The following is a 70717-nucleotide window of genomic DNA, read 5'->3' as shown; positions in this document are numbered from 1 at the left end:
GTGGCAATATTAAAAACTTATCATAAAATTAATGTACTTAGCATATTAAATAGCTTTTCAATTTGACAAGAGATAACTATTTTATGTAAATGTGTATTAAAAATAATCCTGGTAGGTTGCCCAGCATTTACCAGTCTTATTCACACACTGCAATGAAGCCGTATCAGAACATCTTTTCCAAAGTCTGTATATCTGTATGCATTTATAGTATTATCAAGAGTAACTGCAATAGTTATATCAGTAGAATGAGATGCAATTTTCACAAGCAGTAAATGAAATAGCAAAGTTATTGCTAAGCCTTCAATAACCCTACAGTGTGTTCTGCTTAAAGTTATTACCAAATCCAATATACAATTAATATTTCAACTCCTTTTAGGAGTGAATTACATTTAGTCCTTCTTACAGCTGAGATTGCATTTGAGTGGCATCACAGAAATTTACAGCCAGAACAGACACTGAACTTGGCCCAGTTAACATTTTCCTATCATAAAATGATCCTTTCTAATACACTCCCCACCTCAAACCCCTTATGTTCACCCTACAACTGCTCATTGCTCCACAGCTTCCCTGCCGAGTCACTGCTGTCTGCTAAATGTTAACTTTTGAAGCAAGGAAATGTAAGGGGGTTTGGGTTTTCTTTTTGGAAGGTCACCCTGAAAATATATTCAAGAAGAGGTAAATTATTCAATTAAATACCAAGAAGAGAGAGAGGTATATGGAAATCCAGCTGTCAACATAGTCTCTGCTACTTAGAGATTACCAAGATTAAACTAAAGCAGGTGGCAACTCACAACTACTATTTATTTGTGTCCTGAACAAGAATAACACATTTCAGTGTCTCCCAGAGCAGAGATCCAGGGGCAGGAAGATGGAGATCCATTCTGAAGCACTTAAATATACTTACTGCAAACTCCTGGACCAAACCAAAATCATTACGTAAAAGGAGGACAAAAGAAGTGCTGAAGTCACCACAAAAAACGCTGCTGAAGCCAAATGCTTCATCTTGATTTTAAATCACATCAGGATTTTGCTCGTTGAGTATTTTGAAGATAAATGCTGACAAAATATTTTCATTTTAATGAGGTAACATCTTCCAAAGGGAAGCAGGAAAGGTTTGGCCAACACTGGTCAGAAGGCAGACTTGCTGCAGCTCCTGGCAATAGAGCAGCCCACAAGGCTGCAGAAGGACGCTGGACAACACAAGGCTTGGTGTTTGCTGTTGCCTGACCTGGACCTTCAAGAACTTACAAATGCCTCTGAGCCAGAGCGTTGGGGTAACACCTTGGGGAGCACCTAAGAGCTGGATTCTGACAGCTGACAGAGAGGACAAGCAAGGTAGGCAGCTCCCTACCTAAGAAGATAGGAAAAATGCCTGGCAATGTGACTTAAGGTGTCAGAGAAGACCAGCAAAATAAGAAATAAAATGCTGTGTAAGTTCTGTGTAAATGCTCATCTGTCAAAGATGCAGATGAGTGTGAAGTAGGAATTTGAAACAAATGCAACAGAGTCACTGCACTGTCCTCCCCTGGTGCTGTAGCCCATACTGCATTTTTGGAGCCACGGATCTGGAGGTACTCTTTTTCCAGAAATATACCTAGGACATATTCAGACTGCAAGAACTGATTTCCCTAAATATTAGTCCATCTGCAAAAAAATACCTGCAAGCACCTTCCTCTGGGGCCAAACACCTCAGTCTTCATATGACTGATTTAGCAGACTGGCTTCGTTACCCCACGATTCGTTTGGATGCCATGAACAGTCCTAGTTACCTGACAATCCATTTGCTAGATTCTTGGTCAAATGAAAATCTAGCAAAAAACTAAACTCGACTCTCTGCTAGGCCTGATCCAAGGGGGAGCCCATGCCATTCCAGATTATATTAGTAGCACTTCATAACAGAAATAGTAGCACCCCCTAATCCCAAACAGAACCAAAGTACTTTATATTTGAAAGTTATTTTAAAAAAAGACTAACAGCAGGGGGAAGAAAAGGTACACATTTTAAATTCCTATTTATGGATAGGCATCCATAGCAGGAAGGGCTCCAACACAACCCCTTCTTCTTGAGCGTGAAGCACTCACCTTCAAACCCTTTTCTCCAGATTTGAAAGCACAACGTGGTGTGGAGAAACCTAAAGTCAGGAGCCAAAGCCACAGGTCTGGTGGCCAGTCAAGGCACTGGGATTTGCTGTTCACTTGGCCCTACTTCTGGATCATGACAGGAACACGGGTTCCTCAGCTTATAACCAGCAGAGCACCAGTAACAACCAGATGTAGAATGAAAACTGGTATTCTTCACCCCACCCCATGTCCCACAGGTGTATCTAAGAGCAGATGACCAAACACCACCATTTATCTGCTGATCAGTGATGTCTAAGATTTCATCACTGGGATCTGCAATACTCCCTAAGGGATAGAGCTTTCCCTTGTTTCACTGCAGACTCAGGAAGCAGCAATATTATCATTATTTCAAAGATCAGTTGGGCATAACTTTAGATGCAAAACCAGTATCTGACACAAGGCTCTGACACATAACAGACTTTTTTCCTGTTAGCTTAATCTTTCACCATTCTTCCTGTAAAGACTGTTTTACCACAGAAACCAAAAGACTGTGCAGATCATAGGATCTCAGAAACAGTCCCAAGTGATGAATTCCTAACCAAAAACTAGCTATCCATCAGCAAACAGGACACAAGACTTAGCTTTCTGTAGCTCTCAAATCCTTCTTGATGAAAGCGTTTACTTCTCATAATGCATTATGCACAAAGAGAGGCCAAAGCTCCAAGAGGTAATCGACAGCTTAAAATAAAACCAGCTGTGGCAGGCTGGGAAAAGTAGGCTTGGAATGAGCACAACTCTGTTCACTTACTGCTTCTGCCAGGCAAAGTTTCCAATTATTGACTGGTGCAGAGGAAGTGGTTACCTTCGGGGATCACATCAGACTGTTAAAGTGTCTTCAGATTCACAGGCTGGCTGTGCCCTGCAGCAGGCATGAGCAGCTGCAACTGTTCTCTGACCTCTTCTGGGCACAAACTGCTGTAATCACCCCCAGGAAATTTGAGAAATCTGGGGATTTTCCATTTGTCATTACACTCTGATGTTGCAGTTGCTTCCTGAGGACAAGGCTGACATTAGGTTGCTTCTCTAAGTCCTCTGCATTGTCTAGGATTTTCAGTGTTTGACATGTAACCCGAAGTGAAAATGTTATGGAAGCTTTCTTACCTGGATCCATGTAATTTTTTAACAAATTACAATAAAAAAAAAATAGCATGACAAACTATGCTTGAGATTACTGTTCTCTCATTTTATATGCTGCTATTAAAAGCCATTCAGTTTAACAGCAATAAAAAAACACAGGGGATAGCTAGAGATCACTTCTGCATAAATTTACCACAGACATCAGAGCACTGCGTCACCAAATACATCCAGTTTTACTTGCACTTCATCACCAAATACATCCAGTTTTACCTGCACTGCATCACCAAATACATCCAGTTTTACTTACCCCTCAGTATTTTTTCCTCTACCAGCCTAATCATTTCCCACTTATGGCAATTACTGTGGCAGAGCCCTACCAGGCAGGTGTTCCAACTCACACATGGATAAAAACATCTGCACTTTCATCACTTCAAATCTCTCCAGGTTCTCTAAACTCCATTCCAAAACATATTCCAAAGGGTCAGTTAAATCTTTATTGAAACTTATTTTGGGGAGTATTAATTTATTTTTTGGAAAGAAATAAAAGACTTATCTCCTTAATGCTTAAGAGGATCAAGTGTCAAAACAACTGGTATCTCAGTCAAATTGGAAAGTAATCCATTTTCAGTAAACACATATTTCATCAAGACTTGGACACAATCTGTTCAAGCAACAGCAAGACATTTAAATCCTTGTGGGAATGGAGAACTAAAATAGGTGGGACCAGATGCATAGCTTTTCTCCAGACTGTACATGAAAAACTGACTTGCATTACAGTGAGTACATGTACCAAAACTAAGTAGGCATTTAGACACCAGCAGCATGAGGATAAGATTAACAGCAGCCACAGCAAGTCTAGTTCTCTTGTTGAATCACTTCTATTTCCTGTCTAATCTGCCTCTAATGTGTCCACAACTGCAATATCTATTACCCCATAAGAGCAATGCTTGGCTAAAAGGGACATTCCTCCTACCTCCCATTATAAACTATTACTTGGCCATCACACATCCATTCCAAGCATTCCTCCTATATTATGTTGAAAATACAGTTCCAGTTCCTACCTCCCAGGATAAGAAGATTAGAGCTTTCTGCCCTAATTGTTTCTATGTATTGATCCTTGGCATATACTAAGAATCAAACGGGAAGAGATTGCTATAACAGAGGTAGACCCTACTCGTAGGTCAGAAGTCTTACTCTTTTTCTACATCACCAAAGTATATAAATTATCAGATTTGAAAATAAATTGAATGCTGCTAAATCAGTTGTGTCCAGACTAAATTCAGTATTTTATTACTGCCTCATTTGTGCTCTAGGCAACATCCCCTTAACACCCTGAGTTCTGATGCTTTGTATCACCTAATTTGATCAAAGCTTTCACTGCTAAGGCAAGCCAAGAAAAAGCACAAAGCACAATTTGCTCAGAACAAAATGTTGATATTTAAGCGGAAACAAGCATTAAGTTTCAATGCTTCAAAATAATGTGACTGGCTATCCAATTTAGCACATCCCTATTCCAGTTCCTAATACATTATTCTCAGACCACTGCAATCACTGACCTGTTACCAACATTGCTGCTGCAAGGATATTATTAGAGAATGCCCTTGTCTGTTAACAATCCTGTATCTTCTACTTTGAATTCCAGACTTTAGGGCTTGGGATTTTTTAATTATTTATGGGGGGTTTTTCTCCCTAGGATAGCCTTGGAAGCATGTGCATCCTGCTAGCTTCACAGACTTGGGGGAAGAACAGTCACACACCATCACCCTCAGTGCAATCAAAAGGAAAGAAGCAAAGACCAGCAAGGCAGTTCATTTTATACCAAGGCAGCACCTCTCCAAGAAGCATCACAACTACTGTGCTTTAAAAGAGGGAGCACTTGAGCAGCAAGAAAAGCTCCAGCATCCTTCCCTATGGAAGAAAATGCTTTGAGTTTTGTAAAGCTTTTTATTGACATCAACTATGCTTGAGTAAAGAAAGGCAAACTTGCAGAACAGTCCTTGCTGGATGTTAGATTAGATCATGGATAAACTACTGTACAGCAAGGCAGTAGCCAATTTTAGTCTATCCCACTGTCATTTAATCTCACTGTAGATCATTTGCAGGAACTCTAATCTGAGATCATGGGGACCTCCTTCACAGACCACATACCTTACTCCAGTTATGTTAAGCATACTCACTATTATTGCTGTGTTTACTGTGGGAGTAACCACGTTGTAGCAGTTTTCACTGTTATATATTAAAAATTGAATGATGCAGCTTAAATGCTGCCCCTGCCTGAATTAGCTGAATTTACCCTGAAACATCATGTTAAGTGCAGTCTATCTGAAAGTCAGAGCTAAGCACAACTTCACTTGACATCTAACAACCACATGACTAAGCAGCAATTTCTGCAGAACTTGCATTTCCTCACAAAGTCTGCGATTCAAAGGAAATCCGCACACAGCTTTGCCCATTGAAGCACTGAAGCCAGTACAACACTCAATCCAACCACCTCTTTATTACATGAAATACTGTTCCCAGATATTAAAGAAGAAATCAAGTCCAGAAGCCAGCTGCATCTAATTTTTCAGTGCCCAGAATATCCAACTTAGTTCTTTACCTTCCATACCAAGTGTTTTCCTGTTCTTCAATATATTTCAAGATAAATAGTTTGATTTACAGCACCAAGAAAAGAAGGAAAGAAGCACAAGCCATGAAAAAAGATTTTTACTTGCATTTTACTATTGTTGAGTATTACAAGACAGTTGTTTATTTTACACATTAAAGTGCCAAGTTTATGTACAAACTATTAAAACAATAGTAAAAAAAAGGTAAACTTAAAACCTGCTAAGAAAGCAGTGAGATCATGTAGTTGCCTCCAGAATTTTTTACAGACTATTTGACAAATTTACAACAGTTCCTTTGTTTATGATGAGAACAGCAGAAGCCCACAACCTCCCATCTTGCAGAATGAAGTGCCTGTATCTTTCATGAAATGGAACAGCATGTACTGTAAGATACATCTAAACATTCTACGCATCAACACCATTGGCAAAGTCTAAAAGGGATTTTACTGTTGGAGCTACACCAGCCTCCTAAAATATACCAATATCACCACACTTTACAAGAATGGGATTTTAGTACTGAAATCAAGTCACACTGTGACTCAATATATTGAATGATTCCCTGTAAACAGAGTGTTATGTACATTAACACATATGGTCTCAGTTCATTTAAAATTCTGCATCCAGGGTGAAAGAGTTGTCTGTGGGCTTCGACATGACTCCCATCCTCTGATATTCACCTACTCGCTTCTCAAAGAAATTGGTCTTGCCTTCCAAAGATATGTTCTCCATGAAGTCAAAAGGATTCTCTGCTTTGTATATCTGAAACACACAAGCAATTCTATAGTCACTGCTGATGCTCACATCTTGAGCATTACAGACCAGCTGGAAGGAGTCTAATGGCAGCATCAACAAGCTCACTATGTAGTGAACAAAAATCTCAGCCCCAAGCCTTCTCTTACCATATTTGTTCCTGTGTTTTAGCTGCAGCTGACAGAAGCACAGCTACTCATAACACTCTTTTTCCATAGCACCCTTTTGCTCTTCCTTCTGTGGGTCTCCACATAGGACCTAGCAGCAGGACTGCTCAATGATTTCACAAGTTAAACTAATATTGCTGCAGCCAATTTGGATTTCTGAAGGAAATTAAACTTAATATTACCTTTTCCCCATGAAATGTTCCGTGTATTACGGATTAGAGCATTACCTTGTTAAATCCCAGTTCCAACATCAGCCGGTCTGCCACAAACTCTATGTACTGTTTCATTAAAGTGCAGTTCATGCCGATCAGCTTCACAGGCAGTGCCTCCGTCAAGAATTCCTGCAGATAACAAGCATTTCACATACAGCACTGGCATGTACTCTGTGCTAGCCAAGTTAATTTTATGCCCAACAGCTTTCCAGCTTTGTTTAATTGCAATCAAGTTTCTAAACAAGGGGCAGACAATTACCTGCTCTATGAGAACAGCATTCATGATGATTTCCCTTACTCTCTCCTCTGATGGTTTGTGTATCAAGTGCTTGAACATGAGGCAGGCAAAATCACAGTGCAAACCCTGGAAGGAAGTTTCAGAAAATTATGTCAGGAACAGAGTAAGTGGCATCACCTTTGCCCTTGCCACATTATTTAGTGTTGCCTACAGACAACTTTCTGCATCACCAGAAGGCATCACACGAGCAAGTTCAGCCAGTATGAGCTGCACCTGCTCCAAACGGTCAGGTGCAACAACTGCAAGAGTTGGTAAGAACACCTAAACTACTTTAGAGGAAGTAAAATGTCAAGTTCATTCATTCCCTGCTGCAAGATTCACAATGACACGTTTGCACACTTTAGTGAGCCTTACTGCCTGTTTCTAAATATACTCCAATTGAGTATCATTCCTTTGAGCTACTGTGGCACATTACGATCTTAAACTGCTAGAATTTGACTCATACCTCATCTCTACTGATGAGTTCATTAGAAAAAGTGAGTCCAGGCATTAATCCTCTTTTCTTCAGCCAAAAAATTGATGCAAACGAGCCAGAAAAGAAGATTCCTTCCACAGCTGCAAAGGCGACTACACGTTCTCCTGTTAAGAGAAGATTGATAATATTTACTCACAGAAAACTTAGCAGGATTAATAAATACCCAGAAGTTGCAAATAGACCAATGAACTGCATCCTGCAAGGTGAATGTTGTTTCTGCTTAAGTGAGCTATGGCCTGTCCTAAAAACTATTACAGTAAGGATTTCTAGTCATTAAACAAAACAAATATGAGTGGAAGTAAGAACTAAACAGAGTGGCTACTAAGTAGCTGAAGCCAAGGCTCCTTCCCCCCTGGGTTAACCATCAATATCACCCTTTTCCAGACAGCTCACTGAAAAAGCAGTCATTTTGGCAGCTGATTTAAGCCAGTGTCTGCTCATCTTTGATTAAGCAAGGAACCTCGGCCATGAAGAATGCTTTAATGCTAGTGAAATAATGATCTGTACCATCTCATCTCACCTTTCAAGTAAGACAGCAGCAATTAGCAAGGCTAAGGAGCTACAGCCTCCAACCAGACACGTCTGCTGGCTACAGATGGCCAGTGCAGCTCTAGATGTGACAGCAGTTTACAATTTGATCATATAGTCAGGCATATGATGATTGCCACATGACCTTATTAATCATGATGCCAGCAATTTTACAAAAATTCCTGTCAGTAGCTCATTTGAAGATGAAGTAGTTTCTTCATTTCCAGAATTTTATCACTATCTTATACTGAAGATCATGGACTCTCCCTGTGACAACAATAATCCATCCCTATGAATTGTGAAGTCTGGAGAAATGGTGGTTCCTCCATCTTTATGGAAGGAATTTCACTTTGCTTCCAATAGATGAACTCACCATATGTTGCTTTCTTGTCCCCAATCCAGCACATGGCCCAGTCAGCCTTCTTTTTAACACATGGTAATGTTTCAATAGCATTAAAAAGAAATTCCCTGAGAAAGATAAAACTCATTAGGACGGACATAGGCACAACCAGTAGAATCAGCATTCACTGCCATGAACAATCTGATCACTCAAACATTCTCTGCACCTTCTCCTTCCCCATCTTACTTGGCACAAATCTAGCTTTATTTGATCCAATTAACTACCTTTTCTTCACCTACCCATCACATCAACACCAGTTCACATGAATTCCCATGACCATATCAAGAGGAGAACTGTTTTACAAAGTGTTGCACTTGAATGAAGCTTTCAAAAACTACAGATTACCAGGCTCCGCTTTCCAGTGCCAAGGCACCAGGCCTCTCATGCAAGGAATTCTTGCTGGAATTTAGCATCTCAAGAGTAGAAATGACATGGCCAAATTTCCAAGTAGTAGCAACATATCTGAACTGCAAATAGCACTCCAATACCACGTGACATTTCACTCGACAGGGTGTTGATTTGACAACACCAGAACAACTCAGCCTGGACTGCTCCAAACTGTTAGTTTTAAGACACAATTTTTTAATTGAGTAATCTCATTATGAATATTTTACAGTATCATTTTACTTTTAATCAAGACCAAAGGCCACTCTTCAGCAAATGCAACATGCCTTTCTTCCCCCAAGCAAAATAGTGTGGTAAGAGCAGCATATGCTATGTTTAAGTGCTTAGCTGTTCAATAAATGCACTGAGGTTTAGAAATAATATTTTAATAGAAGGGATAGCATTCTCAGAGAAACTTTCCTACATAGCTACCTACTAGGTGCAGGGGTCCTCCACATGAGCACTTACTGTAGTTTAACATACTCCCCTTCTTTGAATGCTCCACCTTTTATGTAGTTTCATTCCTACATTTCAGTATTGAGTGGTTTCAGTTTCGCTCTTAACCTAAGCATGTTCTTGCACTTGAGACTAAAAAGATATTCTGAAGTAAAACTGCTCCTAAGCAGCAGTGGTATTTTATATAAGTCTAGTTTACACCCTAAAATTAGCCTGAAAGTCAGAGAACAACTGATATGCAGCATTTAAATCTGAATATTTAGCAAGTTTTGAACTTTTCATCATCAAGCAATACAAACCTCTCTCTAGAATCCTTAATGTAGGTGTCAATAAGAAGACTGTACATTTCTGAATGTATATTTTCCATGGCAATCTGGAAGCCATAGAAACAACGAGCTTCTGTGACTTGTACTTCTTGACTGAACCGCTCCACCTAGAGGAAATAAATGAGTGTTTGCATAAGCATTTATAGGCTGCAGGTTTGAGGCACTGATGCTGTGTAGACCAGTTCTTGGTTAGCTCACAAAACCTTCAAATTCCAGACATGTGGATCATGGATTAACAGTAATATGCAGAGCAGTAATGCCTCACAGCTCCAAGTCATGAGGCATTCTTTGGTCCCAAGAGAAATGGAAAAATTTCTTTGTTTTACTTATCCCTTACTAGGGAGAAGAGCACTGAGAGGGTGGAAGCAGAACAAGGGCTCTGAGCCAGGCAAGTGTTACTGTAAGGCAGCACTCAGGGCCCCATGGGGAGTGGACAAACTCGTGGATTACAAAACCAACACCAATTTGCTAATTAACATAGGACAGCACTATACGCAGTAATGCTGTAACACTCCCATGATCCAGCAAACGACCTGGATCACCCACAGCAAGTGCTGAACATAGAATTATCTGGTTATCTTCCCAAAGTGGTATTCCTGTCAGGACTGTTTCTGTACACTCACCAAGTTCTCATTGACAATGCCATCACTGGCAGCAAAGAAGGCGAGGACGTGAGAAATGAAGTACTTCTCCTCAGGCTTCAGGGACTCCCAGTGCTGGATGTCTTTGGAAAGGTCCACCTAAGACAATGCCAGGAGAGATAAGAAACGGTGCCTCGGGGGGAGGCCGGACCCGAGTGCCGGGGCCGCCCCGCGCTCCGCCCCGGGGCTGCGGGCGGGAGCGGCCGTGTCCGCCCGCCCCTCACCTCCTCCGCCGTCCAGAAAGAGGCCTCGGCCTTCTTGTACATCTGCCAGATGTCGTGGTACTGGATGGGGAAGATGACGAACCGGCGGGGGTTCTCCCGCAGCAGCGGCTCCTCCTCCTCCGCGCCCCGCGGCACCTGGAGCGGCGGGAGAGCGGCTCGGGCTCGGCTCGGGGCTACTCCGGGCCGGGGCCTGGGGCGGAGCGGGACTTGGGAGGGAAACTGAGGGCGGCAGCCTCTGAGGAGACCCCCGTGAGGGAGAGGGAAAGGGCAGGGGAAGAGACCCCCCTGAGAGAGAAGGAAAGGGGGGAAGAGACCCCCCTGAGAGAGAAGGAAAGGGGGGAAGAGACCCCCGTGAGGGAGAAGGAAAGGGGGGAAGAGACCCCCGTGAGGGAGAAGGAAAGGGGGGAAGAGACCCCCGTGAGGGAGAGGGAAAGAGGGAGGAAACAGACCCCTGTGAGGGAGAGGGAAAGGGGGTTGCAGCCCCCGGCGGGGACAGAACCTGAGATTAGCTCAACTGGCTAGATCGAGGTGCTGATAACACCGAGGTTGTGGGTTTGATCCCCATATTTATTTGAAGACCTAGACTTGATGATCCTTGCGTGTTCCTTCCAACTCAAAACATTCGGTGTAATTTCTGACATCTCCGAGAAAGGAGAAACCACCGATTGGAAGTGAGAGCGGAGCAGGGGTTGCAGGAGCCCCCGGGCAAGGGGAGAAGGGCGGGCGCGGTGCCGTGCCCGGGCATTCCACACTCACCGGTTTCCAGTCGCCCTCCTGGAAGATCTTGCGGGCCGTCTTGCTGGCCAGGACGCGGGCGCTGCTGAGCGCGGGGGGCTGCAGGGAGAGAGGGGCAGGGTGAGCGCACTGCGGCGCTACCGGGCGGGGGACAGCGGGAGGGCAGGCGGGCGCTCACCGTGTTCTCCTTGTCGCTCAGCGCCAGGCCCTTCATGGGCGACAGGCTCTTCACAGGAGACTGGCCCTTCTTGGGCGACAGCTGGGGCTGGTCGTGGCGGGCGGCGAGCGGGGCGCGGGCAGACAGCATGGCTGAGGATGAGGGTGAAGCAGCGGCAGCGGTGGCGGGATGAGCGGCAGGAGATAGAATTTCTCGCGCCGCCCCTTTATATCCCCTTCGAACTTGGCGCCAGAACGAAGAGATGGCCAATTACAGCCCTCGTAGCGCCCACCACTGCCCGCCCCCGCACTCCCATTGGCTGGCAGCTGGGCAGGGCCCCGCCCTCCATTGTGCCGGCAGTGGCGGGAGGAAGTGACCCGCCCTCCGCTTTGGCGCCAGCGGCGCGCGAAAAAGGCGGGATAGAGCGCAAAGGGGCGGGGTTAGGGGTGGGGTTGGGGGCGGGGCGTCCTCGCGCTTGGGAAGAGAGGTCCGGGTGTGGGATCTGCCTCTCGCGCCTGTTTGGGAATGATTCGGGGGCGTTTGCAAAATCCAAAACTTGTTTCCGGATACGGGAACAGCCATAACCTGGTTTTGGGGTGCAGATCTTGGAAATACCACGTTGTCCCTGCCTCTGCCTTGCTCTCCCCGCCTCTGCCTTGCTCTCCCCTTCTCTCTGGTCCCTCCTACCTACCTATTCATACTCACTTTCAACACTGATCCCTGCGTTTGGATACGTACAGATGCCACAGTCCTACATTTGGAGGTAGAAGTTGGCTTCCTGGAGAAACTGACTCCGTGTGCCACCTGGTTCCACGTTTTAAATAAATAGCACAGGGAAGGGAGAACACAAGTATGAAGAAGAGGGGAATATTCATAATCTTTAAAAAGTCAGCATTTATTTCATATTAATTAATTTGCCTTTTTTGAACAACATAGTTTTCCTCATCCAACTCCACAAACGATCTGTTTCTGTCAACTAAAATGTTTTCCCTGAAGCAATTTTAATGAAACCAGGAGCTCCATGAGACTTGGAGGCTCTTCTGTTATGTGGGGTGTACAGTGGCCTTGGATGAGTCCAAGTGGTCACTGTCATCTGATCATATGAGTTATTTGTCCCAGCTTTGCACTGTGCTTGGCTGGAGGAGAGTCAGGAGCAGGAGAGCAGCAGAACTGTATAATGGTACTGTGTTAAATTTACTGCTGTAATGAGTGGATTTGGAAGAAAAATGAGAAAAATCACTTTTGACACTGTAAATTCAAATTGATTATTTATTCATTTTAGCAGGTCAATGTCAAGGTCACAAATTTGGCTCTAAGCTCTCCTCAGCTGCAACTTATCAGAAATGGCCAACATTTCTGAGAGAGAGATTAGACTTATGGCTTTTATTGGTCCTATTTAGGACCTTGGACTAGTGCAGGCCCCCACCCAGGAGATGTTCTGTGGGACCTTCTGTGCTAAATATACATCCCAATATACATATCTAAATACACATCTCCATCTCTGGAGAGTGAGAACCACAAAACCCCATCCTAGTAGGCAGCCTGAACAGGCACAGACATGCTCCTGCTCTGTCCCAGGAAGCAGGTGCCAGAGGCAGGAACACCAGGCAGCTCCCAAACAGCTCACCAGTGTCCATGTAACATCCTCTTATCTCATGCCACCTCTACAGCTGCTAGGAGAGTTGTCAGAGAGCTGCAGCAGCACCCTCCCCACCCCAGCCAAACTCATTTACCCTCCCACCCCAATAAAGGACCCCAGAGCCACCACCCTGGGCTGTGGCCAAGGGCTGTCACATTGCAAGGGCTGTGCTATCTCTGTGGTTCAGCTGCTGTTCCCAGAAGCCCAGAGCAGGGGATCAAAGCCCTGCCCCGGGGGACAATGGCTCTGCAAGGAGAGAAACACCAGGGAGAGCATGGAGAGGGTCTGTGAGGAAGCATTTTGCAACTCTGTGCTGCTGGCTTTTGGAAATGAGTGTCCACACTGAATTTTCTTATTGCAGCAGTTTAATTCAATTGCTTTTGTTCCTCCTTCATGTGCATCCTCCTCCACGATGCTACTGCCTTTTGGGACCAGCATTTTCAAGGCAACTTCTTTGCTGGGTTCAAGGCAGTAGGCTCCTGCCCTGCTTCGAGGTACTCAGCATCTCACCAGGGTTGTCAGCTAGCTTGTGCCCTCTCTTTGGTTGTGTGAAAGGATGTTCTGCTCTCATGACTTCTGGCCACTACTTCTGAGTACTGTGTGTTTATTAAAAAAGCAACCCCAAACTTGAGTTAATTTCTCGCCTTCTTTGTTCACAGGAATTCAAACACTCAAGTGGAAGTAAGAGCAGCCTGGGGCACTTGGGTGAGGCAGGCGGGTGTGGGGTGTTGTGCAATCACACTGTTTACAGGTCTCTCTCCAGACTGCCTACCCTTGTGTCCCAGCACCCACCTGGGTCTGGTGGGTGTCTGTCTCATCACCTGCAGATGGAGCTCGGCAACATCCTCTGTCCCAGGTACTGCTGTTGTGGTACAACAACCTCAGTGCCAGCATGGCAAAGCCCCTTCCCCACCAGGCACAGCTCACAGCCCCCAGATCTCACGTCCCCATCACACCTCTGCTTCATCCTGGTGTTATTGTCTTGGCTCTCAGCTGGCCAACCTGCTGGCCTTGGGTAATGGTCAGGGCAGTGTTGTCCTTGTTCAGAGGGCTGGTTTTCTTCCATTTTAATACAGATTGCCTACAGGACAGGTAGACAGTGCCTCCAGGTCACTGACTGCCTCCCACCACTGCAGCAACTGGTGTGATGAAAGTCAGTGAGGATAACTGACTCATCAGTAGCTGAGGACTCAGTGTTTGCTGGTGCTTTTCCCCTGATTTGAAGAAGGCGATTTGTTTGTATGGCCTCATCCAGCCACATTCATCCATACCAAATCCTGAAATCCTCACCCACTGCTCAGTCTGACAGGTTTGATATTTGCATCATGCTGAAGGTTCCCTGCTTAGGCCTGAGTTCCATATGCAGCAAGAAGAAATCTAAATACTCTAAATATAAGCTGAGACAGGGTAGGTGAGCAGGAGGAGGCCATCAGCCAACATCTCCAAGATGGTAAGCGGTGGTCTCAACAACCTCCGCTTTCTCCAACAGGTTTGGAGGTAGCCCTCAGCATTTCCTCACATGCTCACCCAGCTGTGCTGAGGAGAAGGATGCTCTGCATCCCTCCAGAACTTAGACCAAAACTTCAACAATTTGAATGAAAAATTTGCCCCAATATCTTCCTTCCCACTTTAGAGGTGGTTGCTCTCCACTTATTGCAAGATTTATAACTGCGAAAACAGAGCTGCAGGGCTCTACCTGTTGAGCCAAACTGCTTTAACAGGCTGTTTCACTGAGAAATCTAGAGCAGAACAAAACAAATATTTATTAGCATGATTCTAGCAGGATATCACATTTCCCGATGCAGCTCATTAATTTGCAGGTCTGAGAGCACCATCATTACTCACCTGCTTACCTGATGATCAGCCTCTCTGGAGATAACAAGTGGCTGTTGGAAAGCAAAGCCCTCACATGGTTGGCATCCCCCCATCTTTAATTTTTTAAAACTGCATTTCTTGCCTTTCAAGGTCCTTACCCAATATTTAAGACTCTCGGGACAAAATCTGCAGGTGATATATGACCATATATGGCATTATAATGGTGTAACTGGACATGTTTCTTTGCTGTTCGTGAAACTGGGCACAATACTGCAGACACAGGCAGGCCCACAAGTGCCAGGTGGATGATCCAGCATTAAAAGACTTTCAAGAACTGGAAAAATGAAGCTTTCCAATCAGCTGCACTTGCTGGTCATCAGCAGTCAGTAATACAGAAGAGCACCACTGATTTTGGTACCTTCCTCAGGATCTATGAGCATGTTGTGGAGCTGGAGTAGCAATTTCCAAAACTGCATTCATACCTGGGCTCAAGAAGGTTGTCACTCTTCCTTGCTGCTGGAACCACCTTCTTGTTTCCTGCAGCGGAAGAAGGCAATGGCTCCACCGTTTACTTGCCTCAAGCAGGTTTTGGTCTCTGTTCCTGTGCCCTGGTTCTGGAGGCTGTGGCTGATCTCCTGTCAGATATGGACAGTTCCAGCTCTAGCAGCCTGTCAGTCACCACAGAACAGTGAAGTTTCCTGGGGGTTACATTCCTCAGCACTTACTCATCCAAAACTGCCTGTTCAAGGCTGCAGGCCCAGGTCCTTCATTTCTGGGCAGGCCCATTGTTTATGTGAAGCAGGGCTCTTACACAGCAGCATTTCTGGGGCATCTCCTCATTGCTACAGCAGACCCACAGCAGACATGCAGCTGCCCTTTCCATCTTGGTCCAGAAAACAACCTTGCCATCTTAGCAAAGCAGCCAGGGGACCCATGTACTTCTGAATGGTTCCAAAGAAAACCACCCTCAAAACATGAAAGACAATAATTGAAGAGACAAAGACAAGACTGCAAATAATTTTTCTTAACTTGGGCAGCAGTGGGCAGGGAAGTCCTATGTATCCTCAATGCCTGCTCTGTCTACTCTCAATGACCTTTTTTTCCCCGGCAGAGATTTTTTTTAACCTCTGGAAAATGCAGATTATCTTCAACTAAGTGGACACCTCCTACCACCAGACTTCCTGGTGTACCCTGGCATTCCTACCCCAGGAAATCACCTAGTCAAGATTGACATGAAAGGACTGAGAAAAGATCCTGCCTCCCACCTTTGGGATAGTACAACATTTTGGCCCCGTTCTGCTCCAGATGCCCATAACATCTACACTCATCCAGCAGGGCAGAGAAAACAGGGAGACTTATCATTGCACATTTTCTGGTGGCATCTGCCAGACACTTCTCTGCAGGTTCAGTATTTCTCAGGGTTCAATTACAATTAAGCCAAAGAAGGGACTGGGAAAAGCAGGCTGCTTCCATGCCCTGTCTTGTTGCTCTGCCAGGGCAAGTTTCATTGTGGGATCTGGCAGTGACCCTGTGGTGATAGGACACAGTGCAAGGTACTTTTTACCTGGTCAGCCCCCGTGCACAAACAGGCAGCAGTAGAAAAGATCCCAAATACATTCAAGAAAGTAAAAGATGAGTTAGGAATACACCTACATATGAAAGAAGTAATTGGCCCTAGGAGCTGTAACCAGGGGGAAAAAGAGGTATAATGGAAATTAGAAAAATATAGAGGCAAGTGTCTGCAGCACTCAGGGGACCATGAAAACACAGAAAAGTGGGTTTGTGTTGAACATGTATTCAAAGGTGAATAAATTGATGCAGGTCCGATATTAAATGGCTTAGAGGCCTGTATGGGAATGAAGGTGACAAAAAAAAAGATTGGCATCCATTATCCTTTTGGCCATACAGTCAGGCTGATAAAAAAAAAATCTCTTGCTTTATAAGGGCATATTTGATTCACTGCTTTGTGACATTGAGAGGATTAAAACTGGTTAACTGATAGATTTTAGAAAGTCACTGTAGGGGCATATCATTACCAGCTCAGTGTCCTGAGGTGTCTGCAAAGTTCTCACATGGTAGATGTGGTGGGTGGTAAATAATGAGTGTAAAAGTGGCCACTTTTACATGGTGCAGACCATGGTGGAGCAGCTGTGCCCCTGCAGCCCATGGAGGACCATCAGGGTGCAGAGACCCACCTGCAGTCCATGGAGGAGCCCTTGCTGGAGCAGATGGATGCATGAAGGAGGCTGTGACCCTGTGGGAGGCCCAAGATGGAGCAGGGTCCTGCCGGAGACCTGCGGCCGTGGTGGAGAGGGAAGCTCACACTGGAGCAGGTTTTTCTTATGGCCCCACCCACGTCGGTACAGCTCATTCATGAAGGACTGCACCCCATGGAGGAGTGACCCATGGGACAGCAGTTTGGGAAGAACTGCTGCCCAAGGTATGGACTCGCTCTGGAGAGGTCCATCAAGGACTGTCTCCCGTGGGAGAGACCCCACAGGAGCAGGGAAGGAAGGACTCCTCTCCCTGGCCAGCGGCAGAAACAACAACTGACCGCAACCCCCATTCCCCGTCCCCCTACACCGCTGAGGGGAAGAGGGAGAACATGGAAGGAAGGAGGGGTGGGAGGAAGGTGTTTTTAAGACTGTTTTACTTCTCACTCTTTGGCTCTTATCCTGTTAGTAATAAATATAAGTACTCTCCCCACTTTGAGTCTTGTTTTGCCCGTGAAGGTAATCAGTCACTGACCTCTCCCAGCCCTTATCTCTACTCATGAATTCTTATCTGGTTTTTTTCTCTCTTCTCTGTCCAGTTGCAGAGGGAGAGTGAGAGAGCGGCTTTAGTGGGTACCTGGTATCTGGCCAGGGTCTATCCACTACAGAGGGTCTCCTGAGTGATGATTCACAGCAGCTCCATCAACAGCCTCCCAGGCTAATCCATGGTCAAGGGAGCACACCAGGTCCTCTGTTCCATCAGCAGAGGGATCACGGCTGGAGGCATGACTGCTTCCCTCCTGCATTGTGTGGGAGAGCATCCATGGGGCAGCTCCAGGGGGGTCAGCTCAAGATCCAGACACCCAAAAGTAGGTGGGTGGGTGTGTAGGCACTGAGACATTCTAAAGCATCCTGCCTGACCTCGCTGATCCCCAAAGGCCTTTCACACCTTATGGGCCACTCCTGCCAGCCACACATCTATGCCCCCTGAAGCCCCTCAAATGACACCAATATCCATATTTAGGCAACTGAGTCAAGTCATCTGATATGAAGTGTCTGGATATCTAAATGCCTTGTCATTATCTCAAACCAAACCCACTCACTGTGCCCAGTCCTAACAACAAAGGGTGGAGAGGGCATTGAAGATGTGGGAGCAGTTCAGAAGACAGCTCCAGGGCAGACCAGAGGCTTACAAGCCTGCCCTGGGGCAAGAAGCTGGAGCAAGCTGTCCTATTCACTGCTACTGAGAGAGAGCTGGGGAGCAGCCAGGTAACCACCCTGACCAAGAAATCCTGTAATCAGCTGATGGGAAAAAAAGGAATAAGATCTTACAGCTCTGAGCAGTCATCAGAACATGGGCTTCAGAAGGAAAATATTTCTCACCAGTGGTAATTATGCATTGAACCAGCTTTCCTGGGCACATGGTAGATTCTTCAATTCCCAGTCATGATTTCAAGACTTCACGTGACAGTTTTATTCAGGCATATTATGTTTTGCTCAGCAGTTACTGGCAAATTTCACTGACCATAAAAGGATTACAATAGATTATTTTATTGGTCCTTTTGTCTGGCATCTATCAAGAAGCTCTTTCATTGCACAGCAAGCTCAAGGGCATGCCAGGAACTTGGTCCCCCCCAGCTATGCCTGTTGGCACACACAACTAAAGAAACGAGGAAAAAAATCTTCAAGATGAAGTTTTAACACTGAAAACATCAATAAATCAATCACTGATATTTTGTTACAGCAAAACACTCTGGTCTCATGTAACTCCAGCAGAAAAAAATTATTAAAACAGGAGACAACCCCTACCAACAGAGCCCCACAGTACCTGCTCCACCACATATTGCCACATCTCCCTCTTCGGGGTTCAGTGACCTCTAGCATTTCAGTGAAGCTGAGACACAAGTAATTCCTTTAAAGGATATAGTATTTTCCATACTCCTTTCCTTCTAAAACCCTTAAACGAGATCCACTCGTACTCCTTTCCCACACCAGTCCCTGGGGAAAAAGAGGGATTGTTTTGTTTTATTAACAGATAAGTTTCTTCAGCCGAAATACTACTGGTGTTTCCTTCCTAGCAGAAACTGGGAAAGCTTCCACTTTGTAAGTATCCTAGATCAATCGCAGATGGATAGAGCAAGGCATTACATGACCACACTTTGCCTACACTGCATTGCAGAATTGCATCTCCTCTACCATTTTCTACAATAGTTGCCTTCCTTGTGGCTGTCCCCATCTCTTATCTTTTTCTGTTATTTTTTAGTGTTAGTTTTAAGTTTTCTTTTCTCCAGTGCTGCCACATGAATTTCTCAGGACAAGAAAATTTGCATACTCTTTTCTCTGGGATCCTGCTTCCTCACCACCGTGGCCCTGAGGCTCATGTCTGAGGGGGTCCCACTGAATACCAGGCTTCGTCAGCCACTTCCATTCTCATTTTCCACAATTACCCCAAAGCCGGGCAGAGGATCCACGCTGTTTGGACTTTGTAAGCCAGTCCAATAAAGCCATAATCCTTCTTGGAAATCTCTGGGCACTGCTTGAAGGGAGAGCAAGACTTCACATGGATTAGCAGACCGGACACACTCAAGGTGGGGAGCAGGAGTAGAAGAGACCAGAGCTCCTTTCCTTCTTCCTTCTGGTCTTCCTGAAATTCAAGCACTCTGGTGCCTTTTTTTAGAAATATTATTAAAATGGCCCAAGCTCCTTCCAGTAGCCACCCTGGCCATGAGCACACATTCCCCCTATCTTGTGCTGGCAATTATCTTTGCAAAGGAAATTCCAGAGATGGAGATAAGGATTGAGTTAAATTCACACCCTCCCACACTCAGGTTTTCATTATCCATATCACCTCCTCCTCTTCCCCCAGCTGATGGGCCAAAGGTGTGCAAGCTGGAGCCTTCCTAACCAAGCCAGCCACAGCACCTGCAAACAGGCACTACATGGCTGCTCCCTGGCAGCTCTTCTTTCTGCTCTGAAATGACAGAATACTAATATTTAGTAAAACATGGTAGTTTGAAGTTTCTCAGCTGGCTCCTTCACAGGCAACATAATTTTCAACTACTGACAGAGAAGAAAATATTTCAGACCACAGTAAGACACCAAACAGAAGTCTCTGCTGAGACAGCTCTGCCTTTTCCAGCTCCTGCAAGACCAGCCTGTGTCTTGTGTCTTCCTTCACAGAGCACCACTGCTAGAGGTTTGCTCTTCTGACCATGTTTTGATTCCTTTCCTGAAGTTCTTACCCTTATTTCCCTCTAACACATAATTTCCTGCAATACTGCAGACAGGTATATGCCAGGGCTCCTAGAACAGTGTCTGCCAGCAGGTTCTTGGGGAGGCTATGGGACAGGGTGATATGTGGGAGCACCTCTGGGATCAGTAGCATTGTTCGCAAGCAATTCCTCATTATCACAACTGTTGCTATTGGGAGATAATAATGGAAAGCAAGAAACTGGTAATAAAGCTAAAATATCGTGGGAGCCAAAGCTCAGGCAGTTCCCTTGTGGGGCTGAGCCACCAGGGAGGAAGCCTTGCATCAGCAAGGCCAGAGCAGAGCATGAGGTCATACACCTTTCACAGCTCCTGGAGTTCAGACACAGGGTATGGGACCACCAAGGGTGAGGATCCCCTCCATCCCACCCTACCTGGGGCCTGCCATGGTGCTGAGCCCCAGAACAAGCACTTGCCACCCACCCTGAGCCTGGTTATATCTTGTATTTTCAAAGCCATTCACTTGGTACAAGGGGAAACAAGGCTCTGCTCAGGCCAATGTGTCCCATCACACTGCTTCTACAAAATGTCTCTCAATACCACATAATAATCTATAGCAATCACCTTAAAACAAGCTCATGCTGGTTTCATATGGAAGCACTAATAAAATGGGAAGATGTCAGGGATTGTGAGGAACCTAGACTCACAACTGCTTCATTTTTCAATTCAGTCTAACTGACTGCAGCCACAAATCATGCAAAGTTTTGTTAAATAGGGAAGAAAGCTGTATTGAGCTTGCCTGGCAAGCATGGGAGGAGTAACCACAGCTCAGAAGTTTATTACCTCTCTCAGGGGGGCTGAGCTGTCTCTGCTCACATTGACTGTGGAGAGAGGTGAATACCTATCATCTGCTCTGATGAGAGTGAACAGAAATAGAACAAAACCAGACATATTTAGCAGTTGGACATTTATACAAGTATGTGATGATGTAAAGAGTAACCACCATCCTGCTGTCAAACTGAAAAAGGCATTTGGCTGCCTGCCTTGACCCTGGTCCAGGCCTCAAGGGGCACAGTGCAGCCACCGACACCTCCCTCCTCATGTCTTACTCAGCCTCCAGGGTCAGATGGGGCTTTTGATGCTAATTTGCTGGGGTGAGCCCAAACTTCAGTGGGCGATGTGCTGTCCCCCTGCAAGCTATACCTTCCTTCGAGGTGAGAGCCAGGAACAAAGCATTGCTAACTTCCAGAGGCAGTGAGGTGAGATGTGGGCATTTCTAGAAAATCCTTCAAAGCACCACCCTATGGCTGTTAACTACTCTGAACCAATTAAATTTAGAGCAGGGGCTAAAAGTAGCCCTGTCCATTGCTGAGGCAGAGGAGGCACATCCCTGCTGTGTCAGGTACACAGCAATGCTCTGCTTGCACGCAGCCTGTGCGTGCATAAAACAAAACCCACGCTGGCAGCAACAGGTGGGCGGCAAACCTCTGAGCGACTTCTGAAGTGCCAGGCAATGGCATAGCCCATGGGCTGGGAATTCTGTACCCAGTGCAGAAGCAGTAGCTGGCCCCTCAGGGGCCCTGGCACAGCTCTCCAGTTGTTAGGTCTGAGTAGCAACCTTGCAATCTGAAAGCCTGATCCTCCATCTCCTGCCACTCCCCAAGCTGCAACCATGGCATCCTCAGGGGTTACAGGCAGCACAGAGGGGGACAGCCTTCAAAACTGGGTGGGCACAGCCAAACCACCCAACAGAAGCAGTCAGCAGTGGTGTAGGCTCCCAGGGGACCAGGACCTGGCAGGGAGGACAGAGTCCTGCAAAAGGAAGTGCTGCTAAGCTGGACAGCCCTCTCCATCCCTCTTTTGAGCTCCTGTATCTGATCCAGGCTCTGTGTCAGGTACAGCGCTGGGCAACAGCCACCCTGGGTACCATCAGTGACGTCCTGGTGGTAAACATAGGATTTCCCAGACATGCACCACTGTCACTGTCAGGTTTTCATCCTCCCTCAGTGCCTGATATTGACCAAAGCAGTAGCCCATTTCCACGTACATCTGTGTTTCAAACTGTGTTAAGTGTCAGAGATGAAAGCACTGGTGGCTGCTCCCCTGGGGTCTACTCCTGACTCCAAAAGCTTTAGATGTTCAGTGTCTGAGAGGTGCTCAGACACTGAGGTGACAGAAAACAGTGACTTCTGTCACCAAATTGGGCGAACATTTCCCTGCTCTGTGTTATCTCCTTTTCACAGGCTTCCAGAAGTGACATTTTATGAGCATATTTTCTCACTGTTTTGCTCAAGCCAGCTCAATTACTTATAGCATTGTACAACCAGTTAGGGTTGTACATTTAGCGCTGTAAGAAAAAAAAATACTCCTGACAGATTCAGTTTAACAAGAGAAAAAACGTGGTGAAGTTGGGGGTTTTGTTGGGTTTTTTGGACCTAAAGCCAAATTAGCTTCTAGGCAGTGAGCTAGAAAAAACAAGTTTCTAATCCAGAAAAGCTCTCTGGTCTCTCTTAAGCATTAAATGGCCAATTTATTCACCAGGGAGAGGGTGGAGAGTTTTTCACTCACAATCCTTTCAAGATTATTGTTATTCTACTTAAAATGCCTTTAAAAGTCTACTTTTGGTTCTAATCCATATTAAACAAGATCTTGGGGAAAGCTTTGTCTGGTGAGCTAACAGAAGCTTCATTTCAAACTCAAGTAACGTCTTTATGGGAAGCTCTTCTGGAAACAATATAAAAACAAACATGAGAGGAGGGAGGAAAGAGAAAAAGAAAACATATCCTCCTTCCCAAAACTGACCTCTGCTACAGTTACCCTCCCTGTTGTGAAGAGGCCTTCTTTGTGATCCCCCTTAGCTCACTCCATGTGCAAATCCCAAGCCTATGTGCATTTATTAGCAGACTCAGGTATTTAAGGGTTAAAAGACTTACTTATGATAAGATGAAAATTAAGTACATTGAGGCTGCAAAAGAGTAACAACTTTCTTACAAATACCTGTACCCAACAGTCAAAATTAATAGGAGTAAGCCATCATACAACTGTTTTAAAAGACCAGACTTTTCCTTTTGTTTTCCCATTTTTTAAATGAAAGTAGATGAAAAGCAATAGAAATCTTCGGTAAGATGCCTGTCAATGCCAGCTTGTGTTTGTAGCACAATGCAGGCTCCTATGATGTTGTTTCAGTATGATTAATAGTGTTTAAAATAATGTCCGTGCAATAGCCATGTCTGAAACTCATATAGAAATCTGAATATTATCAAAAAAGATAAAGAAAGCTAAGTAACAAATCAAAGGGCTGAGAATTTCTCATGTCTCAGCAGGTGATATAAATTTAGTTCTCCTTTATAAAAAGTTATTGAATTCAACTTTAAAAAAGGCTTTGTTCCCCTCATGTGTTCAGTGACATTTTAAGGATCATCTGTAAAAGCAGCACACTCTAAATCATTGCATTATTCTTCTAGCTAATAAACTCAAGGTAACTTTTGTACAATATTAAAGCAGTTAGTGTTAATGGATTACAGGGTTTGTAAGCTATCCTGCTGCAGAGGCATCCAAAGCACTGCAGGAATGTAGTGGTGTTCCCCAGCATGGACTTTAGAGTTTCAGTCCAGGATTTCTCCATCTCAGTGGGTGGTAGATCATTCAGATTAAGGCCTCGTTTGATTTGGTCTTGCAATGGAGAGCTAGAAACACTGCAAAAAGCAGGCAGAGACAGTGGCTGAGTCTGTAAGTGTCTCTCCTTTCCTAAGTGTCCAGCTGCGTTAATGGGGCAGAGCACTCCATGCCAGTCACACCACAGAGTAACCCAGGGATGAGAAAGTTCCTCACAGATGGGTGGCAGAGGCATCACCACTGGGACATGTAGGGATGGACACAAGTGCACAGGAGGATCTGGTGCTTGTCACATTCTGCCTGTACTTTGGACAGCATTTTCTAGCATTGTGTGCATCCCTCAGGCACCAGTGTTGGGGTGGGGACATTTCTCAGGTCACTGAGTGACCAGGACCTGCACAGCTCAAACTCTGCACAGCAGGACCCACTCTGCTGGGTACTGGGTTCAGGTATGAAGGTCACATACCTGAAAGAAAGAAAGATAAATTCAGTCACTGAGCAGGTCAACAGTGGAATGAAGAATAAAAACTGATCTTCTCACCCCAAGGCAGAGACCCACTTCTGTGGTTCCCACTGTATGTTTTCCATAGACCCCAAGAGTCTCTGTGCTATTTCAATAGCTCTTCAAAAATCAACAAAACCTATTGCCACAACAAGCTGAGGCTCACACCTCTAAGATAAGCATTCTTTGGGGACCCCTCACCTCAAAAGGCAGTGTGAAGATCTGCTGCATCCAACCCAACAGCTTCTGAATTGCTGCCAACTGTTGAGCCAAGGCTCTTTCCAAGCACTGAATCAGCTAAAGGCAGCCTGTCATTAGACTGCTTTATGGGAAATGCGCCACCATCAGACAAAGGGAGTCCACGCACAAGATTTATTGTTTCCATCCTTATTCCACCAAGGTGTCAAGTGAGATCCTGAAGATGAAACGGCAGCAGTTATCATGCTAATAGCTGTGCTCATTTTCAGCCCTGTGCCCTCCTCCCAGCGAACAAACCACTGGGGAAAAAAATTGCAGCATGCTGCTTTGGCATTAGCACTCTGCAATTAAATCCTCACCTTTCCATCTCTTGCTCGGAGCACTGTGTTGCCAGAAATAGTGCAGCTATGCCTGGCTTCCCACTTTTCTCACATCTTTACTCTTCCAGCAGGCTAGGACCACTTGGTTCATGAGGGCCAGTGGTTCATAAGCCCTTACCTTGCTCTATGGGAAGCCATATCATGATAGCACAAAACCCACAGTTACACTGCTCTGTTATACGCAGGCTTTGAAAGCTTTGCAGTTAAATCCATTAACCATGTGCATTTAGAGGAGATGCAATTACTCTGCCCGTAACTACACCTCAGTGAGTGACCAGGCAGAAACACTGTGGACATTCACCAACAATCACTGCTTTAGGCCTCTGTAAGGCAGAACGTGCTGTCTCCTCAGTAAGCTGGGCAGCACATTGCCAGCAAAGGAAAGTGAAGGCAGTCTCTTCCATGGCCTTTGTAACTGCAGTTTTAAAGAAAAAAAAACCCACACAAAACTTTTAATTAAGTAAGTCTTTGCTTACTTCAAAACCAAACCCTACCCACATTATCAGGAGATTTAGCATTAAGTTCTCCGGGGATGAGGGAAGCGTCTGTACCAGCCAACAAAGCATCTCTGTGCTCTCTGCTTTGCCCTTTTTTACAGAGTGGAGGTAACCACATCCATCCCAACAGGGGCAGGGAAGCTTCATTAACTGATGGTTACACAACACTTTCACACGAAAGCCATGTGTTTACAGTTTCATTTTGTCATAATTAGTGTTACGTACTACAGCAATGTCTCCAGGACTTTAATACCCAGTTTGTGTAAGGGGGATTTCACAAAGCTCAGCAAAAAAAAATTCCTTATTATTAAGCAATTGCCACATAAGTACACTCGGCTCTTACAGATGCCCTGACATGTCTCAGAATAAGAAGGTAGTAGGCAAAAGTTTGACTTGCTCATGATTCAGTGACATTAAATCAACTTGCTTTAAGTAACTGTCTCTTATACAGGAAGCACTATTTATCCCACTGCTAAAAAAATTTAAAAACTAAAAAAATATCTTCTGCCTTCATTGGAAACAAGCCTGGTTCAGGTGGCTGGCTGAGCACAGGAGTGGAGGAAAGACTAATGAACTGATGTCCTCTGGGCTAAAAAACCCAGTATATTTTTCAGAACTGGTCAACAGAGATGCCAAAGCTGTGCTGTTCATTGTGAGACCTGAGTTGTAACTTCACTGCAATGTGTCACTGGCCCCAGGGCAAGACACTGCTCTCTCTTGAGCTCCAGGCACCTGAGCAGAGGTGTCAATGAGCTTCCATATGGTCACTTAATAAAGGTCATGAGAGGCTCTGGGCAGATACATCTTTTGATACTCCTGGACAAAACCATGTTTCCATTTGATCACTGTCAGATGCCATTTGAGTACTAATCCCTAGAAATACCTGAGGCACTTGATCTCCTTTTTCTGTGAACTTCTCCCCGTGTTTTGCAAACACAGACTTGACTGCAAGCGCTGCTGAAGTATTGCTGACATTTCATGCCATCCTGGAGCTAGCTAAACAAGAACCCTAGAGGAAGAAAAGGAAGGACTTTTGCAGAGATGATGTTCAGGTGGTACTGTATACAGATATTTATAACCAAGGACATAAGGGGTTATTTAAGACCATGACTGGAGGAACAGTAATAGAGAGTTCAGGCCTACAGAAAAGCAGAGTAATGGTAGAAGGAAAACACATGTGAAATTAAAGGCAATTAGTACATGTGATAGGTCCCATCATTTTGTTTGAAAATATTTTTTATGCAGAGCATCTCTGTCCCCATACGGTACCATCTCCCCAACTCTGCTTAGGTTTTCAACCTTCAGCCACACATAGGTGACAAATCCACTAAGTCTATCATTTACACACATCTATATCTACCTCCAACTTTCCATCAGTTCCAGAGAAGATTCAGAAGGTCCATCTGCACTGGTAAATAAAGCTAGATAGGGCTTGTCCATGACCAGAGACCACCTGACACAGCCTGGCCACCTCTCTATAGCTCCAGTCTCTTCACACCACTCTCCAGGCTGAGAGCTGTGGATGTAAAGCTGACCTCCCCAGCACCAGTGGAGGCCAAGGAAAGGAAAGAGCTGCAGAGAGCATGGGTATGAGCTGAGTGCTGATCTTTGTTGGTCCCTTCCAACTCAGATTATTCTTTGATTCTGTGATTCCAGTCATAGGCTGGTGTCAGTACTCTACTCAGTCACAACATCCATGACTCTTCTCAGAGGAGCTCAGCAAGAGGACAAGAAGCAAAAGACCTACACTGGAACAAGGGAACATAGTCAGGCACTGGAGCAAGTTTCCCAGAGCAGATGTGGAGTCTCCATCTTCAGAGATATTCAAAACTGGACAAGACCCTGAACAGCCTGATCTGGCTGGACCTGCATTGAGCAGAGGGTTGGAGCAGAGACCCTTCCAGGTGGGGCATCTCTAGGACATCTCAAATGGTTCTGTTTCCCATATGGAGATTCAGCTGAGCCACAGTTTGCTGGAGTCTCTGCTCCTCCATGAGTTGGAAAAGCAAAAATCTTCCTTGTCAGCAGTACTGATTTGCCCATCATCTCCATTCCCAGTCAAGTTACTCCATGTTTCCAGATTTGCAGTCACTGAGTTTACAAGAGCCAAACTCTGGGATCTGTTACCCACATTTCTGGGGAGTTCAAGGGAGAAATCCTGTCTCTCCTCCTCCTTCTCCTTTGTAACTTTCCAGCAGCATGGAGGTGAAGGCAATGCCAGTCCCTGGGCTCCCATATCTCAGGCATGCCTTCTGGAAAAGCACAGCTTGACATTTTTAACTACATGCTGGAAGGTACATTGTACCTTAGCTACATGCTGAAGAGGTCAACTTTTTTTAAAAAGAAATGCTTTTAAAAACTTCCTTGCCACTAATCCCTTCAGATGTGAAATACCAAAAGTTGTACAAATTCTTTCAACTAGTAGAATGCAAAGGCTTCCTCTGGAGGAAAAAGCCATTATTTTGCACATTAAAGCCAGGGTAGATGAAAGGAATATCTCTTCACAAGCAATCTGATCCTGTTCACCTCACGCTTTGCAGATAAAACCCTGGGAAGTGCTGCCCTGCCTCCCCCTCAGGCCACCCAGCTCTGGTCCCCCCTTCACTCCATCCAGGAGATGGAGATGTTCTATCACAGTGCAGCTTCAGAGATATTTGTTACAAATCCACCTGTCTCTGGAGCTGGTTAGGAGACACAGGTTTGCTAGCCCAGGATAGGTCATGCATAACATGAAGGCACTGGACAGGATCCCATTAGAGTCACTCAGCAAGTTATCCCATGGCCTGGGACATGGCTCCTTAGCTGAAATCCCACAGCCTGCTGAACACTGGGGATGTCAGCCTGTCCGAGGTCAGCCAGGCTTCAGAGACTTCAACCCTGCCCCCATTGAGGATGAGAAACAATTTTCACAAAACTGGAACAAGAACAAAGTTTCTGCTGGAAGGGGAAGTTCATCTCTTGCTGATTAGCTTCACACACCCACAGGATCTCTGCAGAGCTCTTCTGCTTCCCTACACCCCTGTGTTTACCCAACAGAGTTAGAAGCAACCATCTCTAAAGGCCACACACAAAATCCTACCATGAGTACCAGGACAAAGAGAGGAGATGGACACAACTGGGGAGCTGCAGCAGGAAGCCCAGCAGGGCTTTGCAGAAGGGCAGCCCACTGGGGATGGGGCAGGGGCATGGGGTCCACAGGGCATTCGTGTTTGGAGACACGGTGGGGCTGGGAGTCACAGTGGGAAAGGCCAGTAGAAGCCAGGATTGAAACAAGGAAGCTGGAACAAACTCATAGGGTCTAAGTGGGGCCAAGGGGGGCATTTATGCTACTGATTAGGCAAGTACACCATGCAGACAACTTGATCATCTCCACTTTGGCCACTACATCCATACTGTGGTCACTGACTGGAATTTGCAGCTTGAGTTTTAAGTTACTGATGAGAACACAGCATTACCACGTGGACACCAGCTCATCTGCATGGTACTGTGCCTCACCTGCCAGAAAGCTTCCCTGCCCTGCTGCAGGTGACAATGGGATTTTGGCCTTTTTCCTCATTTGGACATAGTTTGAGCCTCACCCAGGGACTCAAAAGAAAGGGCTTGTCTTACCAGCACACAAGCTGCTCATACAGGACATACCATCATACTCCAGCTGTGTGACAGCTGCCTCTCCTTGGTGCAGAAATGCTCAGGCAGGAGCCGGCTGCAGCTGCCGCAAGCGCTCCCATGGCATGAGCCCTCCATGCTCCCAAAGGAAAGACTGCAGAAAGACAGCATGGTGAGAGACACAAAATGCAACTCTTTGCTGGGCTGGGTCTTTATTCTTGTGTTTTTGAACAAAGCAGAGCCCTTCCCTTAAAATGTGGGAAGCAGAGGGGAAAAACTGTTTACTGGCAATGCTTAGGTTGCAGTAAAATCCAAGATGTTGAGAGGACACTCCTAAAAAATATGCTTTCATATTTAAACATCTGTTCTCAGCAGTTTTTTTGCGAATTAGATGAGTTAAACCCCAGCCCTGAGCCAAAACCCAACTCTGTTTATTACACAGGGGCAACCTTCATCCCTCCTCTAGGTGTGGTTTCCCCACTTTGTCCTGGTCCCATCGTGCTGTAGGTCGGCTCTTCAGTAAGGGAACTGGTCTCCCCTGCTCTCAAGCACCCACCTTACCAGCTCATTTCAGCCGGGTAAAGGTATATTCAACACAAGGCAGCACCTCGAGCAGCAACAGAGATGAAGCAGGCTTGGGAACATTTACTCCTAACCATTACCTTCCTTATCAGCCTCTTGGAGTTTCCCTCTCTACATCTCACTGGCTTCTCTCTTGCAGTTATTTTTCTCTGGACAGTGTGTGGCAGCAGACAACACTGGCTCTGTGCTCTCTTCTCAAGCCCAGCTTTTTCCATATGCTGTTTCACAGCATAACAGGTCAGACTCACAGGACATGAGGTCTCTGCATCAAAGCAAACATCTGAAGAACCGTAAACACTAGAAATAAATTTTCCAGGAGGTTTTGGGTCAGAACTGTAGAAAAACCCAAATGAAGATGATATCTGGGAAAAGGTTTGGAAAACCAAGTGACAGAGGCTGGCTCTGTGATGTTCTCATTGCCTTTGCTACACACAAGTTAATGCTAGAAAGGCAGATTAATATATAAACCTGTTCACTGAAGGGTAACACCGGTCCAGCAGTTCACAGTGGGGAAGATGAAGTTTTTCCTGCTTGCTCCATGGAGACCAAATTTTATTATTTTCTTCTCAGAGTGTGGCAAAAGCTGTCTAAGGTAGTTTGACATCTAAACAAACTTCTGATGGACATTCACTGGTCTGCTTCTAAAAAATCCACAGTAAATATCTGAACCAAGATCTCCAGGCTCTCTCCAAATGTGCCAGGGTGTCCTCACAGTGCAAGGCAGGAATGCCCAGGTCCTGACAGTGGTCGGCCAGCATCAGTGGTGCTGTGGAGGACAGCTAAGAAGACACAAACAACATCTCCCCATGCCACATCCCAGGGAAGTGGATACCTTGTGAGGGGACCTTAGGATGTCTGGGAAGCGTGTGAGAAACCACCCTTTTAGTCAACAAGCAAGACGGAGAGATTCATTCTGACATTATGTATTTTAATTTTGAGTTTTAATCCTTTTTGTGATTAATACAGGTGACCACAAAAACCTCTGTAGCTTTCCAGAACTATTACACCAAGGGATATCTATCTCTGTTGAAGGCTTGCTGAAAATACACCAAGATTAGGAAAGAAAACAAAACCTAAACACATGTGCTGTGATATTGTTACAAGACCAGTTCCTTCAGTGAACTAACTGCAAATAACCTAAAAAATTTCTGGTGGGAACAAAAACCTGAAAAAACACAGCTCCCCAGGTTCTGTTTTGGTTATTGTGTCAGAGGGTGCCTGTTATTTTACCAGCAAGGAAACTCTTCATGTGTTTGGCTCTCTGGTGCTCCCATAATAACTACTGATAGGACTGCAGCTGCCCATCATGCCTTGCCGGGTGAACAGCGGTACAGCCCAGAACAACACCCCTCCCAAATGCTGGTGCTGGGACCCCCGTGGGGTGTTGCCCCTGCCCAGGGAACCTGTCTGTGGGGCACAGGGTGTGTTGTTGTCTGACTTCCATCCTCCTCACCCCCTCCTTGCACTAATGCTGTCGAGTGCAAAGGCTGTGCTGGGCTGGTCCTTGCACTGGCTAGAGCCGTGAAGATCTGTCCTGTGGCCAGGGAGCTGCTTCAGGGGTTGGAGCCAGAGAGCAAAACCTGAGGAAGCAAAAAGCTCAGGCTCTGCATCAGAGGGGAACAACAATTCTCTGGCTTCAACAGAGAAAAAGCCTGGACTATGAGGTATCACTTTGAGGTTGAGAGGTGGGATAGGGTCTGTGAGACCATCCCAGTGACCATGGGCTGGGGACAAGGCACGGAACAAACAACTCCACTGGAACTGGCTGCAATTTTTCACATGCCCTATCCCTTCTCAGGTGAAAGACTGTCAGGAGAGAGAAGACTGACAGTGCTGCCTGTAGTCTGGGGCTAGGGTGAGATATGGGGTGAGGTAGAGTCAGTCTGGTTTATTCACATACTCAGGGAATGAGCAATCTTAAAATAAGATCTGAAAAAAAATTCATGTTTTGTCCTGGCAATTGCATGTGTCAACTCCACTTTGGCCTTTGCTCTTAAAAGTCCAGTCAAATACTTTAACAGGGTAAATCAGTGCTAGTGGCTTTGATGAATAACGGTAATCTTAAAATAATTCCACGTTCCTCAAATAAATGTGATAGTTTGGACAAGACTTGGGTGTCAATATGTACAAGTGTGTGCATATGCATGCATGCATTTGTGTCTCCACAATTAAATATTTTATTAGAAGGCATTGATTGCCAGGTTTGAAGAGTGCTGTCTAACAGAGGTAGGCATCCTTTCACAGACAGCATACATCCTTTTCTTTCCCAGAGCAGAGGCTGAGGGTGCCAACACAGCTGGAGTCAGGAGAGACCACCCACCATGTTAAGTCCAGCATCATCATCCAAAAGAGCTCCTGGGCTCCCACAGGATTTGGGAGAAGCCAGGAGCCAGCGCTGCTGGCATTCTCAACACTGTGCTTTGGATGCAAAGGTTCCTGGCTCATTGCTGGCTTGGCTGTGTGCCATCCAAAACTGATCCACATGCTGTACTTGGCACTTGCACTACACACTTCCAACCCTTGCTCTTGAAGATCAGCCAAGATATTATCCAGTGGCCCTGCTGGTTGAAAGACACCAGTCCATCATAAAGAGGAATTTGATAGCTGATTTTCATTAATTTTCCTGAGGAATCATGTACTTATCAGGCCTTTAGCTTTTGGAAAATCTCAGAGTCCTTCCATGCCACTATAAACCATGGCAGCATTTAAGGTCACTGTTGCTCAAACACTTTCCTGGCTCCAGCAGTGATCTGCTTCACAACACAAGGCATTTGGCTCATTTTGACAGCTGGTTTATGGAGCCAAGTAAATTCACTTCCAACTGAATCTGAGGGACTGTCCTGGAATGAACTGTTTCCGTGGGGGCAGCCAGGAAACTTTCCAGGAGGCTCCAGTCCTTCAGAGACAGCCTGCAGGGATGGAGGAGGAGGAGAAATTTGTTCACTTCTTGTTGGGAAGTTTTTGTCTCTGATGCTTGCAGAGCCTGTCCCCTTGGGACATTTTGTTTGGGGATATTTAATTCCACATTCAGCTCCACCATTTCCTCCTCAGCAAGCAGGCCTCATCACTTCTCCTTTCTCCAGGACCTGCCTCAGATCCAAAACAGCTTCTTTGTGACCACCCTGGCTCTGGACCCAGACATGTGAAACCACACCCCCAGACTCGCAGATGATCTACTCTTCCTACAGAACATCCTTCACAGAGTCACAGAATGATTTGGGTGGGAAGGGACCTTTAAAGGTCATCCAGTTCAAAGCCCCTGGCATAAGCTGGGACACCTTCCACTAGACCTGGTCTCTCAGAGCCCAGTCCAACCTGACCTTGAATGTTTCCAGGGATGGGGCATCTGTCACCTCTCTGGGCAACTTGTGCCAGTGTTTCACCACCCTCATTGCAAAAAAATCTCTTCCTTATACCTAGTCTGAATTTCCCATCTTTTAGTGTAAAACCATATTTCTTGTCCTATCGCTGCAGGTCCTGCTAAAAAGTCTGTCCTCGTCTTTCTTGTAAGCTACCATTCTTAAGAGATCGTCCTGGCAATGATCTGACCTCTTGTGTCCTTCCCTCCTCCAGCTCCTCTGTCATGAACTTTAGCTTGGTGATTTGGGAAGAACAAGCAGGATGAAAGGCTCGTAGATACAACCATTGCAGTCAGTGCTAAGGAGGAGCAAGAAGAGTCACACTCTGCACCTCCTGCGTTTATCAGCCTCTGGTTTGGAAGGAGGGGAGCAGCAGCCCCGTGGGACCTGCTCTCCTTCCCACTCACCTGCGAGTTGCAAATAGGGTCTGGAAACCAAGCAGCCACTGTATCCCCCTACTCTCCTCCCCTGGCGAGAATGACAATCTTGCCTTTAATAGATGCTATTTAATTTGAGTGATACCTTCCAGAGTGCCCAGCAATTGTTCAAATATTTTACTGTTGAAAGCAAAGAAAGAAGCAGTCTAGGATGGTTGGGGGATCAACTCCACAGGCTTGACAGCCTGTCGAGAAGCAGAGTGACTCCGTCTGTGGGGATGGGCTAAGGAGGCGCCCATTCTTTGCATGGGAGATTTCCCGAAACTCTACTCCTTTCACTTGTTAATCCCCGACCCAGGAACACCGCCAGAACCGCCACTCAGTGCCACAAACCCGACCCAAATGGCATCGCCCGGGCTGCGTTATTCTCCCAAGGTCTGCCAGACCCGGCTGCAAGAGGTGTGCCTGAGTTCAGCCCAGGATTGCTGTTCTTGCTGCATGATCCCCGAAGATGACAACGTCCTCTCCCCAGCTCAGGGGATATGTAAAGATATGTAAAGATCATATCAGATCTTTACATATCAGGGATATGTAAAGATCTGGAGCTAGGGAGGCCCGAGCTAATGGGCTGGAATGGAAAGTTTTGGACGGAAAAGGGGAACGCGGCACCCTGCCCAAAAAAGCGTGATCAGAAACGGCCGCGCATCCCTCCCCTGCGCCGCCGGCTCCCTCCCCCGGTCTTGGGGCGCTCCGGGGTGGGATTCTCCCACCGAAGGTTCCCGGAGCGGCGGAGCGCCGCGCCCGCCCCGCCCGGGAGAGGCGGCGGCCCGGAGCGCTCCCGCCGGCACAGCCCCGGCCCCGGCGCGGCCCCGGCCATGGGCAGCGGCAGCAGCCGCCGGCGGGGCGCGGCGGGGCCCAAGGGCAGAGCGGCGGAAAACCGGGAGCTGCCGGAGACGGCGCCAGCAGAGAGCGAGGGGGTGGCGGCGCCCGCCCTCGCCTGCCCAGCCTCTGCCGCCGGCGGCATTCCCGAGCCCCGGGCCGCCGGGAGCTGCGGGGCCATGTGGGCAGGCGGCGGCGGGGCTCCGCTCCAGCAGGCGGTAAGTGCCCGCCCCGGCCCCGGCCCCGGTCGGGACCCCGGACCCTCCCGGCGGCGGCCCCTCGACCCCCCAGACCAGCCCGGGCGTCCCCGCCTGCCATAGCCCGCTCGCCGCGTCTTCCTCCGAACATAAACCGCACTAAATTCCTTTGATCTTCGCTGCGAGCCCGGTTAAATGCTCTCTTCTCCTTTTCTTGAGCCCGGTTAAATGCTCTCTTCTCCTTTTCTCTTTGCTGCTCTGCTTGCGTTTTCTGTCTCTCGGGCAAGGGAAACACCGTCCCGAGAGGGGCCATCCCGTTCTCCAGTCTCCCGGTGCTACTGGAAGTTTCTTTTCCTGCCTTGTGGAAATAGCTCGACTTTATAGTTCGGCTTCTGGGTCAGGCTTGTAAACAGAAGTTTAAAAATGTGAACATAAAACTGCCCTTTAATGTTTGCCAGTCCGCTGCAACTGCAATCTGGCTCTTCCTAAAGGCGTATTTCAGTCTGTTTCTGTTTAACAGATTACGGATTTCCCACCGAGGGAGTTGAGATTTATCTTTTGTGGGTGCTTTCCAATCCAAAAATAGCAGCAGCATCTATATAATCTGGTGATGAGGCCAAAAATCACCAGCTTCTTTCATCTTAGTTTGGCTTTGCAAGTTGTGTGTTCTTTGTAAGGTAAATGCTGCTCTCCACAGATGCACAAATGTCTTCAGACTAAAATAATAAATTTAAAAATGGAAAGGAATATTTAGGACCCAGGAACTTTCTGCCTTGCATGTCTCAGTTTTGCTCTTTAGAAGTGTATCACTTCCATCACCAAACTGTTCATCCATGGGGAAAGGATAACTTTAATACAAAATAATTTTTCCATTAAGAAACTTGACAAGGATCAATATGAGAATCCTTTTTTTTAGACAAGTTTTAAAGAAAAGCCTCAAAGAAAGTAAGGCTTGGAAACAGAATTAAAAATAGACATCTTGTACTGACATATTTTGTCCTTGCTCTTCTTTCTGCTCCAAACCCTCCTGCAGTATGAACAGGAGCTCAGTCCAGCACTGCTTTCTCCTCTGAGGGACTCTCATTTATGAACACTCCTCCTGACTTCTCCCATTTATCTTTACTTATGGGAATAGAGGCTGCTGATATCCATTTTCCCTCTATTTCCACTTGTGAATATCATGGCTGGATCTTTAAAAATAATAATTACATAAGCTGTGAGTTTTCCTGTGCATAAAGTAGTATTATAGCTCTATTCTGATGTATGTTCTAGGTAATTACATATTAGAAAGGCAATGGAGCTGCCCTCATCTTTCTTTACTAGTGTCAGTAGAGAGACAGTCCACTACAGCATTAGGTACTAGTGAACCAACGACAAGGAGCAAACCAGAAAAGCTGAGGAATTTAGGATGTTGCCCTCGGGGAGTCACTGTGCCCCACTCCCTGTTGCAGACCTCCTCCTCTGGCAGAAATGGTGGTGAGAGACCTGTAGCATCCCTTCAGCCACTCTGGGTTGTGGTCAGACCTGGTACAGCACAGAGATGTCTGTGAGGGTCCTCAAAACTCAGCCTGGAGCAGGCATGTGGGGCCTTGGTCATCCAGCAAGGCCAAGTGGGTGCAGCACACAATTGTGCCACCTGCGAGGCAACAGTGATGCTGAGCATCCTGTGTGTCCCCTTGTCCAGCTGCTGCTGCTGCTGCCTCTTGTGTGGAAGTCCACACCTCTCGTTGCACCCAAATACATTGCCTTAGAGACAGCAAAGAACTACCAGTGTTTTTCAAATATCTAAAAGACATACAAGAGAAGTCTCAGGTATTTTCAGGGCAAATTGGAAGCTTTTTTACTGGCAGCACTTTCTTTACGTGAACCTGAGATGACCATGGTACAGACAGTGATCATGGGCTTACCATTCTGACTCCTTAGGGCCTAAAATGTCAATAGCCTGAGAAAAGGAGGGAGGAAACTGTTTGCAGCACCAGGTTTTCATTGTTTACTGGGTGCAATTTAGTCTTTTAGGTTGTTGTACAAACTGCAGTCCTACCCTTCCCATGAGGCTGGTGAAGGAGGTTTCTGGAAAGGGATGTCAGCTTTGTTGCATCGCCGGTTCCTTGCTAGAAATTTTGAGGGCAATTTCTCTCAGTCTTGCCAGCTTCTCAAGCACTCATTTGTAGTTTCTCTCTAGTGGTGGGAACTCACTTGCTTTGCCGTGTGCAAAATGGAGGATGAGCAAAGAAATTTCAGAGCAAAAAAACATGAGCTGATTCAACAGAATTAATGAGGGAAAGGTGATGCACGAGGAGGAAGAGCAACAAGGAAGTATTACAGGAGAAAAGTCTGATGAGAAATAGCCCATGGAGGAGCAGATTTTGGGTAGCAGGAGTAGAGGAGAGGTTCGACACTAGCCAGAAATAAGCAGAACTGCAAGCTCTCTGATGTCATGGTTGGGTTTCTCCTGGTCGTGATGTGCATCAGTGTCGTGCTTCGCGCCTGAGCCCCAGGACAGTTTGTCAGCAAGTTAGCAGCACCAGTGGGCAGTCAGGCCAGGTAGCAAGGGCTGGTAGAGAGGGATGCACCTGCATTTAGAGACTTGAGCCACCTCTATTACATTCAAATAGTACTTGGGAGTGAGAAGCGCGAAAGAACATCACAGCAGCCGGCTGGGAACCAAATCCTGATGGGGAGCCTGAACCTGGCTTGGAGCAGACCCCAACACCTCTTATCAGCATCAAATGTCCATTTTCAGCTTTGCCCTCAATTCTAGATGGTTATACATGTTTTTTCCTTGTCTCTTTGCTCAAGACAGAAAAATGTAGTTGTGGTTTTACAGGTGCTGCCTCAGCAGCACCTCAGAGCAGCACCTCAGCACAGGGCAGAGTGGCAGCTCTTAGTGGAAGCCAGGGCAGAGGCTGGGGCCTCAGGCATTTCCCCATTGGTTTCCTGAAATAGAAGAATCACACAGACATGTTAGAATCTTGCTTTTAACAGCTTTTTCTATGGCACCATCACTCCTGATTGGAGACAGGTTGTGATTTCAGTAAGTTAATCACTCAAACTGCAGCATGGGAATAACACAGGTAGAGGGTGCATTCACCAACTTCTAGAGGGACTATCATACACTTTTAAAACACCCAAGTCTTAAAAGCTTTGCCTGACTTTTTCAGCCAAATAAATGTGTTTCTGCAGTTTGGTGTGGCACAGCGTCATCTTGTGGCTGGCTGGTCCCAGCCACATGAGGGTCCTGTAGGGACATTTAATGTCATGCCCCATTAGTTTCTTACAGGAACTCAGGTTTATTTTTCTAGTCTTGTTAAAATGTGCTTCCCTCAAAGAGAAATCTGATCTTTCTAATTTAGCATTATTAGCAGCTTATTTCAGCATTTTCTTCCTGGTTGTATTAATAGTCAGAAATGCCCTCAAGTCAAGACATTCTGCTACAGTTGCGTAAGGAGTGGGAGGCCTTCAGAAAAGGTCTTTTCCAACTGAACATCTGGGACTCTTTGAACTTCCCGAAGTCAGATTATTTCAGATTCTGCAGTTAATGTCCAGGTGTGGATCTGGCAGTTCCCAAGCTGAAGGTCTCTCTGTCACACACATTACATTCTTTGTCTTGTTAAAAGCACCTGAAACTTCACCAGAGCCCAGAAGCAGCGAGCTGTGCTGTCCCCTCAGCCGGCGTCACCCTCCCAGCACAGCTGTGTTGCAGCTGGACTTGGAAAACTGCTGAATAGTTATTTTCCACAACTCCCCTCCTTCCCTTGGCAGAGCATGGCTTGCTTTTGCCCTGAAGCAATTCTTGATTTAAAAACTAAGCTCAGGACATGCGCAGAATAGCTGGGAGCTGGTGTTTTAGTTGGCAGGAGAGGAGAAGCGTGGGAACTCCCTGCATCCCTGCCCACTTCCCGTTCACCGCCTGCTCCTAATTTCTTTGCTGGCCAGAGGATGTTGCTGCAGACCGGAGCAAGGCTGGGAGTGCTTTGCCTGGGGTGCAGCTGGGGCCACACATCCCGTTTGGTACCTACTGACACCTTAGGTAAGCTCTTTTTTTTTTTGCCAGCAGTAACTGCCTGCGGGTTCATGAGGGGCTGATTTCAGCAGTGAGGACTGGCTCAGCTCCCACATCATGTGCTGGCGTTGCTGGAGGGTGCTGCCCTGCTGCTGTACCACCTCAGCCGTCCGTGCTCTGCTGCTCATGCACTTGTGATGCTCTCCAGCTGACATCGCCTCCGTCCCTGCCGAGACAGAGGGTTTGCATTTCAGCTCAGACCAGTCCCCTGGGCATTAGTGAAGCGGGATTTGGGAGGAGCAGAGGCAGGGAAGGAGGCACTGGCTTTCATCCTGCAGAAAAGCCATGCTATGAAACCACAGCCCAGTGGATCAGCACTGGCAAGGACAACACTGCTCCCATGTAGATGTTTTAGGTGGCTCAGTCATTCTCCAGGCTGCCCTAGCTGTGATAGGACTACTCAGGGTCTGTATCTCTACTGCATCTCAGGGCTGTATCTGTACTGATAAACTATACCACAGCAGCTGCCTGGCACTGGACCATGATGGTCTGCCCCACTGAGCTGGCACGGTTTTGTTCAGGATCAACTTGCTGTCTCCCAAATAATGCTTAGGCATGGCTCAGGGACCACTACAGGGGCCAGCTCTAAGAACGCTTGAATTTGACCTCCCGGTTTTGGAGACGGTGTGATTTCCATACTCAAGACTGTAGTTGACTGTTTCGATGCAGCTCAGGAGCAGCTCAGAGCCTTCAAAGGTGCTCAGCTTCAGATCGCCCTGCAGGTCCCAGGAGAGGGTGTACTCACCCAGCTTTCCCACAGCTACTGGATGGCAGGACCATGAGGAACTTGCATTGGGTTGGGGGGAGTGGGAAGCTGCATCCCAGGAGTGCTGGTTCATGCACTCAGCACAGAGAAATAGCTCTTCCTTCCAGCTCTCTGCTCTGCCTTGCTCCCAGGAGCCGCTGCCCTAACACAAAGGACAGCTGAACTGCATGTGCAATGACCGTCAAACCACTCCACCTCACATCTCATTACATTGAATTTAACCTGGGTACATGCTGGGTGAGCTTAATATACAAGCCTTTAAACTTGGAAGAGGGGGTGATGTGGGGCTCTGTGGCACAACAGACCCCAGCAAAAGATGCTTACACTGAGGACAGGGTGGAAAACAAGGAGACACGCTGTGGTCTGCATGAGTAATAAAAAGATGACTGCAAGCTGCAGAAAGGAGAAGCTGACTTCATTTATCTCTTAATAGAGCACAGGCCAACGAGGCCAGCAATTGCTTATTTAGCTGTAGGATAGGAACCCATAATATTAAAGTGTCGTGATGTATGCATCATCCTAACCCACATAAAGGGCTTCTACCAATTATGTGCTGAACTTGCAACACACACATTACAGCAATCCTGAACAGGCTGGGTGGGGTCAGTTTTTATTGTGTCTCACAGCCTGTGACAGCCAGTGCTCTGAATCCTGCCTGCTGCCCAGCACATGGTGTCACCTGGGCATTGAGGAACCATGTGTACTTTGCCTGGAGGAGTTAGGAGCAGCTCCCAAAGCACAGAGGCTCTGATGGCAGGCAAAAGGCAAAGGCTAGAAGTGCCTTTTGTTTTCCTCGCCACCGTTTTTGGCTCATGCGCCAGATTAAATGTCAGTAGAGATCTACCTGCACCAATGCCAAATTCTCTTGGGAAATAAGTATTGTTGCTGACAGATCCCTTGGAGAAGGTGGGAGCAGGTTTTGCACAGAGAAGCAGATTTTACTAACCAGAGCTGCTCTGTCCTGATGACTAATTAATTCTGTCTTCCACCCACACAACACGTACAACTCGTAACATGGAGGAGTCAGCCACAAGGGAATAAAAAACAGACAACCTACTGTACAATTCAAACCCCTCCCGAAAATGATCCAAACCCATCCTTTGCCCAGAAGAGTTGGCAGCTGGGTTCTCACTGTGGGAAGAACAGCATCAAAGCACTCCTGAAGAGCTGTATTTCCCTTGGTGCTGAGGATGAATAATGTTATTTGCCTGGTGGAAGGAAACCAGGACAGCAGCAGTAGCCCAGTGGATGATGCTGCATTGTGGGATGCAATCCCAAGAGAAGTCAGCCCTTGGAGCTCAGCATGGTGTTCTCCTGGCACTGCTTCTTGCTCTTGTTGCTTGTGGGAGATTGCCAAGAAATGATGCTAAATAACCAGGCGGGAACTGTCTTCCCTCACCGTCAGCTTTCTCACATACCCTTGTCTCTGCTTGGACCCAGGAGCTGTTTCTAGACTAGTTCAGGCTCTTCCAGAGAAAATAAAGTGTTGCAAAAGAGCAGGGACTCTTCTGAAAGTACGTGGATTCCCTTTTGGCAGGTATCAAACTAAAGCTCTACTTAAGACTGATAATATCTTTTGTCATTTTAAGCAAGCAGCTAGGATGTAAAATATCGTGGATGACAGATATCTTTCCCAGCTCCAGAAATGGAAGTGCTAAGGGCTCACCTGGAAGAGGTGTTGATCCATGCCCTGAGGGAGGTGTCCTTGCTGTAGCCCTCCTCACTGGCTCAAGCATGGGAGCCAAAGGTGACCACAGCAGCACAAAGCCCATGCAAGAAGCAGAGGAGAGCTGAGCAGTTCTCTGCCAAGCACCTCTCTATCTGCCTGGCAGTGTCTGAGACCATGGCATTTAAACCTCAACTCCTGTCCATCCCCATGAGGAGCAGATGAGGAAGCAGTGTAGTGAAAACATCTCCTTTCAAATTAAAATCAGGTGCCATGAAGTAATTGCAGACACCCAGTTGGACATTTCTACCCAGAGGATGGCACATACAAGCCTGATCAATACCAACTGATTTAAATCAGCTCAAAACTGCATAAAACCATCAATGCTGTACTAGTGCTACCTGTAGAAGGGTGTCTCCCCTACATAGCTCCCACCCTTACCAGCAGCTGTCCCATGCATTGCTGGACCTTGAGAAAGTGCAAGTTTGAGCTATTCAAGATTAGATCTTACTGAGGAATCGCTTGGTCCCATCCAGCCTTTCAGAAACACCATGCAGCAGAGGCATAGGTGATGGCTCTGAATTGCAAGCTTTTCCACACCTCTCCCTGGTTCCTTTGCTTCCACTTCTTGTACAGAAAGAAATATTCTTGTACAATATTTCCCTTTTTCCACACTGACGAAACAACTTTTTGTTTCTATTTTCTGGAAGCCAAATCCTCACTTTGGTTTGGTGTGCTACATATTAGTGTTGTCATGAGATTCAGGATAGCTTGTACAAAGGAGGCCTACCAGCTTTAGGATTGCAGCTCAGAAAAAATAGTGGTGAGCCAAGATAGATCTAGTTTTATGCAAAGCCACGTCCCTGTCCCGCTCCTTTTTCCCGTGAGAGTACAGTGAAAAAGTAAAAAAAGATGAAAGTTATATTCTTCTCAGTAGCATCTGGCTGCAAGGGGTTCATTTTATTACCAGATGCCCCATTGAAAGCCTGTGGATTCCAGCATAGGGAATGTGGCTGTTTCACTACAGATGGATCATTTCAGGGAAGCATCTCTGTCAGGTAAAAAGAGTTGGGTCCATGTTGCAGTAACTTCTTTCCTTAGCAGGTATTTTCATAGTGCAACCTGTCAATCAGTGGGGTAGTGCTCATTCATGAAAAAACTGGGAGGTTTAACAAGTCAGCCAAGGATTTCAGTTCTGTAGCCTGCAGCCACCCAGCTGCCCTGAATGCTGGAACAGAGCAGGCAGAACAGGGCTACTAAAGGGGAGTTTCTTGTACCTGTATTGTCTCCACAGAGGTTGTTTGGGGGTTTAAATCAGGGCAGACATAGCCCACTATAGACAGAGATAGGTTTCATAGAAAGACATAGTGGTTTGGGTTGGAAGGGACCTTGAAAGATTATCCAGTTCCAACACCCCTGCCATGGGCAGGAACATCTTCAACTAGACTAGGTTGCTCAAAGCCCCATCCAACCTGACCTTCAACATTTTCAGGTATGGGGTATCCACAACTCTGCTGGGCAACCACTTTCAGTGCCTCAGCACTCCAACAGTAAAGAGTTTCTTCCTAAGTTCTTACCTAAACCTGCCCTCTTTCAGTTTAAAACTATTGCCCCTTGTCCTGCCACCACAGGTCCTGGTAAAAAGCCTCTCTCCATCTTTCTTAGAGGTCCCTTTTAAGTACTGAAAGGTTGCAATAGGGTCTCCGCAGAACCTTGTGTTCTCCAGGCTGAACAACACCAACTCTCTCAGCCTGTCTTCATAGGAAGGGCGCTCCAGCCCTCTGATCAGTATGGTGGCCCTACTTTGGGCTCACTCCAATGGGTCCGTGTCTTTCCTGTAATGGGGGTCCCAGAGCTGGATGCAGCTCCAGGTGGGGTCTCTCATGAGCAGAATAGAGGGGCAGAATCACCTTCCTTGACTTTAAAGTGTTGTAACTGAAATACATGTCTTTTCTTGTTTCACAGGCTTTGTCAACCAGAAGCTCACCAGGCCCAGAGAACAACAATGCTGACCATCAGTGAGTATCCCCTGCTTTCATGGTATCTTCTGCTTTCATTTTATCTTCAGGGGGTGAAGGGACTAGAAAGGGGAAAGCTGTTTCTGCATCCCTCACACTGTGCAAAAGAGGGGTGAGATTGCTGTGAAATGGTTTATAGCCTTAAATATTCTGCTGTTTTGCCAATTTAAAAAAATCTAGTAGCTGTGCTGCTTGAAAAAATCCAGGCTTCATCTTAATTACAATGTAGAGATTCATTCCTGGTCATGAGCAATGCAGATTTTAAGATGTCCCCATGTCAGAGAGGCACCTTGGAAGAGCTAGTGAAGAGCTATGGAGGATTGCTCTAATGAGTAGCTCAGACCCTGGTTCACCCACCAGTCACCTGTGGGCTCTGCAGTGTGTGGAAAAGGAGAAAACAATCTCTCTGTTCCCCAGGAATCATAAGAGAAAGCCTATGAGATGCTCCCATGCTACTCCAATTAGAGACATGAATGTCCCTTAGGGACAAGGAATGGTGGGGACCTTCTGCACTGGGTGCCAAAAAAAGGAAACTCGAAATCTTCCACAAGCAAAAGCTACCATGCAAAAGCTACCAAGCAGAGTGTGCCTCCAAGTCTGCCTCCACCAAGAGCAATGGGGACAGTTTAACACATGTGTTAAAGAAACCCAGATGAAATGAAGAGGATTGAAAAAACATCTTAAAAAGTCACCTCCTTACACTAAAGAGCAATTCTTTTCAACATTGAGCTCTAGCTGTCATCCAGCCCTTCTGCTCCTGCAGCACTCAAGAGCAGACTAATCTGCAGATCCTGGCCATCAGGCTGTGTGACCTATTAATGCTGAGCAGTGCCAGTGAATGTGTCAGGAGAGCCCAGGCACCAGCCGCTGTCCTCCCTCCCTCTTCTTCTCCCCCTCCCAGCTGGCAGGGAGCTCACCTGGCAAGGCTGCTGGTTTCAGGAGTACTCAGAAAACACTGCCCTTGGCTTTTCTGACAGCAAGGCTTGTACAGGTGCTCTCATGGGGATTTTAACCACTCCTGGGCTTTCCAGCATCCTCAATGGGCTTTGGGCTATGATGGCAACTGAGCAGTCTCCTCTGGGGGTGCACAGCCAGCCCTGCCACAGCCCCACACCAAGCTCCCCAGCCTGCTGGCCCCTCACACCCTGCCAAGGCTTTCCTTTTCCTTCCCTCTGACACACAAAGGGAAGACTCAAGACATCAGAAACTGGTTTCTAATCTGGGATGACAGAGCAGGAGCTTATTTTCATTTAAATAACATTTACTGTACACCCATTGCAGAGCCCCATAGAAGAGCTTATGTGTGAAGTGCCTGTACTGCTCAGCATAAGCGGGGCTGCAATTCCTGCTGGCAAGAACTATGCAAACATTTTTTGGGAAATGGCCCAGCACCCAGCAGAACTGCGTTTTGAAGAAATCAAATCAAATCAAACCCCAGAAACAGAGGTTAATGTGTGTAGGTGTCTTCTCATCCTTCACATTTCTGTGGCTGGAATCACTCTAGATAAACACTCATGTTACAGACAGCAAAAGTCATTCTTGTCTTGATAGAGTTGCTGACTGAAGAAATTCCCATAAAGCCAATTAAAGGAAAAATAAATGTCAAGCAAGGAGAAAAAAAACTAGGTACAGAGACTTAATAGTGTGTTTCAGAAGAGCAGTCACGTGAGGCAGACGTAGGTGTGCACCTCCTGTACTGCCTTTGTGACACCACAGAAGCATCTAAACCAGCTCCTGATAAATACCTTGGATGCACATGGGAACACAGTTGGATATGTTCCTGATTGGGCTGTGTTACTTCTTATCCCCCACTCCCCTCCCTGCTAGAGAGCAGTTTTGGGAACTGCTCTCTAGCATCTGGCAGTCCATGGGTGGATGACACAGCCCAGGAACGCTGTAATGGTTTTACAATTGCTGCCAAGGCTCGTGTCACTGGCAGCGCTACCAGGGCGTTGTTTTGACCCATTTTTCAGCTGCAAGGTCTTGCAGAAGGCATTTTAATGATTAACCCTGGACTTTCCCATCCTCAGCAAAATCATACAAAACACTGGCCTAGATTCACCCCAACCTAGTTTTCAGCCACTTAGCTCACATTTCTGCCTTGGAGCTTGTCACCTTAGCCACCCGTCAGGGACATTGTCACCGGAGCCCCCAGACAGCTCTGCCCCACACCAGGCAGCTGACTGACACAAGGGATGTGGCACTGCCAGCCATACCCACTGCTGGGATCTTGCTCAAAGGTGGTTTTGCTCACTTTTGCTCTTTGAATTTCCTTCTCCACATTGCATAGTTCACTGTCTTTCCATTTAATAGAAAACCCACAAACAATTCCTGCTTCCCTTAAGAATCTTTAAACACCAAGAGGCCTGTAGCTGAAATGGAATGCATTTCTTGATTTCCTCTTTCCGAAATTGCTTTGCTCTAGCTTCTTAAATCACTTTTATTGCTGCTTTCTAAACTCCCTCCAAGCTGTTAATAACTTTTTAGCAGTGAGACACCCAGAAGCCTGCCCAGTAATCCTGATGTCTCTGCATTAGCCTTTTTTTTCTTGCTGCGCTACTGTGCTGCAAATTCCCCTCTTGTATGCTTTTCAGTTAGCTCTTTCTCTCTCAGCTTTGCCCCTTCCCGGGTTTCTCTCCTTCCCCAGAACATCTGCAGACTGAAAATTTTTCCTCTTAACGTGCTGACCTGTTATTTTCCAAATCAGAAGGTCTAACAGCCCTCAGCTGGACTACATGTGTTTGAAGCCCTGACCTGCAGCCCTGACACATGGTGATGAGAGCAGCGAGGTGCTTCCTCTGCTGCTGGAGCAGCTGGAGGGGCATGGGAGCAGCCTTGTAGTCCACCAGCTTTTGTCCTATGCACATCCTGAGCTTGGGATTTCCCTGCCACAGCCTCTCACTAAATTCCAGGATCAGTAGAAAAAGCTGCACCAACGTGCCTTTGAGATCGAGGTTTAGGTTGGAATAGCCTCAGGAGCTCTCTAATCCAATCTCGTAGCTCTAGCTCAAAGGTGGATCAGCTGTGAAGTCAAAGCAGAATACTCCAGGCTTTGTCCCATCAGGTCTTGAAAGCCTCCAAGGACAGAGCCTGTGCTATCACAACCTGTTCCTCTGGTTGCTGTCCTCAGGGTGCAGAAATTTCTCCTTTTATCCAGATTAAAGCTCTCATTTTTTAATTTATTTCAGTTTTCCCATATTAAATGATACAGAACTTTGCCACAAATATAGAAAGAATATGAACAGCAACTTGCTTTTTTGTTGCTCTTGAAAGAAACCCGGCCCTCTCTTTTCCCCTCAATTTTGGGGTATGCATGGTAAGTGGAGTTTACTTTTGTATTTTTAAAAGCACATCTATGTCTCAACAAGTTCCAATTTTACCTGGATATTTTATCCATGCAAACCAAAGCATTGAGAATAATTAACAGTGGGAAATTATGTAACTGCTAAGAGAAACAATGGCTCTTCTGTGGGCCTGCAAGCAGGTTGCCAAGAGCTCTGCCTCTTATTCATCACATAAAATTAGTTTGAGGATTGTCACAGTGCAGCGTTTAAATCAGTAAATTGTGGTTTTAAGTCAGATTTCTGCACTTCCTTTTCCCATTCATGTTTTGTAACTGCTGCTGTATGGTTCGAGCTCTTGGACTTGTAGGTTTCTTCTCAGGTCTTATTTACTGCAGTGGAAATCAGGTTGCCTGGAGCCCCTCAGAAGGAAAATTAATAAAAGGAATAAGCAGAAGAGTCCAGTTGCTAAATCCTACTTGCTGACAGTAAAACTACTCATGAAGTAGTTTTTACACTGCATGGTGCAGTGTAAATAAGTGTAGAACACCCACACGACCCAGTGGCCACACCAGCTAGTCATCAGGTGACTCCAGGGAAAACATCAAACTATTTCTGACACACAGGGGGCATGGCATAAGCACAGCTCAGTGAGAGAGCTGGGCTGAGCTGGAACCTCTCTGACCAAGGCAGATGAGAGCAGAGGAAGGAGCAGGACAGCAGCAGGAGGCTGGCTGCTGCCTGTTGGAGGAACACTGAGGATGCTCCCTGGCCCAAGGAGAGCAGTATGAAAGCACCTCCTCTATAGGACAAAGTGTTATTTTTTTCAATTCTGATTCTACATTTACTTACCTGCTTTGAGGCAGCTTCTGTGATTTCATCTAATAAACAGGTCTTCATCTTTTTTCACTAAGGATGCTAATGACAAAATTCACTCCAGCTGCAAGACCCAGACTGGGATAGATTTCATCCTTAGAAAAATAGTAATTCAACAGATGCTACATGATGAGTCTAGGACAGATCTGGAGCCACGCTACTGCCTCTTTGGCAACCAACTAATTGACAGACAAACTCATTTATTTCTTGCTTGTTCTCCACTGGTAGATGATCACAAAATCTTGGTTGACATGGCATGGCAGAGCACTTTACAATTTGGATTTACCAGCTCAAGTCCCCACTTAGCTCTGCACCACACCATGACCTCCATTTCATTGAGCCATGTGCTCCAACTTCCAGAGATGACAAGCCTGACAGCCTGCCTTGCTCCTCCTTGAACCTCCCAGTTCCCTACTGGGCCAAGGAGGAGCACTCAGTCGCCAGCTCCTGGCTCTCTCTTGAGTCCCGGAAGGCAAGATCAAGTACACTTAATTGGTAGCATTGAGGTACAGTGGTCTAAGCTTGCAGAAGCCTTTTCACTGTTCTCCCTCACGCAGGTAGGGACAGATTTCTCTTGTACCTAGCATAAACCACCTCTGAAAACACCAATAAACCCCATAGCAGTTCCCTTTGAATCATACATCAGTTCCCACTCATGGGAGAGTTGTGCTGATGTAAAAATAAATAAAAGCCATAACAGCAATTTGAGGAAGCTGCATTCATGTTTTGGTTGAAACTCAAATCCCTGACAAATACAAACAAAAAAAATCTCTTTCTTCATAAAACATTAAAACTAGTAACTAGCATAAAGGTTACACAGTCCTTTAGCTGAGCCCAACTGGAAGATTCTGGGCGTTTGATCTGGAGCACTGTAAGGGCTGTACTGTAATGAACTCACAGACTGAAATAGGCGCCAAGTGATAGCAAATGTCAGCAGGCAATGTGCCCATGGGGTATGGAACTAGACGTGACAGAGTAGCTGTGTCTCAGCAAGCCACATGCAGCTCGATCTTTCCATTCACAAAAAAAATTAAGGGCCTTCTCATGTCTTCAGAGCCTGATTCTCTCTCACAACACCAATAACTCATTCCCTTTTGTGACAGGGGCCCAGAAAGCAACAGCAAGAAGCCATCAGGACAGTCCACAATATCATACGATTACTCGGAGGAGGAGCTCATGGCAAGCATCGAGCGGGAGTACTGCCGCTGAGTCCAGTCCCATGCCACAAGAACTTCAGGCATAATCCTGGAAGCCCAGCTGGAGCAAAACTGCTACTGACAAAATAACCCTTCACACAGAGAAATGGCATGGGAGAGGTGGGTGGTGAAGGGTGGTGGAGTGTAAGAGGCAGCATAGCTGCTTAGGAAGCACGGAGAGCGTGGAACAGCTCTGAGTGAGACCGTGAAGATCCTCATCAACTGCTGATTTCTGATTGGTGCCCCTGGAAGAGGGACCAATTCATCTTGAGTACCAATATTTAGAAGCTCATTTCTAGATGCTATTTACAAATGGACATGTACTAGAATTGAAGTGTCATACTAGAAGTTTTGAAACATGATACTTTGAAAGAAGACCTTGCTTTGACTTAGTAGAAGAAAAATGCAGCCATATCATTTGATCCAGAGGTTACTTAAGGGTATGTTGCATGAAATTCATGTTCCTGCCACGTAATATGGGCCAAATGTACTCCTTGTGCTGTGCAGGCCTCAGGTCCGGGTCTGAATTTGGCACTGTCTCTTTCAATGTGGTCCCCAGTATGGGGGATAAGAGGAAAAGGGGACTGAGCCCACCATCCAGTACATAGGTAGTGTAATCCCAGAGTTCAAATCCCACCACAGAGGCAAATGAGGCTCCTGGGAGCTATCAGAGAACATAGGATTTGTATGATCCCTTTGGGGCAGAGTCCCAGCATAGGTGTCCTATTTGGGGCTCCTTGATGTGGATCCTCCAGTGAAAGCAGGATGCGTATCCCCATTCCAATCATTCATCTCAAGAGGGACTTGCATGCTCTTGTAGAAAGCAGCTGTCAGCGATCTGGCCTTCCCATGTATTTTGTGTCCTTGGTAGGTAACCTAGAAGAAAAACCATTACATTTTACTGTTAGCTGACTGCAAAGTAAAACAGAAAGTTGTCTCTCCAAAGAAAACAGTACATTTTCACTGCTCCCAGACAGGGAAGCCTGGCATTTTGGGGCTTCTGCTTTTATTTTACCTGCATCTTAACAACTGCTTATTATCAGAAGTAGAAAAATACCTTATTTCTACCTTCAGCTGAAGCATAAAAGGCATCAGATAGAATCTTCACCATGTGTAAATGCAAGAGGAAACAGTGGGACACCTTTTAGGATGCTAAGATGCTGTATTTTAAGTATTTTGTGATTCCTGGTACCTGTGAAACAGAAATAAATGCATTTGTACTCTATATAGCTCTCAGTGAAGGCATCAAATGTTCTGAAAAAGGCTCCCTAGGTTACATGGCTAATATGGTACCTGCAGAGACTAAGCAGAACACATCCTTCGAGGATGGCAGGAAGGATGCCGTGAGGGAGGCACTAGATGACACCCCTGGCACGCATCCTCATATCCCAGTTGTCTTTCCTGCAGCAGCCATGAGCGAGGCTGGGCATGGTGCTCTGCCTGGCAGCAGAGGTGGGCAGCAGGAAGGGAACCAAGGTCCTCCAAAGCTATGCAGGCTCAGAGGCAAGAGCTTGCAGCATGTCATCCGGGGGACTTTGGTAGGATGAGGGATAATTATTTTAAACTGAAAGAGGGTAGATTTAAGTTGGACAAAAGGAAGAAATTGTTCACTGTGAGGGTGGTCAGGCACTGGAACAGGCTGTGGATGCCTCCTCCCCGGAAGTGTTCAAGGCCAGGTTGGATGGGGCTCTAAGCAACCTGCTCCAGTGGAAGGTGTCCCTGCCCATGGCAGGGGCATGGGACTAGATGATCTTGAAAGGTCCCTTCCAACCCAGGCCATTCTATGATTCTCCATGGCTCAGAAATAGCTGGAATAGAGAGCATTGCTTACCCCATGCATTGCTTGGGGTAAGTTGGGTGGCCCTCTGCAGCAAGGGCTTTCCAAAACTCCTGAAAAAAAAAATCCAATTTTGAATGCTAGCACTTTATTTTTTTGATAGGAGCAGTCATTTTTAGACCTATTAATGCCACTAAGCTGTGGCTGGAACAGAGTTTCTCTGCAAGTGTGTCAAGAGTCGTGACCAGATCTCCCAGAACTTATGTTATTTCTCAGCAGCTCTCAAAGACCTACTGGGATGAGCAAAATCTGCCTGCGGAGAGCAGAAAAAACATGGGAAGCTGTCTGACCCCAGCACCATAGGGCATGACAGTACTCTATACTCTTTTCTAATCACTGTAGTGGTTTAGAATTTCCTTCAACTTGGATCTCATTCTTTCAACTAAGACCTTCCTTCTGCCAAGGTCCCCAGAGTCTCTGGCACATGTGGGGAGATGCTTTGAGGAACTCAGTCACAGCAAACCAGAAGGAAAGCCATGCTGCTGTCAGACCATGCTGTAACGAGCAAGCAGGGACCAGGGCTCTGCCTCCACCCTGGGTCGCTCTGCCTGTGCCCTGCCTCCCCTCACACAGTTTCTCTCTGAGGCTGTATTTGATGACTGGCCCAGGTAACAGCTCTACAACCCATTTCAGGCTCTCCTAAAGGAAAGCCTAAGTATTAACAGTTACAGAAACTGACTAATCAAAAAAGTAACATCCTAACTGAATGTATTGTTAGGTTGCGAGAAATCTCTCTTGACTGAACAAAGCGAATGAGTAAACTTTACAAAATTAGCTTCTGAAATAGCCAAGAGAGAAGCATGTTTCTGCACCTGGAACAAAGGTGTAGTGGGTTTCACAGGTAAACAGGAACACAGGAAGGTCCAGAAAGGAGTGATGCAGCTGGGACAGTCACTGCACCAGGGAAAAGAGGGGAGAAAGAAGTTCGGGGATGCAAGGAGGGCCCTCAAACTGTGCCATGGCATTGCAGGCTTTCTCTCTGCCATGAAACGATGTGTGTTCAGCACTGTGACCACAGAGACGACCAGGACAGAGCAGCTCACAAACTGAAACATATCTGTCTTATTTTCATGCCATGCAGAACAGGACGATGGTACCCAGCCAGCTTCCCAGCCTGCCCAAGAATCAATGGGACTGTGTTCCTCTCTCTGTGTCAAACCTTTACCCAGCAGCACACCAAAACAAGGTGGTGGCAATGGGACTGGTACCTAGGAAGGCACAATTGCAGTTTAATTGCCTAGTGTCAGTATAACTCTATTTCGATCCATCCTTTGCTCAAGGAAAATAGGACACTAGATAATTTGCAGGTAAATAATCACATTAAAGCAGTAGTTCAGCCCATGACTAATTTCAAGAGAAACTTCTTGAATTAATGGCTTTTTAAAAATAAGGACAATTGCACTGTGGAGATCACATCTCAGGAAGTGAATGCTGACATCCCACCAGCTGAATTATCGGAAAGTTCATTTTCTTTTCGTAGTATTTCTCTATAACCATCATCAAGTCACAACTGCTTGAAGGACAAAAAATTATTCAGCTTGCCAGTACTTCCTGCTCCTAAAACAGTTTGCTGGAATTAAGCAGGGTTCTGGAGAGTTTCTCGTTCATCATTTTAGAAACTACCCTCCTGTTTAATACATGCAGCATAGGACAGGGTAGCTGACCATGGCTTTTCAGCTAACATTATTAATCCCTATTAATAAAACAGCAAAAGGCCAGTCTTTTAAACAAATCACTACATTATTCATCTAACAAAGACAAATGCTACAATGCTGCATTTTGCACTAGTCCAAAAGGAGTAAGAAAGCCTTTGCTGGCCAGTTGGCTGTCTCTACATACCTCCTATTACCACAGTTGCTGAGGGGACTGAAGAGGGTAATTTTTTCAGCTAATCATGAAAAATTACTCTTTAGTGCATGAGAAGATATTGCCACTTCTGAGCTTCTTCACTTCCACAAGTTCAGTTTTCTTACCTGGCCATGCAACAAGATGCCAGCTGAAAGGTTCTGGTGGTGAAAGCATAGAACCATATTTTCTAAATTACTCAACCCAAGATCTTAAAAAACAAAACCAACAAACCTGAAACTACAGAACCAGTTTACACACTTACTCAGACTCTCGATTTCCCTCAAATCTGTTCTTCATGTGCAAACAAACACTTTGAATCCTTTCCTCCCTTTCTTCCTAGATGCCTTTTCTTTGTGACAGCGCTGCAACGCATATTGCCTTTCTTTGCAGAGCTCTGCCTTTCCAGTAGCCCACTAAATGGGCAGAACTGTTTCCCAGAGAGCACCTAAGAGAACAGATCAGTGATGGAGCAGTTTTAGGAAGCAAGTTATCTTTTACCTGTTCTGTAGTCACCCAGAAATCTCTTACAAGCTTCAAGAATTCATTTGGGAGCTGTAAGTAGACATGAGTGGGGAGTGTATCTGCCACCATCCCATTGCCAGGACCTCCAAGAGCAGAGCAACTAATAGTTCCCTTGTCCAGCACCCTGCTGTCATCTACTCACCTTCAGAATAGAGGAAAAAGGAGGGTGGCACCCTCACCATCCCAAGGAATGCTCTTCCCCAACCCCTTTCCTCCAAGGGTCAAATTCCAACACACTTTCAGCCAAATTATTCACACACACAACCCTCGGAGTTGAAACAGAGCCTCTGCCCCAGCAAGGTGCAGGCCTGGAGCTGTGGCACAGGAGCGTCGTGCAGTTCCCCACCACACTTGGCAGGAAGGTGGAACACCAGCTGCCTGGCACAGACCACATCCACAGCAGAGTTCCCTCTCACCCCACTCTGGACACAGGACATGGCAATTATTTGCACAGGGTGAAAGTGAGTTTATCTGGACAATAATAACAAACAGAAAGGAAGTCACTCTGAACTCAAGAGACACTACAAAGGAGACAATTAAACCTAAGGTATTTTTCCTATCTAGGAAAAACTCTCTCAGGAAAGGGTATGCTCCAAACTCCTCAAGTTTTCTGCACGTCTAAGATGTGCCAATGTGTGCCCGCATGCATCAGAACATAAAAGTCATGAATTTTCTCCTACACAGAAGGACTGAAGCAGAAAATGCGGAAGGCTGCATTTGACAGAGGATGGAAACAATCTGGAAAGAAAATGGCTCAGTGCTAACATACTCACTGCAGGGAAGTGTACCCCAGGACTGCCTGGACAGTGAAGAGACGTGTCTGAGGCTTTGCAGCTTCCCCCTGGACTGTCCTGCCATTTCCTCAGCCTGCAGGTTGCTGTGCTTTGAGTCATGACTTACTCTTCCTGCATGCATGGAAGTAGTTTACCTTCTCACAGCCAAAGCCTGCCTGCCTTGAGCTGCCTTGCCAGACACAAACGGAAGGCAAACAGGCAGATGGGCTCACAGATGAAACTTCAAAACCAGAAGATTTAACTTAGCAGATGTACTCAAGCCAGATGCAACCCTGAGGCAGGTCTCAGCTCATGAGATGACAGATGAGAGGCCACCTTCATCAGCCACAGGATGCCGAGTACAGCTTTCTCAGCTGGAAAGGCAGAGGTAGCCAGAGCTGTGGCCGCAGCCAGAGGAGCACACCAAGTGTGCAACCACCTGACAGCATGGAGCACCTCTGCCCACTCTGCTCTGCAGCATCAGAAGGGATTCACTCTTCCAGTATCCAAACTGCAAGTGGATCAGTGCTCATCAATTTGGAAGACCAGGGAACCTACTGCTGAGCTGAAGGTTTGGCTGTACAACGACACAGTGTGGTGTGTGTGACCACAAGCAATGCCAGTCTGACTGCAAAACATAGCATTAAGCCAACAGATAGGTTTGGGCACAAATGCATTTTCCTTCAGAAAATGATTCCTTTTCATGGATTTAGAATGGCTACAGGACAGAAATCCTCAACAATGCCTGTGTCAGCACAGGGGTAGCTGGGAAGGCTTCTTTGTGTGCAGACCGTTTCTCTCACAAGATGAAGCTGTTTGAGACTCCAGCACCATTAAGATGTGTATGGAGTGCACATCTTGGCTGCTTGGAACAGCTCAGACCACAGCTTGGTGCTAAGGAAAAGCAGAAAGATGAGCAAAGAACTGTGAAATCCATCACCATGTTTCATATAAACAAAGCCAGGGAGACAATATAAAAATTGGCAACAAAAAAAAAAATATTGTTTAGGATATGATTTGATGCTCAGAAAAATCTTCCTTGAAAAATAATAGTAGGGACAGGTAGGACAACTTCCTCTGGGAAACAAAGCTCTACACTAGACCTGTAGAGTCCACAGGCTGAAGAATGTGGGCCATTCTGCCAGAGCATTGATCCTGCAGCAAAGACTTCCCTTCCAGTTGTTCTCTTGGGGGGGAATCAGAACCATCCGTAAGATTTTCTTTTCACCTTCCTCACACTTGCAAGAATGATGTGTACTTTTGCAGACAAAGCCTTGAGTCACCGCTTGGAAGTTGTTCTCCGAGGGCTCTGACTACAGGGACTGAGCCACTTTGCAGTGAAGGGCCGTGAGAGAAAGCTGAAATCATTACACCCTCTCCTTTCCTGCTGGAAATAAACATCTCTGCAGTTCAGGAACTGGTCAGAGGAAAAGAAACAGCAGAGAAGCATAAAAATGTAGATAGTTGCTGCTGCTGTCACCATCGCTGGACATCTCCTTCCCAAATGAGACCTCGAGGTGACACCCAGCCTGCCAGAGCCCCTTCCTTACCATAGTGCAGGTATGAGGGAACAGGAAGAACTGGGGCTAATGTAACTTTTGAGTTACATTCTCATCTTTTACTTCCAGCATTCACTTCATGCACAGCTTGCAACACCAACAGAGCAGCACCTAGCCCATCCCTTCTGCTGACAGCTGCTGGAGGCCATGCTAGAACAGAAGTACAGACTGTTGTTCCCAGAGTCTTCCACTTGCCTAGACATAAAACCTAATCCAGATGGATTTTCATAGTTCTGGAATGGACATCTATGAAACCTGAAAACTCATAATTTTTTTATGATTTAAAACCAGTCACATTACGCGCATTTTATTTAATAAAAGTTAAAAACAGGTACAAAAATGCGATTCCATTTCCTTAAAATATAGGTTCAAAATAAAAAGACTGAACAATAGAGTTCAGGCAGTAAAGTGCAAAGAGATCAGCTATCCCAGTCATGCGTACTCCATAAATAACCCTTACACAGCAGGAAGGAACAGAGCACACAGAGCAGACACAGCCACACCACGGCACAGCTATTCATGCACATTCACAAGAGAACGATCCGCATGTCCCGGACACAGGTGGTGGGAGGCAGCCCTTGCAGGCCATGTAAACCCAACAAGGAGAGAGCCATTGCTTTTCCACATCATGACACACATACATGACACACTTTTCAAAATTCTGTGTTCTCCAGTCCATCATTTTCCTCCCATGATGCAACTAACATGACAATTTACTTATAATTATGACATGAGTTTTCAAACTGTTTTGCTCAGGTTTACACCACAGATGGTTGGTCTGTAAAAAAAAAAAAAGAAGTACTAAACTGGCTACTGAACTGAGACAGGACATGCTTCCCCGGTTAAAAGCAAATGAAAACAGCATCCAAAAGCCAAACTTCGGGATTTCCAAGAAAAAAAAACAAACAAAAAAGTAAAGCAGCGACATCTCTTTGTTCACCACACAAATTTGCCAGGAAAAGGGGTTCCAACTGAGTTCTTTGGAAAGTCCACACACACTCACCGGCAGACATGCTGGGGGCAGTGGGATTACAGCACGTGTCAGTGAACAGGGTGTGGGCATTATAAAGGTCAGGCACAAAAACTTCAGTACACTTAGCACAATACTCCAATTTAGTGCAGTTTGAAAACTTAGTACTGTTCATTATAACTATAAACTTTAGTGTAAAAAATGACATAATCTGCTTTAAACTGAAACAGGTCTCTGCTGATTTCAGGGGAGTGCAAGCTGAAATCAGCAAGTCTGCACTTACATAGATGAGATCCATGCTTTGCCTATAACAGGAAGCAAGACCAGGATTTCAGAACAAAGCCATGCAAGAGACAGCATTCCTAGTTATCCACATTTGATGCATCCAGGAAAAAACAATCCTCCTCAGTGCTCAACTAAGCTTCAGCATAGGAGTGGCTGAAGGGAGAAGAGTCCATAAGGAATAAACTCTACAGAAACATTTCATTCAGCAGGTGAGCTGTCTCCCAGCAAAACACCTGGTGCTTTGCTCTGCTGTCAGCTCTGCTACAGTACGTTTACACATCCTTCCGCACCACAGAAACTGAGCAGTCCGACTGTGCTACAGGCATTTTATTATTCATACCATGCCATTACAACACAGCACTCCTGCATCCAGTGGTTCCACTTCTTAACCATGATTACACTTCGTGTAAAAGAAAATCCATTCAACAGGAAGAGTGTATCGTTTAATAGAAAAGGGTGATTTTATACAAAGTACTGTGGAGAAGTATAAGGCCACATGAAGAGCATCATCAGGTTGACAGGGTGGCTATTTCTTAACTCAAGACACAATTAGTACTTCCTCTGGTGCATTGATACAGGTAAATGAAAGCCTTGAACAATTTCCTATAAGGTGCACAAGCATCCACAATACATAAAATCCCTTAATTTTCTATTTCTCCTGTTCTCTAAAAAAAAAAAAACCAAAACAAAATAGAGACCCAGATAATTCTTCATGGGCTATCTTGCCATTGTTGCATTTTTCACTTGATTTTGATATGCTAGTTTAGTAGGACCAAAAATAAAGCATAATTTTTAGTGTCAAAGTCTCTAAATGGTGTTTGTGCTTCTACCTCCATCAGAGTAGTCTGGCTCCTCCAAACTTTGCTCCAATGAACTGTGGACCCAAGAATGCCCAGTGTGTCAAACTTCTACCAAAAGCCACAACGGCTTCCACTTGCAAAGGGTATGAATTCAGAAAATGTTGAGGATTTCAACACTTGTGTTCCAAAGGAAAGTCATTCTGGTTTGGTTTGTGTTAAAAAATGACTGACTCACTTTGATCTCCAATGTCACCTGCATAAGGAGGGTGTAAAAGCACTAGCCCACTGCAGGATCAGGATTTGCAAGTGTGCAAACACCAACCAATATGAGTTATCAAATTTTACAGGTTTATAAAATGCTCTGAATGCAATTGTTTAGGTTTACTGAAAAGGAGTTTCCAAAACTCTGGGTCTCATCCAGCACACCCCTACTAATGCAGGCCAAGTAATTTGCCTGCATAACAAGACCAAAAAGAACAAATATAAAATATATTTGGTATAGAAAATAGTAGTATAAAAATTAAAAACCACCCTGTTTTACTGTCCATCAAAATATTAACAGCAAGCATTACACTATAGCCAAAATAATTTCTAAAGAGTTCTGCTTTCCTGAAGTGCTGGTGATTGCAATTGCCCAAGTGTTGAAAAAAAACAAACAGGGAAGGGACGAGGAAATATAGGACAGATTTCTCATACAGCATTATCAACTGAGGACCTAAACTGCAGGAACCTAAAGTATGCACAAACACAGGGAAAACAAAAGCCATTGCCAGTTCTGTTGTAGCCATCGGAGCTCTTCCTGATCTTCAGAGTTTGCAGGGAAGGTGTTTCCTCACTCTAGCCCTGACAGACGGGTGATGGCATGGGAATGAGCATACTCAGAGCACTGCTGCTTTTCGGTTTCTCTGCTGTGGCAATTCTGCTGAGTTTGCCAACCTCTGTCTGCCAGCTGGGGGTCTTCTTCGTGGTCATGTGGCAGCGGGTGTGCTTTGTCAGGTGATCGCTGCGCATGAAGCGACGCTCGCACACAGGACACGCAAACTTCTTCTCTCCCGTGTGAGTTCTGCGGTGGCGTGACAGTTCATCTGAGCGGGCAAACTTCTTGTCACAGCCTTCCCAATTGCAGCTGAAAGGTTTTTCTCCTGCAAGACAAAAAGGAAGCATGAGTTACTTTTGAGAAGCTGTGTTGCGGTTTTATTAAAGAACTAACTTAAAACCTGCCTTGCAAACAATGAGTTCCAAAGAACTGCTCATCTGTACTACCTTATCCACTGTCGGAACTAGAAGCAACCCTCTGCTTCCATCCCTATGCGTCCACAGTTCTACAGCTGCACCATATCATCACCAAGTACTAGGGGCTAACAGGAAGCCTGGAATGGAGCCTCAGGGTCCTGCAGCTCCAGTGACCCAGTCCTACACACAAACATCAACCCCCCACAGCGAGCACTCCTGAGGCATGGCCTGTCGTGCCACCTCCACACAGCTGGAGGTCCCGTGGCCTTGTGCTGCCATCCCCACGCAGCTGGAGATCCCGCAGATGGCCAGGGGAGTTCCTTTTGCATACCCAGAAATAGCAGCAGTCAAGCAAGGCTGCCCACGTCAGCTGCTGCTCATCCTGGGCCACTGCTTAACATGAGACCTATCCTGAACAACGTGATCTACCGCCTGCAACTCTCAGAGAGCTCCAGATAAGCATCCACCATGGGGCCCAAATTTATGGGGACATTTTGGAGCAGACCAGAAGCGGCCTGCAGAAAGCCCCACAAGAGTGTTCTTCTTATGACAGACATTGAGAGTAAAGTTCTGTGTTTGATGTATGTGGTATCATCTAGCTAGTCAGTGTGCAGGGAAAAGGTGGGAAAAGAAAGCTGAACTACTCTTCCTCCTCTTCTTGTAATGTGAAATGGCTAGTGAGGAGTCCATGTGTTTCACCTCCCATTGATGTCCTAGTCCTAATCACGATACAGGGACACACAATACTTCCCTATGGATCAGCAGTGGCACAAGCTCAGAGCGAGACACTTGCTGCTAGTCTACATTTATCCTGTAGTGCCAGGTTAATTCAGCAGCCTCTCAAAGCCAGAAGCAGAAGCATCATTCTACCTCTGAGCTATGGTTTAAAAGGATTATCAGCTTCATGTAGAGGTTAAGCTCTTTCCCCAAAGGAACTGTAAAGACAAGCTGGCAAACTAATGGAAATCCTGTCACGGAAGGTAACATCCAATAAACCAGTGTCTGTGGGATAAGGGTAGGTGAGGAAAAAAGTCAAGATAAACCAAAAATAGATAGAGCTGTTCTGTACCAATCTCCCACTATGCCCATCCTTCAACATCAAAAATAATCCCTGAGAACTCAATGTTAGTTTTAATTTAACAGGATCCTGGAGCCAGAAAAAGAGTAAGTAAAGCACATGTATACTGTCTCTACACTGACCAGATTTTATGGAGCAAATCAGCTCACGTTAATTACATTAATTTTCATTTACCTTTAAAATTCCCATTCTGTAACTTAATAAAGCATTATATTCCTATAGCGTCTCTACTGTCTAACACAGCAGCCCAAAATATCTCCCATTTAGCCTAAACAAAACCCTGGGTAAAAAAAGCACTTTCTAAGTTTCTCTTTCCTTTTACTCATGTAGTAATTAAGACCAACTACCTGTGCTATGCTTTGCTCTCACCAGACCTCTCCAGCCTCCAAAACAAGGGACTTGCACAATTAATTTCAATCTAGTCCAGATGGCAGGATTCCACTCAGATCTAAACATACGCACACAGACAGCAAAGCTTCACTCCAGCTAAAGCCTGCAAAATTCAACTAACACTACGGGGTCAGCTGAGGTCTCAGAACAAAGTCTGTCTTGTTTTGCTTGCCCACAGAGAACGAACATTCCTTCCTTCCCCAAGATGAACACAAGCTTCCCAATCACCTGCCTCTTCCCTTTCCCACCCTGGTCCCCACAAAAACCATGCATTCGGCACCCCAACACAAACCAGTGCCAGAGCTCCCTAGTACACACCAGTGTGGGTGCGAAGGTGGGCTTTGAGGTGGGAACTTTTGAAATAGGTTTTCTTGCAGCCGGGGAAGTCGCAAACATAATTCCTCCGTCTAGAAAAGTCCATCTGGGGGGCGCAGGTTTGACCAGAAGCAATGAACACAGGAGCAGGGGCAAGGGGCAGTAACTTGGTGTTCCCAACAGTCATTACGGTCTGTGGGCACTGTGCTGTCTGTGTGACAGTAGGCTGGGGAAGAACCAACATGACAGTCCCCTGAGGCACAGAAGGTCCCATGAGCACAGGCTGGGAGAGCGGTGCTGTCTGTGGTAAAATAGGTTTCATGGGAGTTGAGAGTGCTGGAGTTGAAGGCTTGACATAGGCATTGATCATACTGCTTTGTCCATTTAGAGGGATCATTTGACAGAGAACTTGGGGGCTTGAAACAGGGGCAGGTGTCACTGGGGTAGCTCTCTTTTGCAAGTCATTCTCACAGTTCTTTGGTAAGTGGGTCTGTGGTGAAACAGGCTGGACTGGTAGTTGCCCTTTACCAGTCACAATATCACTGGAGTCATGTGCATAAGGCTGACGTACTGGAGAGGTTTTGTTGATTAAATCATCTGCAGCACACGTGTCCTGTGGCAGACTGGAATGTCTTCGTTCATCCACTCCACACCAGTCTCTGGAAGTGCCGTAGCCTGAAGTTACCTTTGTTTTCTCTTGCACAGCAGGAATGTGATGGTAAGCAGAACTATCACCTGTGTGACGTATCACACTTGTTGCCATGGCCCTGCAAGGCTGAGGGGCAGAAGATTCAGAGATCTCTGGCTTCTGACTGCACTGTCGCTCCACGTTGAGAACAGATGGCTTAGTTATGGGAGAGGCACCAGTCACTGATGTGACTGAACAGGCAGTTGTATTTGCCATGACAGTCCTTGGTTTGGAGTAAGTGACTTGTGAGGAGAGGAGTGTAGCTGCTGACATCTCAACAAAGTCAGGGCTGTGTGGAGGGGTCATGCACTGCAAAAAACAAAACACCATTGTACATCAGTGTAATTCCATAGCACAGCTTTGCACTATCTTTACTGTGAAAAATAAAATTATGCCCCTTCCCCAGAATCTCAGAACTTGCCTCTTAAGACAAACTGATTAAAGTGTACTGCTCAGACTGCAACCAAGTACCATGCAGCTGCTCGCTCACTCATCCCCATGCCCTGTGGGATGAGGAGGAGAACTGGGAAAAGGTAAAACCTATGAGTTAAGAACAAGTTAATAATTCAAATAAAAGGAAATATAGAAATAAAAATAATTGTAATGAAAAAGGAGAAACAAGTGATGCACAGTACAATTGCTCACCACCTGCAAGGTCTGGCCCTGAGTGGTGATCGGTCCCTCCTGGCCAACTCCCCCCCAGTTCATACACTGAACATGATGCTCTATGGCATGGAGGATCCCTTTGGCCAGTTTGGTCAGTAGTGCCCTGGCCGTGCTCCCTCACAGCTTCTTGTGCACCTCCTCACTGACAGAGCATGAGACACTGAGAAGTCCTTGACTTAGGGTAAGCACTGCTCAGCAACAACTAAAACATCAGTGTGTTATCAACATTATTCTCATCCTAAATCCCAAACACAGCACTGTACCACCTACTAGGAAGATAATTAACTCTATCCCAGCTGAAAACAGGACAATATCCACCCCATATTCTATGCCATTTATGTCATGCCTACACTTCTCAATACATCCCAATTAACCACCATCACTTTTCCTGCCTTTTGATACATACACACAGATATCATTCCCTGTCTATGGGCAGGCCATTGCTCTAAAACATCTGTTGAATTCATTTATCCACAACTTTGGGCTCCATCTCGCAGTAGTCCTTCAGGGCAGGAGAGATAGTACATGGTGTTGAATTGCTGCCTGCTGAAGTCAGTTCTGATTCCACCTGCATTCCACTTGTCCAGTTTCATCAAAGCTCATTCTTCATTATTCTGGATGATTCTTACCCTAATACCCTTGATGTTGTGTGTAGCCACCATAGCAGTGATGACATACAGTGCTATATGGCAATTAACATCATACAATCCAAATCACTGGCTATTCTCAGATCCCCTTGAAGCACACACTGGACTTCCCCATCCTCCCGCATTACCCACCAAGTGTACACAGGTCCTTGAGCAAAAGCAAGCCCATGGATGGGTTTGCCTTTGCCTGAGGTAGGAATAACTCAGATTGTTTCCCTAAAATTTTTTTATGTGCGCTACAGGGACTTTATCCCCTTTTACACTATGTTAAAGTTTTGATTGGGCACAGCTGGCCCAATTGGCAGATCCTCTAGCGTTGACTGAGCAAGTGGCCTTTGCTAAATGTGTATTCAATTGTTTGAAGGTTCCACCCATTGCTCTCAGTGTTGGCTTTAACAGTCCATTGTATTGATTTTCAGATAGGGATGTCATATACTCACTCAATGCTGTGCTCTTCGGCCCAGCTGTCTATGAAATTGTTTTGGAAATGATTCCTGTTGTCCAGCTTGATTCCTTCTGGGGTGCCGAGTCGCCGTAAGGCTTGCATTCTAAACCCCAGGACAGTGTTTTGGGTGGTGGCATGGGGCATGGGATATGTTTCCTGCCATCCAGTGGTTGCTTCCACCATTGTAAGCACATGGCACTTGCCTTGGTGGGTTCCGGGGAGTGTGATACAGTCAAACTGCCAGGTCTACCCATATTTTTATTTCAGCCTCCACACCAAGGAGGCTTTACCCACTTGGCTTGCATAACTGCAGTGCATGTTCCACACTTCATGGATAATCCACGCAATAGTGACGATGGTCAAGTTTAGCCCTCAGTCATGAGCCCATCTAAATGTTGCTTCTCTTCCTTGCTGGCCTGAGGTGCCATGGGCTCACCACGCAATAAATAATTTACTCTTGTGTTGCCAATCCAGATCCACCTGAGTACTTCAATCTTAGCAGCCTGATCCACTTGTTGGCTGTTTTGATGTTTTTCAGTGGCCCAACTCTTGGGTACATGAGCATCTACATGATGTACCTTCACAAACAGGTTCTCCACCTGGGCAGCAATATCTTGTCAAAATGTGACAGCCCAGATTGGGTTTATCTCTGCACTGTCAATTGCTCTGCTTCCATCACTGCAACCGCCACCACTCATTGCTACCATCCATGAGTCAGTACAGAGATAAAGTATTGGCCATTTTTCTCGTTCAGGAATGTCTAAAGCCAGTTTTCACCTCTGCAGACTGACTCAATTTACCTTCTCCTTGAGCAGCTCCATACAGCTGCTTTCCATCTGCAATGTTTTCCTACAATACAGCAGGAGCCATCACCAAACAAGGCACACTGTTTCTCATTTTTTTTCTGATTTATTATCCAGTAGGGCCTTTTCAGCACATATCACCTCCTCCTTAGGTGACATCCTGGAATCTCTGCCCTCTGACCAGTCCATGGTCACTTCCAACATTCCTGGATGACTACGGCTTCCTCTTTGAGTTCGCTGTGTGATCAGCAAGACCCACTTACTCCAAATAGCATCAGCTGCATGATGTGTAAGAGACCAACCCTTTGATTATCCAGCCCAGCACTGGCAGATGGGCTGCCAGGAGGAGCTGTGCTTCAGTACCAATCCCTTCCAAAGTGGCTCGAATCCCCTTATGAGATGCCAGTATAACTTTTTAAGTTGTAGTACAGTGAGCTTCAGATCCTCTGTATCCCCAAGTCCAAAATCCTAGAGGTTGACCCAAGTCTCCCCATGTGCTTTCTGCTAGAGGTTTCAGGTAGGGCTATTCTTCCCTGCTGTGGTGCAGAGCACGTTTTTAATACCTTGTCTTGCCTGGACTGGCCCAAGGGCTGGGACAGAGTTAATTTTCTGCATGAATTACCTCCCGTTTAATTTGTTCAAAGGCTTGTTGTTGTTCAGGGCCCCATCTGAAATCATTCTTCTTCCAGGTCACTTGACAGAGAGGGCTGACAATCAGACTGTAATTTGGAATGTGCATTTTCCAAAAATCCACAACACCTAAGAAAGCTTGTGTTTCTTTCTTACTCACTGGTGGAAACATAGCTGTTATTTTGCTGATCAAATCCATTGGGATTTGATGACATCCATCTTGCTATTTTATTCTTAAAAACTAGATCCCCTGTGCAGGTACCTTTGGTACTTTGCTTTTGGCAAAAACAGTTTTCAGAAGGATCTGGACTATTTTCTTCCCTTTCTCAAACACTTCTGCTGCTGCATTGCCACACACAATATCATCACTGTACTGCAGGTGTTCCAGAGCTTCACCCTGTCCCAGTGCAGTCTGGGACAAATGATTCAAATCTCTGCCACATGGGTTGTGTGTGCAGGACTTTATCTGCATCTATGGGTGACTGTGCCTTGTTTGTGTCATAATAAATCACCTCCAGTATGGCTAATTCCCTGAGGTAGTAGATATCTCTCTCCATGGTGGCCCACCTGGCTGGGCGACATATATTTCCTGAAGGCTTCTGTACCTTCTAATTTAAAGCTACTAGCCCCATTGGAGCAGGCAGGTGATAATGTGCACAGCTGGATGAAGGCTGAAACCTTTTCACATAACCCACAGCTCCGTCAAGGATAGGGATTGAGTAGTTACCTCTTGTTCTGCCTCTTCCTCCAGTTCTTGTGATGGCTCTTTACTAAATGAACTGACTTTCACGTCCATTTCATTGGTGTATAGGGACAACTGATAGCAGCACAGGCTCATCCTCTGGTTCAGCTGCATCATCCATCACCAGGGTCTGAGTAGTCACAGTGCCTGTCACCAGGGTCTGAGTAGCCACGAATAGCTGCTTAACCCTAAACTAGACCTGAACCACATTCACAGATCCTGGTAATTCACAGACCATGCTGGTTTCAATATCCCAAGAATATTCAGAATTTTCAAAATTCCTAAACACAATTAATTAGCCTGGAGAAGGGGAAGATGTGGGAAGATGTCTTCTCCACAGATTGGCTCTCCGAGGAGAAAAGGCAAAAGGTGTAATTATTAGAAGTTTCTAATAGATGGTTCCCCAAGTACAGAGGTGACGACAATGCTGAGTATGAAAACCAGATTCATTTCAAGACCAGCAATTCTATGCTATCATAATCCAGTGTTACAAAGTACAATAAAATGATAACCTTAGCCCAACCCTCAGAGATGATAAACACCACAATGGGGAACATACACAGCAAGCAAGGTGTTACATAACACAACGACTTTGAGAGCAAATAATTCAACACTGTGATCAACAACTATTAAATTAATAAAATGAATGCTGATAACAAATTTGTTTCAACACACTCTGGTCAGATCTGTTACAGAGGAGAATCAAAAGATAAAACTCACGGGTTGAGATAAGAGCAAGTTCGTAACCAAAATAAAGCAAAATATAACAACAATAATAATAATTGTAACAAAATGGAAGATAATAAAAAGAGAAAGAGGAATAAAACCCAAGAGAAACAAGTGATACACAGTACTACTGCTCACCACCCACTGATCAATACCCAGCGTGTCCCCAAGCAGTACTGGTACCCCCAGTTTTGATGCTCTATGGTATGGAATATCCCCTTGGCCAGTTTGGTCAGTAGTGTCCTGGCCATGCTCCCTCACAGCTTCTTGTGCACTGGCAGCACACGGGAAACTGGAAAGTCCTTGAGTTGGGGTAAGCACTGCTCAGCAACAACTAGAACATCAGTGTGTTATCAACATTATTCTCATCCTAATTCTCAAACACAGCACTGTGCCACCTACTAGGAAGAAAGTTTAACTCTATCCCAGCCAAAACCAGGACACATACATTGTCTCATCTCATGGTCATTCTGATCTTGCTTAAAAGCATATTAATAAAAGGGAGGCAATGAGGCAATGTAAATCTGCATAAAACATTGCAAGTCTGCTTACTGCACTACAAAAAGGATTCATTCCTTTCTCCTCAGCAATGAGCACAGCTATGAGAGGCTATGAGTACTCTGCTGTTCACAGAAAACAGACCACCAATAGGTAGCAGTACTGTACCTTTCCATTTCAAGCTCCCAGAAAGCCCTAGATCTTTTCTCAATTATTACCTTGTCAACTTGTGGCTACTTCCAAAATATGAACAAATGGAACTGCTCTCTCCCTTCTTATTCACCCATTTCTCTCTATGATCTCTTCCTGCACCACCTCTCCTTCCTCCTTTACCACTGAAAACTATGTCCTGTGCTGCTCAAGAGACAGTGCTAACAGTGAGTGGCAGGAGATGAGAGCAGCCCATCATGATGAGAGCTGCCATACTATCTCAGCCTCTTTCCTCCATTATTCCCTCTTTTCTTGACGTAACTGCATACTAGAAGCCTCCTGGTTGAAATGGGCCTTATCCATCTACAATCCGAATGCCACCAAGCCCTTTTTTAATACCTACTTTTGTTGCAACATAAATTACAACAAAAGAAAAAAAATTTGGATTCAACTGACATTAGTCAGCTGGAGTAGACCAATGTCTGGAGAAATAACAGACTACATGTACAAACACATAGCACAGAAACTAATTAAATTGTCTATTTCATAATGGTAATGTGTACTTTCTCTTATAATGACCAGAGTGAAGCCGAATGTCATCAAGAGTCTTTTTTCATACAGCATTTGCAGATACATTGATGCCAAATCACGGAGGCTCACTCTGCCATTCTTAGTCAAAATGCTCCAAGAAACCTACAGCAGCCATCCTGACATCTCTGTCAAGTCAAATAACCAGTCAACAAGGGCTTTCACATCTAGATTTAACAAGGGATCAACTCCTTACATTTGCCAAACCAGAGATGGTAGAAAAACCCAAGCTAAACACGCTCACCTCACTACTCTGTGCACACACACGGAGCACAGGCTGTGCTGTAGCTGTGACACAGGGACACCTGAGCAAGTTTATCTTTTCAAGAAGCTAAGGGACTGCAGAGATGAACATCCAGGTGTTGGGCATATTTATTTTGTATTCATGTTTTCCTTACCAGTGTCGATAGGTAGTCCTTTGGTAACTCAGACGTAGCCTCGGCGTGCATTGTGAAATCCCCAGAATCCGAGAAGGGTGTGAGTGGCCTTATCTTTAATATGTCACCTTTCTGCGATCTTTGACCCCAGGAGCTCATACAAACAAGTGCTTCAACGGCTTCAATGTCGTTCTGCTCCAAGGTGCTGCAGGTAGACCTTTCACTGTCATGACGCTGCCTTTCACGGATAGACTCATAGATGTCCACAATGTCAACCTGAATGTAATCGGATTACGGGCCATCAGGACAAGTCAGAATACAAAGCCGACACCACCCACACACTGTCTGCTCATGATGAAGGTCATCTGAAACAGATCCCATGCCAGTGGCAAGACTTTTACCAACTGGCTCCACTCTCACTCTCCCCCCTACACCCCCTTCTTTAAAAAAAAAAAATTAAAATCAGAAAAAGAATGAAGTGTGATTTGCAGGAAAGGAACAGATACGTGTATGTGGCTTACATTTCCAAAGCTACTTTCCTGGATTACACTACTCTGAATAAACACATCCCATGCCTGCATAGAAGCAAAAAAGAGGAAAATCCTGACTTCCAACCTTGTTTAGACAAGGCTGTTCCCTAGACCCAAAAGACAACTGCTGTTCAGCACTAATCTCATTCTGGTAACATCCAGAAGATAAATTTCAGCTGACAGTAGGATGCTTTAAGGTATGATCATTGACTTGGAGTACCACACCTTGCAAAAGCATTTTTGTCTTATTCTTACTGACAGGGAAGCCAGGATGGGAGAAAGGATGGAAGGAAAATAGTCTTCAAAGTGCAATAAGAACTGTTTGCATTGTAGATGCAAAGATCTGCTAATACGTGGGTGCTAAGTATCCAAAAGGCACTATGAAGACAAACATAATCATATTGATTTGTTTCCAATTGCAAGCATCACAGAAAAGTCTTCTGTGCACATGTATGCACGCATGCAAAACACCTCACTTCTCTGCGGAAGGATGTCCAAAATTCACAAAGCTCTCACAGTGCTTGGCAGTGGCTCCAAAAGCTATGCTGCACTGATAGTTCATTGCTCATGTGCCAGCTCATTCTCAACTAGGCCTCCAAACTCTTCCAGTCTTTATACACACCAGCTAACTCAAAGGCTGGGATTCAGAAGCATGGATCACAACTCTTGAGCCTGCTGTTATTATAAAGAGCATATAAATACTGCAGCAAAAGCATTCTAATTTAGAAAGCACTATGACACTGCCAGCATGGCCTTGATCCCTAGAAGGAGCTCTACTCATTGGGTCACAGAACTCACACACCTCAGCCAATGAGTTTTGTTACTGAGTTAAGTATTGTGGAATGATACTCAACAGTGTCTCAAAGATGACTCTGTCTCCACTATAGGGATGTGCAGGCAAACATGCTAAACAAAAGGGTCCAAAATGCCAGTACTGCACTCATAAAGGATTTTCACCTAAAACATGAGCTACCAGGCATGGAGATGTCAAGATTGGGGGCCAGGAAGGGGTAAAAGTACTCTAAAGCAATTAACTGCTCAGAGATCGACTTTTAAGAATTTCCCCTGAAAAAAAACCGAGTGGGAATGAGGGCAAGACGGGTAGGGCCACACCAGGTGAGGCTCTGTACTGAGCAGACACAGAGACTGCAAATGTTCCTCAAAGTGTGTAAGCAAACAAGCCAGCAGGGTTTATTTTTTCCAACCCTACGTTTCAGGAGAGCAGTATTCCCCAGAGAAACACGAAAAAAATATATACCTCCCTCCAAAAAAACCCACAAACCCCACTAAAAAAGCCCTTTCTGCAGGCGAGCACTGCAGCCCGCGCTCCCTGGCTGCTGCCAGGGAAATGGCCAACCGCGCCGGCTGCCTGTCCTCACATCACCCCGCCGGGAACTACGTGCGCGGGCTGCGCAGAACGGGGAGCGGGCAGGGAGGTGCGGGCAGGTGCAGGCAGCCAGGATGGGAAGAGGGCCTGAGATGAGGGCAGAGAGGATGGGGAGCGGGCAGGGAGGATGGGGAGCGGGCAGGGAGGATGGGGAGAGGGCAGGAGATGCGGGCAGCGCGGGCTGCGGGCAGGATGGAGCGGGCGGGCAGTGCCGCGCTGGCCCCGCGGGTACCCCCTCCAGGCTGCACCTCCTCCCGCCCGGAGGGGCCGCACCGCCCCCGCCCCTCCCCACCCCACGGAGAGTGCCCCTGGCCGGGCGGCGCCGCCGAAGGGCGGATGGCGGGAAGGGAAGGAGGAGGAGACGGAGGGCAGCTCCTACCCTGCCACCGCCCCGCACGGCCGCTGCATGAGGGCCGCCCCCCTTTTCCCCACAGGTGACTGGGGCAGCCCCCACCTCCGGGAGCTCTGCCCGGGCATGGCCTCCCCGTCCCCGCGGCCCCACCGTCCCGCTCCCCGCGGGGTGAGCAGCGGTCCCCGCCGGCGGTACCCACGCCCTGCCCGCCGCCGAGCACGTGCCCGGCCCGGCCCGGCGCCGGCTGCCCCCTCCTCCTGCCCCCGCCGCCCCCTCCTCCTTCCCTTCCTCCCTCCGCCCGCCTGGTGCTCACCGCGGGCGCATCTCCCATGTCCGAGCAGGGCGAGCCGTGCATGGCGCGGCTGCAGTGGGTGGTGCTGGCGGCGGTGCTCCCGGGGAGCGGCAGCGGGAGCAGCAGCGGCGGGCACAGCGGGATCGGCGGGCACAGCGGGATCGGCGCGCGCACGGCGGCGGGAACAGCGGGAGCGGCCCCGGCGGCCCCGCCCCCTCGAGCCCCGCCCGGCGGGAGCGGCGCGGCCGCGCTAGGGGAGCGCTCCGAGCGCTCCAGCGCCAGGCAGCGCCGGGGGGGGTGGCAGCCAATCAGCGCCCGCCGTGGCCCGCGCCCGGCCAATGAGCGGCGGCGGGCGGCGTGATCGCGGCGTGCCCGCGGGGAGGGCGGCGCGTGGGCTCGGCCGGCGGGCGGGCGGGGAGGGGGCGGGGCCGGGGCGGGGGAGCGCGCGCTGGAAACTGGGGGAAAGGTCGAGGGCGGGGCGGCGGCCGGGAATGCCCCGCGCGCGCGGGGGGGCGGGGCCGACGTGTGTTCTCCGTCCCCCCGCGGTGCGTGCGGAGCGGCACGCGCGCTCCCGCCAACCCCCGCCCGCGTGCGCGGGGAACGTCCTTGTTCCCGCAGCTTCCCGACACCGGCCTGCAGCTCTCCCGGTCTGGGGAACCGTCCCTGTTCCTGAAGCTTCCCGACACTCGCCTGAAGCTCTCCCGTCGAGATCCCGCCAGCCACGTGCGGCGGGGAAGGCGCTCTTCTGCCGGCCTGACTGTCCGGCCTTAAAAATAACCCTAAGCCCCCACCCCAAAACCAGGAAGGGTCGTTATTGTGGATTATTGGATTCAACCCAGCAAGCGTCTTTTAAGAGGTCACAACATGCATTCTATGAAACAATGGGTGTTCTTCGGTTTTTCATCTTCCCCAGACCCTTGTGTCCATTTTCCAATGGCAGCTGGAGTGTATTGGCCCTGTGGTTTCCAGCAGGGTTTGTGGTTGTACTGGGCGGCACCGAGTGTTGGTAGTGGTGACACCGACCCCTTGCCTGCGGCCACAGCCAGGGCAGCTCTGGATGGGGCAGGCTTTGGTCCCCTGGGATGGGACAGACAT

At 46.5% G+C, this 70717-nt stretch overlaps 3 protein-coding genes across 3 annotated transcripts; 1 reads left to right on the top strand and 2 right to left on the bottom strand.

The window, feature by feature from the left end:
* Positions 1–5888: 5888 nt before the first annotated feature.
* On the bottom strand, positions 5889–11756 carry RRM2 (ribonucleotide reductase regulatory subunit M2). Its single transcript, XM_027713380.2, has 10 exons — positions 11578–11756; positions 11421–11498; positions 10665–10799; positions 10423–10539; positions 9773–9906; positions 8607–8701; positions 7676–7809; positions 7192–7296; positions 6948–7061; positions 5889–6562 (listed from the first exon to the last, which is right to left on the bottom strand). The coding sequence occupies exons 1-10, from the start codon at positions 11704–11706 to the stop codon at positions 6410–6412; spliced, it is 1194 nt and encodes a 397-aa protein (XP_027569181.1). The 5' UTR covers positions 11707–11756; the 3' UTR covers positions 5889–6409.
* A 22657-nt stretch (positions 11757–34413) lies between these two features.
* Positions 34414–49716, top strand: CYS1 (cystin 1). Its single transcript, XM_039384877.1, has 3 exons — positions 34414–34646; positions 43086–43138; positions 48399–49716. Exons 1-3 carry the CDS (start codon positions 34425–34427, stop codon positions 48502–48504), a joined length of 381 nt encoding a protein of 126 aa, XP_039240811.1. The 5' UTR covers positions 34414–34424; the 3' UTR covers positions 48505–49716.
* A 6228-nt stretch (positions 49717–55944) lies between these two features.
* Positions 55945–69753, bottom strand: KLF11 (Kruppel like factor 11). The gene is made up of 4 exons (XM_027713387.2): positions 69644–69753; positions 67083–67337; positions 60105–61098; positions 55945–58227 (listed from the first exon to the last, which is right to left on the bottom strand). The coding sequence occupies exons 1-4, from the start codon at positions 69683–69685 to the stop codon at positions 57923–57925; spliced, it is 1596 nt and encodes a 531-aa protein (XP_027569188.1). The 5' UTR covers positions 69686–69753; the 3' UTR covers positions 55945–57922.
* Between the last annotated feature and the right edge of the window lie 964 nt (positions 69754–70717).

This window comes from Pipra filicauda, unplaced genomic scaffold, assembly GCF_003945595.2.
Source record: "Pipra filicauda isolate LSUMZ 115617 unplaced genomic scaffold, ASM394559v2 scaffold383_size682061_pilon, whole genome shotgun sequence".
NCBI classification, from domain to species: Eukaryota; Metazoa; Chordata; class Aves; order Passeriformes; family Pipridae; genus Pipra; species Pipra filicauda.
The sequence above is the reverse complement of the archived record's forward strand: the minus strand, read 5'-3'. Positions and strand labels throughout refer to the sequence as shown.

What these genes read in the sequence shown, in the direction of transcription:
- KLF11 (XM_027713387.2), bottom strand. Translation starts at nt 69,685, where the DNA reads ATGCACGGCTCGCCCTGCTCGGACATGGGAGATGCGCCCGCG. An exon ending in ACATGGGAGATGCGCCCGCG is followed by an intron (nt 67,338 to 69,643) that starts GTGAGCACCAGG and finishes GATTACATTCAG; the next exon opens with GTTGACATTGTGGACATCTA. An exon ending in CCACCTTCGCACCCACACTG is followed by an intron (nt 58,228 to 60,104) that starts GTGTGTACTAGG and finishes TTTGTCTTGCAG; the next exon opens with GAGAAAAACCTTTCAGCTGC.
- CYS1 (XM_039384877.1), top strand. Translation starts at nt 34,425, where the DNA reads ATGGGCAGCGGCAGCAGCCGCCGGCGGGGCGCGGCGGGGCCCAAGGGC. An exon ending in GGGCTCCGCTCCAGCAGGCG is followed by an intron (nt 34,647 to 43,085) that starts GTAAGTGCCCGC and finishes CTTGTTTCACAG; the next exon opens with GCTTTGTCAACCAGAAGCTC. An exon ending in AACAACAATGCTGACCATCA is followed by an intron (nt 43,139 to 48,398) that starts GTGAGTATCCCC and finishes CTTTTGTGACAG; the next exon opens with GGGCCCAGAAAGCAACAGCA.
- RRM2 (XM_027713380.2), bottom strand. Translation starts at nt 11,706, where the DNA reads ATGCTGTCTGCCCGCGCCCCGCTCGCCGCCCGCCACGACCAGCCCCAG. An exon ending in AGGAGGGCGACTGGAAACCG is followed by an intron (nt 10,800 to 11,420) that starts GTGAGTGTGGAA and finishes CCGCCGCTCCAG; the next exon opens with GTGCCGCGGGGCGCGGAGGA. An exon ending in GCATTGTCAATGAGAACTTG is followed by an intron (nt 9,907 to 10,422) that starts GTGAGTGTACAG and finishes TATTTCCTCTAG; the next exon opens with GTGGAGCGGTTCAGTCAAGA.